Source organism: Cupressus sempervirens, chromosome 11, assembly GCF_028749045.1.
Source record: "Cupressus sempervirens isolate cs-2001-9-10 chromosome 11, ASM2874904v1, whole genome shotgun sequence".
NCBI lineage: Eukaryota > Viridiplantae > Streptophyta > Pinopsida > Cupressales > Cupressaceae > Cupressus > Cupressus sempervirens.
This window is the reverse complement of record NC_143128.1, coordinates 362210567-362282655: the sequence shown is the minus strand read 5'-3', so window position 1 is coordinate 362282655 and position 72089 is coordinate 362210567. Positions and strand designations below refer to the sequence as shown.

The following is a 72089-nucleotide window of genomic DNA, read 5'->3' as shown; positions in this document are numbered from 1 at the left end:
GACAAACCTCCAACATCTGCAAACACTCAATAAATATATCAATGCCAACAACTCCCACTCAATTGTGGTACCAAGTCACCTATGGCATCATAAAATCCATCTCCTATATGAAGATCCAAACCAAACCAGGAACTAATCCTGCACTGTCACCCCATCACTATCACAAGCTCCCACTAAACCGTGTATCCAAGCTATCCATGACATCATGGTGAAAACCCATCCTCTAACCATGAGAATCAACCAAGGCATCAAACTATCAAAGAACTCAAAGTGCACATCATGAGCTCCTCAAAAGAAACCAAATAACCATGATCCTCAACCAAGAAGATATACCACCATAACTGAATCTGAAAAAGCCAAGCTAATGAACATCAAGGATGTACCTGTATATCCAATCACGTCATGCCAAAATCCATGACACCATGATCACATCCATGAACTGAGCATCTATCTCTCAAAGTGTCCAACCTGTCAGCATAAAATAGTCAACCACAATCCTCCACCATGACTATCCCTGGTAACAACATCTCATCCCTTCTACATGAAGAAAATAGTAAATCATGTGACTTAGGGCATAGACAACCCAAACCCAAGCCACCAATCTGAATATGCATCAATAATGAAAGATCAATGGGCAAAGACAACCCATAACCAAGCTATAAATGCAACCTGTAAGTATAGACTGCTTACAACGCTGCACAACTTGTAGACCCAACAAGTCATCATGCATATCCAAACCAAACACTGATAACCATATCATCATGAGACCAATCTGAAATATGAACTGAGTATACAATGACATCAAAACTTAAATCTCCAATGCCATAAACTCACAATGTTACCATAGTCAAAATATACCTATAAATTGTTCAGATCAATATATCAACAAATAAATCATGCCAAACTTGCACCAAATCTGAACCAATGTGTAGAGCTCTCCAAGAGCTTTCTGTTGACTACTCGAAGTCCAAAATCTGACTCCGTATGCCCAAGTTATGCCCTAATCCGTGCTCAAAATAAAAAACATCTGACTTTAGGGCTCTGAAAACCTAACAAAATTTTAAAATCATAGAACCAAACCTACACCATGTTGCAGTGCTCTGAATTAGCTTTCCAACGCCTATAAGAACTCTAAAATCTGATATTCTGAGAGAAAGTTATGGCCATTTTACTAAGGCACTCTTTTTACCATTTTCAGTACGATTTTTCATTTTTTATTTTTTTCAGTGATGAAAATTCCGACGGGATTAAATTTGACGGCCATCATGGCCTGAAACCAAAAAACTCTTTCATTTCCTCTGAACATGGCCAAACTAGGGCATATTATATATCAAAATTTATGGAAATGTAGACCCGGATCCAATGGTGAGGTTTGTTTTTACCCAGGAGGTCATTTCTGCATGCTACCCCCCAAAACCCTCATTTAAATGAAACATCCGAAAAAATCCTTTTGTCCAACAATTTCACATGCCCAAATCTTTTAACATCCCATCATAACAGCAAATCCAAAACCCTCAGATCTGTAATAAATCATTCATATATCTTGCCCTTTCTTTTATCCTCTCATGCATTCCCATGGATTCAATCTAGGGTTACAATAATAAAATCATAGCTCTAATACCAATTGTGGGCCCATTTTCCATTGCACCAAAAGCCATGACTGGTAGTGAACATGGAACACCACATAATTAACCACCTGTGGGCAGGGGAGCACATCGCATCACCCAACAATCTCGCCCTCGACATGCATACCAGGTGCTTATGCGGGTCGAGAAGGCACCAAGGAGATTTGAACCCATGACCAGGCCAAAACCAGGCTCTGATACCACTTGTAAGGAAACTTGGCAAGAAAGAATATAACCATCATTTCCACATAACCCATAATAGATCTGAAATAAACACAGAATTAAAATCCACATGCAAGAGAATAGACAACATACCCACAAAATTGTGACACAAGATATACCCTGGGAAACCCTCATTGAGGGAAAAAACCAGCCTCCAAAAGCATCCATCATCATGTATTATTCAGCAAAATAACCATTGCCATACAACCATGGAAGCCTTCATGGCCATAGCCACAACCGAGAAAACTATGTGAACAAGCATGAATCCACACATCCCATGCCATGCTTCCAACCTTCACAAATGCTCCCTTGGCTAACCTGTCAAGCCTTGTCCTGCTCGACTCTTGCCTTTTGTCTTCTCCTTGTCACTCTACAACAACTACCCTTGTGGTTGCTTATATAGTAGCAAGTCCCACAAAACCACTAAGTGGTATTACATAAACCATGTGCTACCTAACCCACTGACCCCACATTTAATATTGGGCATTTAATTCTTTTCCCCAATATTAAATACATAAAATATTTTCAAAATGTTACAATACAATTCATCAAGAATATTCCATGGGAATCTTTACATGTTGCACGTCCATCTAGGCACAACATTACATAACAAAATAAAATATTACAATATTATGCAATGTGTGCAACACCCATTATCTCAACACATGAGACAATCCTCACCATTGATTATCTATAAAGGAAAGGATTCTAGATGGCTACCTACTTTGTGTTATGTTATAACATGGTGGAATGCATTCAACACCTCCTCATACATTATCCCTTTGCTATGGGGGTTTGGAGGGAAATCCTCTCTATTTGGGAGATTTAGTGGTGCTTCAATGAGAACCTCCATCAATTTGTTAATTGGGATGATCCCTATATCACTCATACCTCAAAAAATTTGGAGAGTCATCCCCCCACCCCTTATGCATTGTGGAAAATTTGGAAGGAATGGAACAACCACATATTTTGGGACAAGTCTACTCCTAGAGCAGTGGTGGCTCAACAAGTGACCAGGCTATTGAAGGAATGTAGAGAGATCTAGCATTAGAACACCCCCCCCCCCACAAACCCTCCAAAGGACCAAGACATGAGATGGGCTAATTCTTGGGACTTAGGTTTGATGGTGGCAAGATTTGACAACTCTAAATTTGTTGCCAGACATCAAATGGATGGCACCCCCCTATATGATTGGTTAAAACTCAATTTTGATGGCTCGACCATTACTGGAAGGACTACAACTAGAGGTTTTGTCTGAGATAATACCATTAAGATGGTGCTTTCCTATGCTGGAAACTGTGGAGAGGGATCAAATAATGAAGCGAAAGCTTTGGCCCTACTATGGGGAATGAGGGTAGTGAGAATTAGAAGAATTAATATATTGACTATTGAGGGAAATTCAATATTAATTATCAATGTTGTAAAGGATGAAGGAAGGTGTGGCTGGAAGATAAAATAACCAATAGGAGAAATTCATAGCTTGTTGAATGGGTTGCTTGAGGTCCATGTGGACCACATATATCGGGAAGGCAATGGAGTTGTGGATGACTTGGCCAAAGTTGGTCATAACGTGGAAGGAATAAAGGAATGGGATGATTTAGCCAAATCCCACCATCTAATGAATTATGGTGGAAAGTGAACATTCTCTTTGCAGTGTAATTTAATGAAGTACAATAGATGGTGTATTGTGTGGGTCTAGTGGACGAGATAACCCAAGAATTAAAAACTATAAAGGTGGGAATATTTGGAAAGATTTTGTGTTTATTTACATATGGGGTTGCCTCACCATGAACATTAATTACTATGGTGAGAGGATGATCCGCACGGATTTAGTCAGAATGATAAAACTACCAAAGACAGGAGCTGTGAATAATAATAATGGCAATTCCCTTGTGCCTCACTCAATGTACAGTTGGAAATGGTTAACTTTGATGGGAAATGTACCATTCACATATGCTCAATCCAGAGGGGGATTGGAAAATTAAAAGCCCAGTGATTTCCCAATGAGGATTGATTGCTTTCTCATGTTCATTGTTAGCATTATATACTTAAACTACCCCAACTTCTGAGTTCTATCCTGAAACAAGTGGATGTCAGTGAAAACTCAAGATTTAGTGATTCAACGTAGTGAGGACATGGATGCCAACGACCACTTTAAACCTAATAAGATTGAGGACTATATCAGTAATAGTGAGGTAGCATGAATTTATCTACGGGAAGGTGGTTTGTTACCATTCATGGAAGGCAATGAAGGGTATGATGAGTATGCATCCTTGGAATTCGTCAATACCTAGAATAATAGGAAGGTGAAAATTAATGGGGTGGTGTTTGAAATGATGGAGGATCTCATCATGATGCTTGGTGGGTTGTCTCTTGAGGGCAAGAGTTGGTGTAAGAAGGCTAGGGTTTCTAATGAAATGAGCTTGAGGAAATTCTTCCACCCTAAGGGGGATCATATTCGCATGCAAGGTGGTTTTTCAAAGGAAAACTTACCCAAACCTTGGGATATCATGTGCTATGCCATCGTGCACTACATACTCTCGAAGATCTATTTCAAGTGTCGTATTATTACCACTTTCCTATTTTAAATCATTTCAAGAACTAGGACCTGATTTCCTTCCTACACCTTATATTGCATTTGATGGAGGATAGTGTGTTTAATGTTAAGAAAAAGAGGGAGGAAGGAAGACCCTTTTATATTCTGCATCAAGGTTTCATGTTTAAAATTTACAACTTCCAACTAACCCTCAACCCACCTCTTCTTGTTAACCCTCTTAACATTGTTACTCCCCAAGTCTCCACGGACCCTAGCCCTAGTTCTGCCTCAAAGAAGGTGGACCGAAAACCCCTGAGTAATAGGGAAAACATCAATGTTATTGACTCTTATACTAATACTAGGTGGATTAATACATCTATAAGAAGGTTCAACAAAAGGCTTAAAATGGAAAAATTTAAGACACCCCCCAAACATGAAGTGAGTTATGATTCTAGGAAGAGGGAAAGGAGTGTTGGAAATTCGTTCAGTGCTCCCCTCAGGAATTGTGACAAGGGCTTAACCACCTCCTGTGTACTATAAGTTGAGTGGTTGTATTAGACATTAATAGATTGGTCTTTTGGTGCAACGACAACCCACTCTAACAAGTGGTATCAGAGCTTGGTCATAGGTTTGAATCCTCAAACCCTCGGGTAATGCTAAGGGGGAGATTGTTGGAAATTTTTTCGGCACTCCCCTCATGATTTGTGACAAGGGCTTAACTATCTCCTTTGTACTATAAGTTGAGTGGTTGTATCGGGCATTGATAGATCAATCTTTTGGTGCAACCAAAACCCCACTCTAATAAGGAGATCCACTAGAAATAAGAGGAAGGTTATGCACCTTGGCTTAGGGGGTAAGGATGTTCCAAGCCCCTCCCACATTTCAGACACCCTAGAAGCCAACCCATCCCTGGATAAAATCTTAGGGGAAGATATCACCTCCCCAATGAAGGATGTTGCTAAGGGTAGGAAGAAGAGGGGGCATTATAGCCATGGGTAGGATAAGAGTAAAACCCAGTTGGACAGGCTAGAGAATCTGAAGCATGACCTAGCTTATGATCATGAAGCTTTGTGCTAAAAGGTTGAAATCATTGTGGAGTTCTCTACTAAATTCATGCACTCAATGACCACCACTCTATATTTTCTACAGGTGAACAAGGAGGTGAAGGACAAGGGAAAAGAGAGTGAGACCACCCACTTCCTCTATAGCTTCCTAGCAGATGACTAGCTCAAGACTCTTTTGGAGAAACCCATCAAGGATGACATAGAGAAACCAAAATGACTAAAAGGAGGAGGAGGTCCTAGAGGAGGAGGGGAGCTAGCCCCCCTACTTGCTTTTATTTTGTTATTTTTAATGTTATGGTTAACTATGAACTCTATGACCTTGGTGGCACTTTTAGTTAATGTGGATATTAATCATTTTATAAGCAGTGCTTGCAAGCTCAATTGTTTGATTATTTTTTGGCATAGTATGTATGTTAGGGGTAGTATAGTGGATACTAATATTTTGAAATATAATGCTATGGTGAGAATTTGTGTGGCATTGTTGGCTTGCCCCATTGGCCTTGTGTGTCATTGTTTGTCGTGTTCTACTTTATGTTTGTTGATTCTCGTATTTTTTGTTTCATGTGTCTTTAACCCATTTTCTTTTCTATGTGCCCTTGCCATTAGGTTATGTGTGAGTTTTTCATTTTTCTGCCAGTTTGGGTAGGCTTTTAGGATCCTTCATTGGCTCATGCATGTGACAGAGAGCAAATGGAGGGTAATGATGAGGATGCAACAAGTGAACCGTCGAGTGAACCAGTTTGTAAAAAAGATGAAAATACAAGGGAGAAAAGCACTATAAGAAATGATAAACCAAAGATCTCTAGTAATGATGGAAAGGATTTTTTTAATGAAGTTATCATGGGAAATGATGGCTCTAAGAAAAAGAGTGAAAAACTTTCATATAAGGTAGTTCTTACTGATATTTCAGTACCAATTTGTCCCAAGTCAGCTTGTTTTGAGAGCAAGTTTGAAAGGAAAGTAGTTTTAGAGTCTTCTAATGGAGTGGGAAGAATTGCAACCCATGGAGATAGATGGGATGTCAGAGATGGTGGAGGAGTTTCTCATGAACAAGAAGATGGTAGGAGCCCTTCTGATAGTTTAAAAACCCTAACCTTGTCTTCCAATGAGGATATGGTTAAAGTTGTTAGAGCAAAGTAGAGTCGGTTAAGAAATATTGCCATATTCTTTGTTTTTTTAAATGTTAATGCTTTTCCTTCACATAAATTTCTTGATGATTGGTTAAATGTTGTTTGGGGAAAAAAATTGGTTTACATGTTAGTTTTTGCAAAATGATTCAAAAAGGGCTCTTCGTAATTTTAAAAAAAACCCATAATATGCATGAAAGAATCTTGAAAAAAGGTTCTTGGAATGTTGGGCATTCTTTATTTAGGGCATATCTATGGTCATCAAATGGTAATTTTGAAAAAGTTATAAAAATATCCATGCCAAACTAGGTGGAAATTAAAAATCTCTGAGCTAAATTTTGGCCATTTGTTTCTCATCTCTTGAAACCCTTAGGGTTAGTTTTGCAGATTGAAGAGTCTAGGGTTACTCTCCCTCATTTGAATGTGCATGTTCTTCTGGCCCTTGATCTCAATGTGGTTTTTCTTAATATTATCTCTCTAAACCTAGAAGAAGAAAATTTCTCTTGGGAGGTTTCTTTGTTAGGCAATTCACATGCTTGTTTTCGTTGTAAGCTTAACAAACATCTAAAGAAAAATTGTCTAGCTCTTAAAATGCACTTTGATAAAGCTAAGGTGAAAGTTGATAATGCTAAAGAAACAATTCTAGAAAGGGTTAATATTGTTGAAGTATCAGTTAAGGATGATTTACCATCTACTCTTAATAAAAATTTGGATAGCTATGTGTCTAATCAGTTTGTGTCGTCAAAGATTTCTTTTGAAGCTGATTCATTGGAGTGCGGTGGGTTTGTTTCCTTAGATAGTCCTTTATATGATAAAGAGTTTGAGGTGATACCAGTTATACAAGCCGATCATATTCTTCATGAAGTTCATCCCATGACCCTTGTTACCACCCTAGATGTTTTTGATTAGATAAATAGGTTTTATAGGGACCCTGAAACCCAAGAGTTAAAACATAAACAAGGCTGATAATAAGTGTGAAAAGCCTAGCCAAAAAAGAACCAGTTGTTACCGCCCAAGATGTTTCTAAGATTAGCCTTGGTGAGATCCCTACTAGATTGAATACTTAGCAACTTGCCATCATATCCATTAAAGAAGAGGTACATGCTATTAAAAGTACGGTTGGTATTCCTAAGGAGATTAGTACTCCCTCACTTGTGATTCACTAATGTTGTTAGAAAAATAAAAATTATATATATATATGAGAAAAGATCAATTTCTGGTAGTGTTGGTGGTAAGAGTACCATCCCGAACTATTTTAATAGGCTCTATAAGGCTCCAAATCCTCCCTCTATTCAACCCCCTTCATGAAGATTAATATACATAGTTGGAATGTTAGAGGACATGAAATGACAAATAGGAAATATATTGTTAGAAAGTGGTGTAATAAGTTTAAAGATAAGGACATCATATGTCTGCAAGAAATTAAAGTTGTCAGTTTTCAAGCATCTTGTATGAAGAAATTTTTATGGGACAAAGTTGTAGGGTTTCATTCTGGGCATGAGAAAGACAAAGGTGGAGTGGCCATTTTGGTTGGTCCCAATTGGGTTGATTCCATCTTGCAACATGGATGCTCACTATGTCAAACAACACTTTGGGTGACATTTAAACATGAGGAAGATATAATTGGGGTATGCAACATTTATGCCCCAAATGACTATAGACAAAGAGTTGTGTTATGGGATTGGTGTTCATCTAATTTTCCTAAAGCATATTAGATTTTTGTAGGAGACTTTAACATGGTGGAAGCTGGATGTGATAAACAAGGAGGCCTAAAACATTATTGGAAAGGTAATGAATTTTTTTTTGGCTTAAATTCAAAAGATGTTTTAATTTGAATGGAGAATAATAGGGAGAATTTTAATGACATTTGGTTCACTTGGTGCAATAATTAAGGTGGGTAGAACAAAGTCTACTGCAAATTGGATAAGATGTACTATGAATCCTCTTTTTTCTCTTTTCAGACTAAAGAGGGTCACTCTTCGATTATTGTGTCACTTACTACGATGTTAGATCATTCTCCTATTTCTGCAAGGATTCTGATAAATAAGGATGAAAATGTTAATAGGATGAGTAATAAAGGCAAAGTATTTAAGTTAAATACTTCTTTGCTTAAGGACCCTGATAATAAAGAGGCTATTAGAATGGTGACCTTTTTGTCAAATTTGTGTAATCAATTTGTAAGACTAGTTAAGAAATGGTGCTAACTAGTGGAATCTTGGAAAAAAGCTTATCAGATCATTGGGAAAAAAGTAGCCAAAGATAGAAATGAAGAAGAGAATGAACTTCAAATCAAATTAAATGAAGCTGAATTTTCCATTAAAAATAGTCTAGATGACCCATTGCTATTGAAGGATTTAGTTTTTATTCAGCATCAATTAGGTTTTCATCATGGATATAAGATCCAAGGGAAAAAGATTCGGGCAAAATTGAACTAGCTTAAAGATGGAGATATAGGAAGCTTTTTTTAGTTTTTACTCTAAATTGTTCTTTTCAAAATTTGGTCAAGATTGGCATAAAGAGTTGGAAGAATGTTTGAAGATGATCCCTAAGAAGGTATCTAATAGTGAAAGTGATAAGCTGAATAGAAAAATATCTTTAGAGGAGATTCAAGAGGCTATCAAAGCTATGGCTAATGACAAATCTCTAGGACTGGATGAACTGTGTATTGAATTCTATAAAGACAATTTTGATTGTATTGGGGAAGAGTTTTTTCTATTTTATAATGATGCCTTTGAAAATGGTTCTCTGGGAAATAATGTGAATAGAGGGGTCATTAAGGTGCTTCCTAAAGTTGGGGATAGATCCTTAGTCAAGAATTGGAGACCCATCACCTTGCTTAATTTGTCATATAAAATCATTGCTAAGTTGCTGGCAAGGATAATTGGAGAAATTACAAAAAACATTATTTCAGTCACTCAAACTGGTTTCATAAAAGGAAGATATATCTTGAGAACCTTATCACTAGTTGGGAAGCTATGAATTAGGCCAAGGTTAGTGGTCAGGATGTGGCTATGATCCTCCTTGATTTTGAGAAGGCTTATGACAGAGTTGAGTGGCCTTTTCTAATTGGAATGTTGAAAGCTTTTGGCTTTCCCTCTTATTTTTGCAAGTGGATTGAAATTCCATTTCAAGAGTCATCCATTGTTATTGAGGTGAATAGGGAATTTTCAAACCCTATTATCCTTTAGGGTCTATCAGAAAAGCATGTCCTATTGCCCCCTCTTTATTCGTGATTGTTGTTGATTGTCTTTTTTACATTCTAAGGGATGCTTCTTTAGGACATCCTATTAAGGGCATCACCCTCCCTAATCCAGAAGAATTTATCAATGCTCAGTTTGTGGATGACATTGGCCTTTTTTTGGAACTATCTGAAGATAATTTTTTTGTGGCTCTTAATAGACTTAATTTTTTCTGCATTATTTTTGGAGCTAAAGTGGCCCCCCATAAGTCATCTATTATGGGTTGGAAGGAGAAGCCTCCTAGCTAGTTATCTAAGATGGGATGGAAATGGATTGGACCTAACACTATTACTAGATATTTGGGTATTCCATTTTCTCTGGAACCTTCATTTGCTAATATGTGTGAGTGGATGTTCAACAAGATTAATAGAAAGCATATTAGATGGCAAACTCACTCCCTTTCATTGGTTGGGAGAGTTCAGGTTGTGCAAAAGGTCATTTCTTCCCATCATATCTATTTTACTTTGACTTGGCTATTTACTAAATCTCAGTTTGGTATGCTCAAAAAAATTCTCAAAGAATTTTTATGGTTAGATGGCTTGGGATCCAAGAAGAGACATTGTTTTAAGTGGGAGTGGTGTTGCCTTCCCAAACAATTGAGGGGATTGGGGATTAAAGATATTAGAATTCAAGGTATTACTCTTGCAGCTAAATGGATATTCAAAGTACTTTTGGGGGAATGAACATTGGAAGGTTCTTGTGAGAAACAATGTTGAAAGGTTTGTTATTAAAAAAGGTAAACACTGGGCTAACATTCCATTTTGGGATATTACCATGGGAGACTTTAAGATGAAGATGTTTGGGTCTAAAGTGTTTACCTCCTTATGGTATACATGGTCACAAGTGAGGGAGCTCATCTCTTGTAGGAATGCCACTGGGGGACCTCCTAATTATATTGTTACTGATAGATCAATTTGGTGGGGACTGTATTTGAATAATAAACCTCTTACTCTTACTCAGAGTCACTCTGCTAAAAAATGGAATGAGAAAGGTATTTCTCTTATGAGAAACTTAATGGTAAATAACAGGTTTGGGTCATAGGAGGAGATATCCAATAAGTTTGATATCACCAAAACTCAAAGGAAGACCTATACTCTTTTGTCCAAAGTGCATGCAAGGAGAAAGTTGGAAAAATCATGGATAGAAATACTTTTATCAAGAATATAAAATGGAATGATGGCACTGATATTGGCAATACTTATATTAAACAAATTTATGGTATGATTAAAGTAGATCAATCTATGTTACAGTGTATAGTCAATTATTGGGGTCTAGACTATCCTTTCTCAAACTGGCATTTTTTCTTTGATTATTTTTGGAAGGGTTCTTGTGAGCCTAATTTTATTCATTTTAGATGGTTGTTGTTGATTAAGAAGCTTGTTTTTGGGTCAGTGTTGTCATCCATTAATGTTGAGCCTATGACTTGCAATTTGTGTAATAAACCTGAGAGTTTTGAGCATGTCTTTTTTTATTGTATTTATGCAACTAAAGTGTGGGCCATCTTCTTTGGTTATCCCATTGATTGAAAAATAGTACTATTTTTCTTGGTGTGAAATTTTGGCTAGTTACGTGAGATCTTTTGACTTATTTTTCAACAAATTTTGGTTTGCTCTTACTGGTGAAGTACTATGGTTTCTTTGGAAGGAAAGGAACAAGGAGATATTTTAAAATGTGAGAAGATGACCTCCTGAGTTTAATCTTAAACTCATACATTTTTACACCATGTCATAGATATCTTTTTTCTTGGAGATTCTAAAGTCCAAATTCATGAAGCTAATGCATGATGGAGTTCTACAGATCTACAAAGATGAAGTCAAGGAAACATAGTACATTGAGAAATACCAAAGTTTCCTTACACAAATAGAAATTGAGGAGCTTAGTAGTCTTCTGGATAAATGTCATCTAGATTCTAATAAGGAGATAGCTACATGTTTTGTATCTACATCAACACCTATTGATACTACTATTCAACCATAGCATGACTATCAAAAATTATAGTTTGTTACTACTTTTCTTGTTATTGGTGAGCTTTTTGAATCCTATACTGTTTTGGATGTTCATCTTAGAAACAATATGTACAGTCCTCTGGTAGTTTTAGCACCTCCCCCCATTTTTGTATAGTATTGAGGGTTGGTTATTTTTCAAGTTGACAATTATCAAGGTTGTTGTTTAAACGTTTTCAATATAAAAAATATAATGCTATGGTGTTAAATGTTATGATGTCTAGAAAAGGGATTGTTTAGATAGTAGGGGGTAACTACCATCTGGTCTCCAGCCCTCTATATCACAGGGTCAACCCCCTTTTTTGTTGCTAACTAAATACATCAAAAACTATAAATTGCACACAAAATTCAAGAGTTCATTAAATTTATATTTCCCTAAAGGGGATGCATAAAGATCATATTTAATGGTCAGTCAATTTTCAAAATTTATTATATTTAAAATAGATTATTTACAAAGATAAGTGGTAAATAGATTACATATTTAGATCTAGTTAACAATATTTTTAAAATAATATAGATTATATTATTTTTTTATGGCTAATATTTTTAAAATGCTGTATTTAATATAATATTTTATCTTAAATATCTATGAAGTTACTATCTATTAAAGACATGACTATTATACAACTATATATATAATTCTGTAAGGAAAAAATACATTATTGAATTTATCATTAAAAAAACTTCAATCTTTGATCTTTTAATGAACATAACATCTTCAAAGTCACATTTGTCCAACAAATAGTATTTTCACTATGAGTTTGTCATTAATCATATTATCAAAATAATATAAACAAGTGTCACTTAGTAGCTAAGTACTTACTTCTTTAGTTATAGTAGAAACTAAAGCAGAGGTAATAAAACTATTATATTTTTAATAATTATTGTAAGATTAATTTTTTTAAAATAAAAATAAAATATTAAAAGCAATATGAGTTCCTTTTAATGATAATATCTATTTTAATTAAATATATTTTAATTAATAAATAAACTACATAATTATAATTATTTATTTTTGTATAATAATAATAAATGTTTCTAATTTTAATGATAAACACTTAAACCATTATAACTTATAAACTATAATTAATTTAAATGCTTATTTTAATTTTATTTGTATTGTTTCTAGATCTTCATTTTATTTTGTTAGTATATTTTTTAATTATATATGAATAATAAAATTTAGAGGCAGGGTAAATGGAATGACACCCTACAAAAGTGACAAGAATAATGTGAAATATAAATAAAATTATTATGAACTATTATAACTTATTAACTATAAATAATTTAAACACTTATTTCAATTTAATTTTATTGTTTCTTAATCTTCATTTTATTTCATGAGTATATTTTTTAATTATAGATGATTACTAAAATTTAGAGGCAAATATATAGAATGACACCCAACAAAAGTGGCAAGAATAATGTAAAATGTAAATAAATTGTTATGTCCCAAAAATAATTATATAAGAGGTAAGCCAATCACATTGTAATAAATAACTTTTCTAATTCTAAAACTTAAAATATTTTCATTTATATTAAATTTAATAAACATTAATAAATTTTAATCAAATGATACAATTTTTTTAAAATCTCAAAAAAACAAAACTTATTATAATGGTACTTAGCCTTAGACCGAGAACTAATAAAATGAAATTATAATCAAACAAGATTTTAATTAATGAAAGGTTTGAATGATTGATTTTTGAATCTATCAAGTCCGTGCATCACTTCTTCTATTCAATATGCTTCAATCATAAAAATCCATCCAATCAAATGAAAGTATTTTTTTTTGTTTTAGACTGCAGGAATCAGTGCAACACGGCCCCCCTATAAACTGCAGTGCGCCTGGTAAACTTTTTAACGTGACCCGGTAGCGCTGGCGTGACACGCCCATCGGTACCACGAGGACAGGGGAGACTAGAACTCGTGACTAACCCCCTGCAACAGGGAAGATTTAGCCAACCGAGCTAGGGCCCCCGCCCTTAATCAAATGAAAGTATTGATATTAACAAAAAAAAATATTTTTATGTCATGATCAATAATACATCATTTTCACTACTATATTATTACTGCTTGCTAGTAGGCTAAGTACTATTGTGTCACTTTTTGGATTGATCATGTTAACTAGTTATTAAATGACCTCTATTACACCAATTAAAATTTATTTCATTTCATATGTTTCTATAAATATAGTTTATAAAGAAATACATGTCAATTTTTTAACTCTAAAATTAATTTAAATTAATTTTCTAACTTTTAATTAGATGAATGAATTATAGTCTTATATGAGGATTTGCAAGAATGCGAGATGTGGTTTTTAATTTCTCTTATTCCTAATTTGCATTTTTTTAAGTGTGTTAAATTTTTGATTTAACACTTTAGTTAGTGTATATAGATTTCTAGGATAGAAAACTATATATTATAATAGTACAATAAATAATTTGATGTTTCTTACCTTTCTAGAATTATTGTAATTATTTTTTAAATTATAAAGAAATACATTGAAAAAAATTAATATATTATTTACTGTAATTATTTATTACAATTCTTAGATAGGATGTTATTCACTTCAATTTTTATTAATTAGTAATTAAAATTTTCTTAATTCATTTAAAAAAAAAAAAAAAATTAAAAATTGTAATGCTATATATTTGTTAAAAGTTTTAATTGATAAATATATTATACTTATTTCTTATCAAAATTATTATTAAATAGTTCTTTCAATTTTCATTATTTAAATATTAAAATTATATTGTAAAATTTTAAAAATAAAATATTATAACACAACTAGTATTAGAAGTCCATGTACGAATTGAAAAATATAATATTGTAAAACTATAAAATTATTATTGCACTTTTTTCATATGTATTATAATGTGTGAATCTTATGTGAATTAATCTGTTGATTACACAAATTGATGCTTCTTAATTTGAATCATTTGTCCACAACTACATTGTTGAAAAAAATGAATTACTCTTAAATATTAAATATAGTTATTAATAGTTATGAAAGTAAAAATTAATATATTTCATACATATGATAAATATATAATAAATTACAACTAATTTTATATACTAATTTAAAACTAATATTATTAAAGGCAAGTACTAAGTCACTACCATGTAATAGTCAAAGCGTTTTATCCACTAATCACAACTCTAATAACTATAATTTTATATCATATTATGTATACAATTCTTGTGCCTTTTATTTCTATCCTATAATTTGTACATGCTTGTTTAGTTGTAACTCAACATAATAATTTTGTAATAACTATAAATATTTAATATATATTTACAACACATTAATATATATTGTTGTGATTGATTGAACTTTCTATTGATGTATGGAGATGAATTTGTTATTTCATAGAGTAAGTCTCATACACCATTATGTTAGTTTTTCCTTTAGTTTTTCCTCTTGTTAACTGCCAAGAATATTAGGTAAGGAATGCACATCATCTCGCATGATACTTGGCTATTGCCAGCTTTTAGAAGGCATAAAACAAAGTCCAATAAGATTTAATAAAAATGAAAATTTTCTATTTTTAATAATTAAATAAAAAATCAATTTAATATTGTATTGTAAATATAAGTTTTACTAGCAGTTGCATGTTTTTGTACATGCAACGAGAAGTCGATAGTTGTGTATGTTTTTGTATGAAAGAGTACAACATTAATTTAAAAATTATCAAGAACATAAAGAATATGACCTTACTATGGAGTGATGGATGACAATATATGATACATAAACATAAAGGAGTGCTCTAAATAATGTCAATTTGCACTATATTAAAAGTAACAAGTGGAAATTAATAGAAAGACATCCTTTTTCCTCTTGAAATTAAAAAAATACTCACATTGTGATTACATACAACTTTTCATTCTCTTGACGGTCCTAACTTTTCCAAAATTACATTAAGTACAAGAATAAATATAAGAATAAACCACATGAAGTGTTTGTTAAGAAATGTTACTCCATTCATGCATGTAAGATGATCAATATTTAATTTCAAAGGATTTTTCATAGCTTGTATTATTATCATTATCATGGAGATAAAATACCCCCATAGCACATTAACTTGAATAAACAAATATGAAAATATTGAGATTAGATGACTGAAATCACATAACTATTGATACTACTACTTGATTGTTTCGTAATATTTTGCATCATGGTATAAAATTTGTAAGTGTCTGCTCTAAATTATCCATCTATAGATGCCTCTTTACCTTAATCCAACATTTTTTATTAATCTTTATAAGGCTGACATGCATGTAAATAAAACATATCAGTGGAAGCTATTTGTTGGATGTGGAAACCAATTTCTAAGGAGGGGAGACTGTAATAGCTCTATCAATTACTAAAGGTTGAAGACCACTAAATCATAGAACAATGCACCAAAATAAAGAAGACAAGAAGACAGTATATGGATGATGCTCGGTAGGGAAGACAATAGCCTACAATTAGGAAGACAATGATCATTATGTCGTTAACCAATGATCAAAGAAACAAACTATTAGAACATCTAATCTTGAAGGCTAATAATAGAAAAAAATAAAAATAGGGAGCTAATCTACTCATATTGTGATGGGCATTGAGCTTGAGAGCTATTTCATCAAACCCAAAAATTGAAATCCACTAAACCTCATGCACTCAACATATGACAAGTATCTCAAAATCAAAACATTTGATTCTACTGAAACAAAACAAAATATCTGAACTATAAATATATTTGTTAACCTTGAAATGTATGGTGAAACTTCAACATGCAATTGTGAAGACATGAGTTCCTCTACAAATGGTTGCTAATTAAAATCATTAAGTTCAGAATGTAATAGAAACCAATAATCCAAAAAAGAAAATTAATATGAGATGGTTTTTAAAAAATAATTATTTCTTATTCTAAGCTCTCTAAATCCTATGCATAATTGTTGACATCTACAGAAAATAACTTTGTCAACCAAGCCGAAGCAAAAATGGGCAACAGAGTAAAAGGGGAAAAAGGGTTTGAAGATGAGGGAAAATTAATTTAAATTTTAAAAACAATTATACAACTTATAGTATCTCAATTTTCATAGTTGATTTAGCTCTACACACATTCAACCTTTGTACCAAAAAACATTACTATCTTTGTTCACGTTGTCAAATAAGAAGAAAGAAACATGGGCAGTGTTGTATCGATAGCCCAAATCTATTGTGTCACTTCAAACCATGGCGATTACCACCGTGGGAGATGAATTTTTTATAATCACAAATAGAAGAAAATGAAAAATTTAAACTCCACTACAAATAGTGCACATTAAAAGTGAAAAACAAAGCCAACAAATGTTTTAAGAAAAAACAAAGAGATGTAGATGGAGCAGAGAAAATTAATAGAAATAAATAGAATAGAAAGTATACAAAGAAAATAAACAAATAATATTAAAATAATAGTATAATCATGAAATCTAGAGTTTTTCCCTATTCTTTTTATACTTTCTATTATATTTATTTTAGTAATGAAAAAGAAAGAAACAAATAGAATAGAAAGTACATAAATAATAGAAACAAATAATTTTCCAGTTAGGCTAACAATTTTTAGAAAGTATACAACAAAAGAAACAAATAATAATATAATAATGAAATCTAGAATTTTTCCCTATTCTTTGTATACTTTCTATTATATTTATTTTAGAAATGAAAAAAATAGAAATAAATAGAATGAAAAGTACATAAATAATAGAAACAAATAATTATCTGATTAGGCTAACAATTTTTCGGTGAGACTGACAATTTTCTGACAAAACCCACACATAAGCCTATCGGCTTAATTATTAAACAGAGGAAAATTGTCATTTTATGTCAACATAGACATCGGCTACCATGCCATTGAATGTGGGAGAATTTGTTCCATTTCCACCGCATTGTGGGGAACGCCGGTGGAAGATTCACGTTAGTGTCCTTTATGACTAGTCCCCACTGCAGTTTCCTTTGCCGCGTTATTGTAATGAGTAAATACAGTTGAATTTGATGTTTGATATATATGTGGCTCACCATTGATTTCCCTTGCCCCTTGATCTAGATGAATGCGAAGCAGCTAAGCACAACTATTAAAAGTGAAAGTTTCAAATGCCTACAGCCATTCATTTTCTATCGCCCTTTGACCTTTTCTTCTTTAATTGTGGAGGCCAATAGTCATGACCTAAACAATAATGTTTACAGCTGTCAGCAAGTATTTTCTGCGCAACTTCCCTTGTATTTCCTCTTATCCCAACATTACCAAATTTTGTTAAGACTGGGTTGGATACATTTAACAACCATTCTATTCCATTTCCTCGTTAATTCTCCCTCTTAAGAACTTATCTTTGTCCAGCGGAGCTGCCAAGCATTCTTTTAGATTTGCATTTATTTTTTTAATTGTTGATGATACATTCCTTTCCCCTCCTCATTCTTTCTATGAATTGATACATTCCTTTCCCCAGTCTCCAATTACGTTTGAACACCAATGGGAATATGTGTCAGTTCAGTGTTTAATATTTTTTTCAGTTCTTTCCCTTCGATGGAAAATCCATCCACTTCCGCGCCTCGGGGACACCCAGAAAATGCTTTCAGTGGAATTGCAGCGGAAGCATCTTCAGCATCGACGAAGAAGGGGCGTTGGGATGTGTTCATTAATCATCGAGGCTGTGATGTTAAGCACAAATTAGCCAGTACCATCTACCACACCTTAGATCTGCTTGGCTTGCGTCCTTTTCTAGATGAAAATGAGCTCGATTTTGGAGATTCCATACCAGATGAGATTCAGGACGCAATGCGCTCTGCCGGACTTCACATTGCTATTTTCTCAGAGAGGTACGCAGAATCTCCCTGGTGTCTGGCCGAGCTTGCATTTATGGTACGATCTGGCACCAAAATACTTCCCGTCTTCTATCATGTCAAACCCGATGATCTCCGATCTGTGGCTCAGGAGAAAGGGTGTTACGCTCCTGCGTTTTCCCAACACAAAAAGAAGCGCAAATACTCCTCAGCCATGTTGGATGACTGGAAAAGCGCGCTGCAGAAGGTCTCCTATCTCTCTGGTTACATGCTCGACAGCCATAATGAGTAAGTTATGCAATTTCCTGCCTTCATCGAATCATTTGCATGGTACATATATTTTTCTGGCATAGAAGTTTGTTTCATCGTATTTCGTTTCGTTTGTAAATGGATAGTGACGAAGGGAAGCTTCTGAAGAGCATTGTGAATTCGGTTCTGGGAACAATGAAAAAGGTGCCTCTGGAGGTAGCCAAACACCCAGTTGCAATGGATGAGATCGTAGAAAGGTTTGAAAGAAGTATTAAGAGTCAGGGTGAGCAGCATGCACAGATTGTGGGAATACTAGGGTTTGGCGGCTCCGGAAAAACTACTCTGGCAACAGAGCTTTATAATAGGAAATGCTCTTCCTTCAATCGCTCCTGTTTTCTGCATGATGTGCGAGATGCCGCATCCAAGAACGCTCTGCATGCCAAACAGAAGAGACTGCTGGAGGATCTCCGTATACAAAATGATAAATCCTTTGACAATTATAAGGAAGGCAAGGCAATTTTAGGAGATCGGTTGAAAAGTGTTTGCTCTCTCGTAGTTTTGGATGATGTGGACCACGAAGATCAAGTGGATGCTCTGTTGCCCCCATTGGAGAGCCTCGGATCGGGTAGCCTGATCATTGTCACAACCCGGGAAGGCAGAGTACTTACAAAATGCGGCATCACATCCATCTACAGAATCCAACCACTGCAACATCTTCACGCCAAACAACTCTTCTGTTGGCACGCCTTCTTGCAGCCTTCCCCACAAGAAGACTTTCATGAATTAGTTGAACTTTTCTTAGGAGCTTGTAGCGGATTGCCCTTGTCTCTCAAGGTCATTGGGGGACAGCTTTATGGAAGAAAATCCATGGAATACTGGTATGCTCAGCTGAATAAGATCCGGAAAGCCTTGCCGGAGGATATCAAGGCCATTTTAAAAGTAAGCTTTGATGCCCTCGATCCAGATGAGCAAAATGTATTCTTGGATATCGCTTGTTTTTTCATTGGCCAAGAAACAGGATCGGCCATTCATGTGTGGGATGGATCAGGATCAGGGTGGAGTGGTCTTTGTAGTTTGGAAACGCTTGTGAACAAATGCCTTGTGGAAGTGGACAAGGAAGGGCGTATGAAGATGCACGATCACCTCAGGGATCTGGGAAGGGGCATCGCAACTACAAGATCACCATCGCGATTCTGGTTCGACAGACACAGTGTTGTTCATATTCAGGTAAAATTATATCGTATCTGTCATTGATTAATATAGCAGGGAAATTCCTTTTCTTTTTCTTCCCCAACTGTTATGAAGTTACTCTGCTGTTGTTTTTTCCCCCCTTAGCGAGAAATGCCAATTCGGGGGATAATGGCCGCTGCCACGGTTGGTCGTTGGGGATCATTCAACCGTCTTGATTTAACACCGCCTTTCAAGGAGTACATGGAGATGATGAGAAACTCAAATCTTAGGGATGGATTGCAACTTCTTGCTGTTGCAGGAAATGATTTTACCCAGGAATGTGGAGAGCTATCGAGAGGCCTTTTGTGGCTTCGATGGTTTGAGTTTCCGCACAGAAATATTCCGTCGTGGCTCTCATTGGAGAATACTAGAGTTCTAGATATTTTCAATGCTCGGAATTTGGAAGCATTGTGGGATGACGCGCGTGTAAGAAATTTGCTCAAGCTTTTCTCAATTAGAGAGAATGATGACGTGCTTCTTTCGAATGTTTTTGAGGTTTAACTGAGTATAATTGAAAATTGCGTGTGTGCAGCCTCCTCTGCAATTGAGGGAGTTGCTAATTTATTCTGGCCACGAGCTCCAAAGTCTTCCCAGGTCAATAGAACATCTCAAGCATTTGAAAAGTCTATCCTTGAATTGTACGATGAGCTTTTCTTCCAACAGACTAGTTGGCTTGCCAGAAGAGTTTTGTCGACTTAAGTCGCTGGAGCATCTGATCTTACAAAGATGCGTGCATCTATCAAGTCTACCAAACCGTTTTGGGGATTTGCTAAATCTGCGACATTTAGATTTGAGAGGGTGTCTGAATTTAAAGATGTTGCCCGAGTCTTTTAAGCAGCTGATACGCCTCGAATATCTCAATTTATCATATTGTATGGAGCTCCCCATAGAGTCAGATATTCTGGAAAACATGGAAAACATCAAGGTTTTTGATGTCAGTGGGTGCATAAAGCTAGAAACATTGCCCCACAAGATCACAAATCAGGCTTCTCTGGTAGAGCTCAAATTATGTGGCACTAAAGGGTTAAGGGAATTACCAGCTAGCATCGATCGACTACGAAAGTTGGAAGAAGTCGAAATTTTTGGATTGCCATTGTTGAAAACGCTGCCGATTTCTTTTGGAAACTTGTCCAGCTTGGTCACTCTTACACTTGAACACTGTGAACAGCTATATGAGATGCCGAGTTTGGGAGGATTAGTTAGCTTGGTCACTCTTACAATTGATAGTTGTCCAGAGTTATATGAGATGCAGAGTTTGGAAGGATTAGTTTCCTTACAAACTCTGCATGTCAAGGAATGTAATAAATTAAAGAAGATAGAAGGTTTAGAGCATTTGACGTCACTGGAGGATTTGAGATTATGGACAAACTGGATCTCACCTGGCATGCACAGTTTGCGGGGCCTGGAGGGACTACGCAGGCTGAATCTGAGAGCAGAGAACATATCAGCTTTTGAGGCTTGTATTCAAAGCATACAGATGGAGGTAATAAAGATTCCTAGAGACATGAAATAGTTATTCTGAAAGTTTAATAATTGATTTGCTTAACTGAAGAGTTTTGTAATTGTTTTGCAGAAGTACTCGCCATGGGAAATGACATTGCGTGGAAGGATCACCTTTCCTCGTGTTCACTCCATCCTGGACTCCTTCACTTTTCCTGGTCTTGTCATCGTGGAAGCAGACAAGGATGAATATTACAATATATACAGATATCCCTGTTTGAGATGGAGTTTAACATGGCGGGAGTTAAAGCTGCACCATGCGGCTATCGTATGTTATGTTGTACGTAAAGAAAGTTCAGTGGCTATTAGAGGAAGAGAAAGTACTCTGGTAGACTTGAGTGGGGGGGAATGGATAGTGATAAGTGTGTTGACAGAAGTTTCCTCCCTTATCAACGACGCAGGCCACTGTCTTCATGTATATTCCGCAGATGCCGCCGAATTGTACGATGGATGGTTAATAGTTGGAGAGATGGGGAACGTTATTGAAGGTTTTAAGCAACTCTTCCAAACTCTTTTGTAAGGCAGCATCTATAAGTTGACATAATTTTTTTTTTTAAATTCAGTAAAAATGGGCTAGCTTAGAGCCACTTGCAGTACAGCGGTGAATTGGCATGGCTTTCTTCTGGGAAGTCAATGGTTCAAATTTCGCATTGTCAATATAAAAAAAAAAAGTGGACTAACCACTGAAAATTTTATTAACCCTGATTCGAGAGCTCATCCCAGCCCAATTAAAAAAGAGGAAAAATAAAAGAAAAGAAGGGAATGGAAGGGATTAATGTTACAAGTAAAAATGTTAGTACTCTTTTCCATTAACAAATATAAAAATTAGGGAGAATTGTATATTGTATGATGGATGTAGATAGTATTAAATATGGTATAGCTGAGAATTGTATATTCTATAGTGAGTGTAGATAGTATTAGGTATGGTATAGTTTTTATAGTTAACTTTATAAATGTTAAATTTTTATTGGGTGTAAAATAAGATTTGGTTTATTTAGGTGTGGGATTATTAGTCCTTGTCTTATATAAGGCAGTGACCTAATGTTCCTATTAGACTTCCCATGATTAAATTTTTAAATGCAAAAATTCAAGATTCGTAAGGTTTGGGGTGTTTTGATTTAAAAAACATATTCTTTGTGAGAAATTTTATTTTTCTGATTGGTCAATAGTATTTTTGCTGAGGTTTAAGCAGTTTAAAAAATAAAAATAGAAATAGCAACTGTGGAAGGATTAATACAGATTAAATGGTGTTTGTACTATAGTCATAGATTAAATGTTGTATGTACTATAGTCTGCGCTTATTAACAATAGTGTTATAGATAGTTAGACTTATATATTAAACAAAAAAACACATAAAGCACTTGGACTTCTTTGAGGTGTTGGACCCCTCAACAAAGGGATATGTCTGCATAGCTCGTCCCAACCACCCTCACCTTCTTGCACTCTGCAGATCCTTTCCCGCTTTTGAAAAAAGATTAGTTGGATGTTTAGAAAGCAGAAGGAAGTTTCTCCATTTGTGAGACACCTTCCTCTCAACTTTAAATAACTTCTTCATGCAAATCGGGCTTTCATTTCATATAATCTTTTATGATTTGGTCATGTGCTAATTTTTTTATTACAGTTTTCATTTGTCTACTATAATAGTCTAATATATAAACAACTTAAAATAAGAGATGCAAAGCAACCTACTTAAAAACATTTTAATAGTTAGAAACAAAAAAAAATTTCCCTCTCACTATATCTTTTCCTATCTTCATATTTCAAACATTACATAGATTTATTGATGAATGATTTAATTAACAAATTATAAATTAGACATTTTCTAATTTTAAAATTTTATCAATTAATAAATCATAAATACATCACTCCTCTTTTCATATTTCAAACATTACATAGTTTTATTGATGAATGATTTAAATAAAAAATTATAAATTAGATATTTTAAATTTTTTTATCAATTAATTAATCATAAACACATCACTAATTGTATTCATCAAGTTAGACATTCTAGTACAACCATTTCATTTTTTTCATTTTAAGTTAATTTATAGATGAATTTATAATAATGACTATAAATTTACCTTTCTAAAAAAGATTTTTTTTTTAAAAGATAAATCTATAATATAATTATGTAAATTAACTTGCAATATTGACTATATATTGCTTTGTTAGATAGATATTATTATTATTATTATTTTTTAAAATTTAAATGTATTAATTTGTTTAAAACATTTTTTACTTTCTATTTTAACAATAATATAGCCACTGATTTGACACTATATTATTCAATTATAAATTCAAAATATGACATAATTTTGTTTGCATTTTTATATAACTAATCGACTTTTGAATTTTTTTATGCTTGTACAATTATAGTTTTTCCCTATTTCAACTTGAAATATGAAATAGTAAAGATAAAGTCATGAAACAAATTCTAGACTTAAAATATGGATGTTAAGAAACTAAATTCAAAAGAATCACATTGATATCTATTTTAGCAAAAAGCAATGTTCTATTTAGTGAATATCACTCTTTAAAAATGTTTTTTTAGTAGCTTTCTAATTTTTGTGGGAGAAAGAAAAATTGATTCAAATTTATCTCAATTTCTGAGAAAAAACTATATTTTCTAATCTAGACACAAAATCGTAGAAGACTGTAACTTACTTCATCTTCCATCTTGTAATGATTTAGTAGCCATCTTTATCTCAAAGTTTTATTTCTCTTTTAGAATGTATATTTCAATGTCTTTTCATGCAAATATGTATAACCCACTATTGTGGGTCCACCAAATGTACACATTCAATCATGAAAAACTATAATAAGAAGTTCTATTTAAAAAGAGAATGGTAAATGGCATGTTAAACAACCCTCAATATCCTACTTGTCAATGAGGGTTCAACTTATAAGTAGCCATACAACCATCTTGTCCACGTCCTTTCCCATATGTAAAGATTGGAATTCATTTGGTGTGGCACTTTTTTATAATTCTCAATTGAGAGGAATTTAATTTCATAAATAAGTATGTTGTAGGATATTTTATTCAAAGAGATCATTCTAAGGGGAGCTAACCAAGTTGAATTTGACCCGCATCTTGTTTCAATATGAACACGAATACCAGCACCGAACCCTGTGAAACTAAGCAGCAAATTGTATATCCCAAAGCTCACAAAGTGCACTGCATACTCATGAAGTTCAAAAGATTCAACCTTTCCATTTCAATAAAAAAAATCCAATTAAATGTACAGTAGGCCACTTACGGGGAGAACCCTCGTCCACAATCTTTGCAATATGCCCAAACGCAAGGCAAGGGCAACATAATGTGAGACAACCTACAAAAGATTCAACATTTACAATCATATAATTATGAGTGGAGAAGGAAAGTGCAGAGAATTAGAATGAATTAAGTTTTGTCGACATACAAATGGGAAGATCTGAGCAATAGTCGCAGAGATTGGAGGACCACTCAGCGGGCTGAAGAGGGGCGCATTGTGAAGGATAAAGCGAAAGTGGCAGCGGGTGGACCTATTGTGGTTGGGTTGCTGAAGAGAAATTTTGAGCTCCTTGCATTTTGGTCCTCTTTTTAAGCTCTTGTTGCTACTTCTTATTTTGATTTACAAATTTCATAACTCAACCGCCTCTCTACTACAAGACGCTATCAAACTGTCACTTCCTCTCTCCCGTCTCCTTAAGTCAAAAATTAAATTTGTTGAGTACTAGAGCACAACACCTCCACACGCAACTAGGCGAATTTATTACCAACCAGACAGAGTAAATGGTGGAGAAGACGGTAAATGAAAGAATTAATGTTCATGAGTAAGAAAGGTGTCTCTATCAAATGCAATTGATAGTATACAGGATGTCTAAGAAGCAAAGATCAGAGTAAATTAAGTGAAAAACGTTTACAACTTTCTAGAAACCGCTCTAAAATATGATTTTTGGGCATGAAACCAAAACAATAGTCTTTTGGAGTGAGTAAATAAGTCATTGGGATAAGTCTGTGTGAGCGAACGGAAGAACCCTAGCTTTTTCTGCATTTTCTCGAGCAAATAGGAGTGGTTTTTCCAGCAAATTTGGCCGCCACAGGGGGGTTTCTCAGTTGCTGTCACTGGGCAGAGAGAGTTAGGTGACAAGGAAGCAGAGGCAACGGTTAATGGAGCGATAACAGCTGGCTGCAAGGAGCAGGACCCCAGGATGGACGGAAGCGTAATAGCTGGTTGCAAGGAGCAGGAACCCAGAATAGATGGCAGCTTTTCCAAACAAATGTGACTAAAATCTAAGGCCCGTCTGAAAAATCAAGAGCAGGCGAAAGCAGTTGTACAAGGGAACTCTAGGCAAAATGTTCAACTCACAAACCCTATTTCAGAAGGCAAAGCTCAGATTAGCGCTAATGGATGTCTGAATCAGAACAATCCTACTGATACAGTAATGGACAAAGGAATGTGGATCCTGACGAGTCTACGGAAGAAGAAAATCAAGGTAAAACCTTAGAAATCCAACTTCCAGATGACATTGTTGAGATTATTGAAGACTATAAAAACAAAACTGTTATTTTGTTTTTTCTAAGAGGAGTCCCATCTGAATCAAATTTTTATAAATGGGCTAGGCTAAATTGGAAAAGTAGGGGATGGGAGATTGAAACCTTACGAGGTCTGGGGAAAGGATATGCTTTTTGCATGTTTAAACAAGAAGAATATGCTCAAGTTGTGCTACAATATGGCACTTGGGTAATATGTGGGTAAATCTGTTATTTACAAGCTTAGACATTCAACTTTCACCCTAAAGGCCCTTCTCGCTCACATTATCCAATGTGGATTGAGTTGCCATTTCTTAATCTAGCTTTCAGGCCCTTTTCAAAGGATATTGTGGCCCAGTTGGGTAGAGTAATATGGTGTAAACATCATGTTGATAAGTTTTCAAACCTTCGAATTCACCCTAGGGCATGAGTTGAAGTAGACCTCAAAAATCCATTGCTAGAAAACATTAGAATTTTTGGCCCTAGTTTTGAATTAGTTTAGCCATTAGTTTATTTGAATAAGCCAAATGCCTATTTTTACTATAAAAAAGAAGGACACTTGATTTGCGATTGTCCCATTAGGAAAAGTAAATTAGTACAGCCCCTACAAAAGTCTATGCTACCCAATGGTCATAGTCAATTGTCCACTCAAATGGTGGGTTAGTTGTCTCCTTCTACCACTAAGATTGTAGTTATTCTATTAGATCTTCATAATGGTTCTTTTGTTGTTTTGGATACTACCATTTCTTCATGTGAAGATGCATTGATGTCAGATGGTTGGAGAATGGTCAGGAAGAGGAATGATCCACCTGTGTCTTCCTCTCGTTCTTTGATTCGGCCCCAATCCAAAGTCAAAGCACCTTCTCTAGTTGCCTCCCCTAATACTCATGATATCTCTCTTTCTTCTCACCCCACCTCTCCTTCTCCCATTGCTACATCCCCTGAAATACATGTCGCCCCTCTTTCTTCTCATCATTGCTTATGATCTCACTCTTCTACCAAAGATGTTGAACTCAGCCTAGGTAATAGTTTCAGTGTGTTGGCTCAAGATGACTCAGCCTCTCATGATCATCATGACTTATAAAATATTGTCTTGGAATGTTCAAGGGATTTCTCTCCCTCCTCGCAAGTACAAGGTGAAAGAAATGGGTTCTAAATGGAATCCTAATGTCCTTTTCCTTCATGAAGTAAAACTAAACACCACTAAGCTGGAACTTTCTTTACGCAATGTTTGGAAAGATGTTTCTTTTTGGTACACAACTCATCTATATGGTAGGGGAGGGGCTGTTATTGGCCTCACACCTTGGGTTTCCAAGTATGTTATTGATAAAGGTGAGGATCCATCTCATAGTTGTTCTTGGGTTCTTACCTTTATCAATAATCAGCTCATCGATTTTTGTTCCATCGATGTTCCCATTTTTGCTGAGGAACGCATTGAGTTATGGAAGTGGATGGTTGACAACCTTCCATCAACAAATTGGGTTTTAGGGGGAGACTTCAATATGGTTGAACATCCTTTTGATCATAGCTGGGTTAAACAAACCAATCTCAGTCATGAAGAATTTAATAGTTGGTTGCTATGTCGCAATTCTTTGGGCATGGTTGATCCTATTTATAACAAACTCTTGTGCCAATCCAATAATTGGTTCACCGTTCAAACTATAGAAGGGGCGATGATAGGAAATTGAGCAGGTTGGATAGATTTTATATATCCCCAATGTTGCCCGTGGTTTACAACTCAGTGGGGGTGGGTGTTCAAGTGGACTTATCATCTACTCTTTCTGACCATTATCTTATCCTTTGTAACATTAAGTTGTCTCAAACAGAAAATGTTAATAATTCTCAACCTTTCAAGCTTAATGTATCACATTTAAAGAATCTTGTTTGTATAGCAGCTCTATCAAATATTTGGAACTCCCTCTCTAAACTTGTGAATGGGGAATCTTGGGTTGAATGGTGGTGTGCAACTATTTCTCAATGCACTAGTTTCTTACACTGCTTTGGCAAAAAAATGGTATGGCAACGTAAGCATAAGGAGCAATCACTTCAAGGCAAAGTTGCTTGTGCTAGGAAGCTTTTAAATAATCAGCCTAGTAACATTCACATTCAATCTTCCATTGTTGTTGTTGAGGCTGAATTATGCAAAATAGAAAATTACAAGGGACAAGGGGCTAAAATCAAATCAAGACTTCATTGGATTAAAGAAGGCAATAAAGGCACCAAGTATTTCTTCAATTACCTTAACTATAAACATCGAAAAGAAAGAATTGATATGATTAAGGATGAACTTGATATCCCACAGTCCAATCCCTCTACGATTTGTAATGTTTTCAAGCGTTTCTATGAGAAACTTGGATGACTATTGGCAAGATATCCAAGAGGGTCTAGAAGACTCTATCTGTGATTTCATCCCTACTCGAATTGACCTTGAGTATAGTCATTACCTATATAGAAGGTTGACTTTACATGAGCTGGAAAATTCTTTATTTTCAGTGGCTCCTTACAAAAGCCCAGGCAGCGATGGACTTCATATGGAGATTTATCAAGCTATGTGGCCACATATTAAGGAGGATTTCTACCACTTGTACTTGGAGGCTGTTGAAAAAGGATCATTGGGTCCTATTATCAATGGTGGTATAATTAGATTCATCCCTAAAGGAAAAAAAGAAGATACCATTTTTGGTTGGTGCCCTATAACATTGCTTAATACTTCCTACAAAATCATAGCTAAGGCATTGGCTATTAGAATTAAACCTATTGTGCAAGAAATTGTTAGACTCGAGTAAATAGGGTTCATTGATGGAAGATTCATCCTTGATAACCTAATGTTGGCATGGGAGACATGTGAATGGGCCCAACAAATAGGCCAAAATGCTATTTTGATTAAACTTGATTTTGACAAAGCCTACGATAGAATACATTGGAGCTTCATTTTTAGAATGCTTCAATGGTTGAGATTTGGGCCTGTGTGTCAAGCCCATGTGCAAATGTTGTTCAAGGATGGTAATGCTTAGATTATCATTAATAATATGATGACAGATTCATTTCCACTACAATGATCTATATGGCAACGCTGCCCTTTATCTCCATATCTCTATTGCCTTGCAGCTGATGCCTTAGGATATATGCTTAGCTATGCTAATAACATGAAATGGATTTCAGGAATCTCAATTCCACATGATGTTGTTGTAATTAACTCACACTATGCTGATGACAACATGTTGTTTCTTCAAAATACTGAAAAAGATGTCAATAATACTTTGGATATTTTACAATTGTATTGTGTTGTTTTAGGATCCAAGCTAGCCAATGACGAGACTAAATTCTTATTGGTACAATTTGGTCCAATTCCTCATTGGATCCCTAAAGATTGGAAGCAAATCAAACATGGGGAAATCATGAGCTATCTTGGTATACCTTTTGGTATTGGGGTACCTCTTTCCAATATGTGGAGATGGTATCCTGATAGGGTAAGGAATAAACTACATAATTGAGGAAATAAATTCCTTTCCTTGGCTAGTAAAATTCAAGTTGCTAATAAAATCTTTCTAGCAACTCAGGTTTACTACTCATCATGTTGGATGCCTTCTAAGAAGGGATATGAGGACTTAGTTAAGATTATTCGTCAATTTCTATGGACTAAATGGGATGGTACTGTGAGGCCTCGCCCTGACCCTTCGTAGCCATAGTTGTTACTTTATCATTTTGATACTCACGACTCAAGATGTCGAGACATTATCAAATACTTGAGCATATCATATTATTTCATGTTGTGTGATGTTATTTTCAGATATTTGATGTTCGTCATTTAAGGTTTTAGGTATATGTATGCTAATGAATTAAGTAAAATGTAGGATTAACACATTAAGTAGGATGCAAGAAACCCTGATTGATGTATGTTTCAATTTATGTGAATTTATGATACGTATACATACATATGTACATATGATTTTCGGGACTGCTGATTTGTGCATTGAGTGTGTAGATATTATAGCCGAGAAAATCGATGGAGGAACAGAACTGATCTTTATGTGCTAATTTTGGAAACCTTGTTGTATGTAATTCAAGTATTGTATTGTGAGATGTATGTATGTATCTTTCTGTGATCATTAAATGTTATGTTCGTAACTGTGTTCTTATGGTGTCGCTTGACACACGTGAATTGTTTATGTTCCTCAATTTGCTGATTAGGGTTAGCTGTGTAACCTTTGGACCTAAGTCGGATTAAGTTAGTGTCTTTTTGCTAATTGGGTCCTTAATCGAGTTTAGTCATCCCTAATCCGGATTAGTGCTTAATCTGCATTGTTAGAGTTGTTAGATGGTCCTATTTAATTCCTAGCTTTTTTTGGGCTCTAAACCTATTCCTAAAGCTTTAAACATGAAATAATTACGCCCAAGGGGTATGGGTATGGGTTGGGGGTCTTTTCCAACCCCTAAGGCCCTTTTATTGACTTTTGAGGCCACTCAAAAAGTCTCTTTTTGCTTTTGTGCGAAAATTGACTATGGCTACCATGAATTTCATTACCCCACCTCCACTTAGTGATTAACCATAGTGTGGGTTGAGTTAGGAGTTTCTAGAATTGTAAGTGGTTGGGAGAAGTTATTGATCCCTTTGGTAGTTGAGCTTGAGGCTTATTTAGAGACCCTTCTTGGTCTAATGGAGGTTGTTACCCAATCTCTACATTTAGAGAGGAGTCTTGAAAGATTGAAGCAAGGAAGGGGAAAGCTCTACTCAAACTTGTTCATTTTCCATTACCTCTTTGTGAAGGTAGGAATTCTCATCTCCCTTGTTTACATTTCATGTTTGTTTCATGCTTATGCTACCTTGTTGTTGTTTGAATGTTTGTATGGTTGTGGGTATGTTAGGAAGATTTGAAAATCATGTTATTCTGGATGATTTCCTTTCATGTTTATGTTGCAATTTTGAGATTTTTCTTGCATGAGTGTTTTGGTATTACTCACCCTTGGATAGGGCAGAAGTGACCAATTTTGGGAAAGGTCTGTTTAGTTGGACTCCAACCAGTGTAGAGTCTCTTCTCAGGATGAGAAGAGGGAGAGAGGGTAGGGTGTTATGGGCCCCTACCTGTCAGCACAAACCTCGTATGAGTATGGCATGTTGAAATGGAAGAATGGAAGTTCTTGGTTTATAGCCCTGATTGGGCATCTGTTTTGGTGTTGTGCTTGACTTCTCCTAGTTGGAAGAATCCACCTTTCCCTAGTGTCGATTCATTGTGAATCATATAGTGATAACCTTGTGTGAATATGCATGGTTGAATTGTTCTTGGTCATGCTTGTTGTCACCTGATCAGAATTCTATTCCATCCATGGTTCTAGAAATGTGTTGCAAAAAAAATTTGTTATGAATTCCTTGATGAGGGTCATGAAGAAAATTCAATCATATTGTTGGAATTTGGGAGTGATATCCTATGTAATTTGTTTTTCAAACTTTGTTGTATTGGCAACGAAGCCGGGTTTTCTTCCTGATTCTTTCCCAGCTGAGCCTTTGAATCAGGTTTGCCAATAAAATTGGTGTTTGAGTATAGTTGTTTGTCATGTGTTTCAATCGTAATTTTAAATTAGATGGATGCATATCAAGAATAGGATGGAAATAATGATGTTGTGCAATTTGGAAAAATTTCAAGTTTTCATATATGTGGAAAACGAAAAATTATGATCATGGATGTAGATTCAGTTTGCATGACTATTTGAATCAAACAATTCTTGCATTATTGATTAAAACGGATAGTTTCAATTCTTGGTATGACAAGGTTGTAACAAGTCCTTATAGATTTACTTTGAACAGAAATTAATGGCTATGGTTGATATATATTCAATTCAAGTTACATAGGAGAACAAATGATTATGGTTGATGATTCAATTTAAGTTGTTTGAGATATCAATAAATCTTGTATGAATGTGTCACAATGATTAAATCTATGTTTTAAATCCTTCAATATATATATATATATATATATATATATATATATATATATATATATATATATATATATATATATATATATATATATATATATACATTGCTTTGAAATCCATACTTAGAAAAATAAAGCTTCAAAAAAAAAGTTTCCCAAGAGCAAAATGCTCTCTAGATTTTGCATGGAAGGAAGAAATAAATTTATTTGTGCAACAGAGAATATTCTCTGTGATTCTTTGTTTTCAAATTTAAATTCAAAATTAATAATCAATAAAATGATTATGAATAACTAAATAAACATTATACTAATGTCCTAAATATCTACATTGTTACCTAATAATCTTTTTGGTCTTAAATTCCTTCCCATCTTCCCATCTTCCCATGGGCGTCACTTTTGAAAATGCATAAAAAAATGGTATCTTGAAAAGTTTTTTGTGGCAAGTCAAAATGTACATGGGGGGGGGTTTGTCGTCACCCTGCCCACCATGTCCCATCCCCATCTTCATTTGAAAATGGGCGCTCAACTTGGAGGGGGAAGCATTTAAGTTTGTTTTTGTTTAGCAAAGAAAGCAAGCAATTACCTTGCTTTTCTTCCACCCTCTTTCCTTCATTGGACGCATGTTTTGGGGAATGCATAGTTAAAGTTCTCTTTTGAAAGTGGTTGCTGATGGGAGGGTGACGTCACCTGTCCCCCTCCCATCCCATCACCCCATCCTCTCCTACCTTTTTCCAGCGCTCACTTTCTTCTTTTTGAAGGCTTAGATCATGGGCTTGTAATGGTTTAAATGAAACCTGCGCTTCCTTTCCTTGGGGGGGGGGGGGGGGGGGGGGGGGCAAGACTGACACGGGTTAGCTGTATGGGACCATGCGCAGACCTAGGTCAACCATGGGAAAGACTAGGGTGTTGGGGGGGTTAGTTAGGTTAGGTGCTATGCAGAGTTAGTATTAGGGAAAGTTAGTAGGTAGATTAGTTATTAAATAAGTTTAGTTAGTATGTTTTTAATTTTTTTTATCTTTTTTAAATTGTGATTAATTTAAGTTAGTTTTTAAATGTAAGTTAGTTTTGTTATATAGTATTAGGAGTTAGTTTTAAGTTAGTTTAATTTAAGTGAATGTAATTTTCTTAATTCTTTCAAGTTAGTCATTTGTTTAGGTTTTATATATATATTTAGGTTAGTAATTTTTTTTTTTTAAAAAAATTTGTGTCATATTTAATGATTTAGATAGTTGTTAGTTTAATATAGTTTTGTAATGATAAGTATAGTTAGTTTAAATTTTGAGTATTAATTAGTTTTAATTATAAAGGTTAATTGACTATATAAAATAAATTTTAAATGTAGATTTTAATAGATTAGATAGTTAATTTTTATGTTAAGTTAGTCGAAATGTTTAAAGTTAATAAATTTTAGATATATATTTTCAGTTTTGATTTTAGTTAATTGTTTTCTTAAAGTGACTCTCCAATATCGGTTAGATTGTAGATCGATATTTGTCTAAGAGTTTTATAGTTGATTTTGATTAGATACTTTCAATTAATCTAAACTCGAATACTTTTAAATTGTCATTTAAATAATTGTTTCTTATTGTTGTAAGTTAATGTAAGGACGTAAATAATGATCAATATCAATTTAATAACGAGAGTTCAAACCTTAACACAAGATTATAAACTTAAGTTGGAATGTAGATAACCTTTACTAAATCTACTATCAATCATTTCTAATTGTAGAGCATTTTAATTATTAATTTATTTTTTAAAAAAATTGTTCTTTCCCTCGTAGTTTGGGCATGACAGGTACTATAGGTTTTATTTCTACCTCATGGGCTCATTGCATTCAACCTAAACGCAAAGGAGGACTGGGACTAATAGATCCAAGAACACACGGATTCTATTTGGCATCCAAATGGATAATTAGAGCTACTCATGGGAATGAGCCATGGAAGATTCTCATACAGAACCGTATTGATCTTGCTACTATGAAAGGTAAATAGCAATAGGTGGGACAACTTGATAAAGTGCTTCATGCCTCCTCCTTTTCAATCAAAGCCTCTTTCTCACTCTAGTCTATATGGAAAGATTGGCAGCATATTTGTTGTCTTTTGAGTTGGAAAGGAGATTCTCTTCAACATGGCTTTAGTTTTTCCACTTCTTCTATCTGGTGGAATAAACACATTCATTATCAGAATCAGCCTCTTTCCTTAATCCTTCCCAAGCACTCCTATCACCTGTTTAAAATAGAAATTAGCATAGTTGGGGACCTTTGGGATTTCCATTGAATGGATTGGTTTCCATGGCACACACTTAAAACTAAATTTGGTTTGAGTAATGGTTATAAAGCTTTCCTAATTTTTATCCAATCTCTTGTCCCTTTGGAATTGTCTATGAAACTATGTACCACAATATAATGTAATTTTTTTAAGGACTGGTGATGGCTGTCTTCATATCCCTTTTTTCGTTCCCCTTTAAAGAAGGTTTATTTATGTCTACTTCCTATGGTGCATGTGAAAGATCGATTGAATATCAAATGGAAATGTAGATTCAATGAATCTTTTTGGCTAAAATTGTATGTTCAAATTTGGAAGACAAAGATCAATGTAGATGCTCAATTGCTCACTTGGAAGATTCTACATTGAGGATAGGTTGAAATGTATAATGCTCCAGCCAGTCAGTTGCCCATTCTGCTATAAACTAGAGAGTATGAGACATATTTTTTGGGATTGCTTGCTTGTGAAGAAGCAGTGGAATTTTGTTTTCAATGATTTGATTACTATTTTTTATCACAAGCTAAGTTGGAAAGAGGCTCTTACGGGGGTGGGTCTACATAAAAATATTATTGTTGATGGTGTGTGACAGGTTATATTATTCCATAAATGGAGGACGAGGTGTATAGTGGTCGTTAGTAATCACAATAGTAATCATCTAGAATTTGTACTTTTAAGGCTTTATTTAGATATTTTCTATTGTTTGATATCTCTTTTCTCTTAGCTTCAGGTTGCTGTTGAAAAAGATTTGAGACTGAATTTTCAGATTCAACGAATTAAGGCTCAGATTAATCAACTTCTTGGCAAGAAAGAGATCAACATAGGGCGTCACATGGTTGCATTACTACGGGATTGAATTTGGCATACAGTTGCTACTTGTTTTGCTCCAGCTATGATATTTTCTCTATTTTGTACAGATATTGATATTTGTTTTGCAACAACAATGTCATATGTTTTTTTTTGTGTTACTTGTTGATTTTCTTGCAGTCTCTAACTGCAAATTTGTAACTCGCATTTTTTCAATAAAAAAACAAAATAGTGGTTTGGAGTGTGCGAAGTTTTTTCTGTGTACTATCATATGCAAAGGTGTGATGGGAACCACATCTTGACGTTTATAAATGTGCATAAATAGCATCCTGCATTTAGGGCTCCGTACAATGTGGAGTATCTAAAAACCTTGATTTGGAAACCATTTTGGTACAACTATTTACAGGTGTGAGACAACTTTCGGTTACAAGTAACCTCATCAAGAAATCCTATCAGCTTATTACAAACAAGACATAGGATCATTCTGATATCATTCAACAATGTATAGTTTTGGCTATAAATAAATCAATATTTTTCTGCCATGATGGCTTATTTTCTCATTGATTTCTCTTAAAAGTGATTGAGAATGTGTCATGATTATATGGTTCAATATTATAATAAAAAAAAACATATAAATAAAAGGAATATCAATTAAAATAAGTTATAAAGTAAATACAAATATATAAATCAAGTATCAAACCTCATTTAAATAGTATATACAAAACTTGAACAATCAAATTCTATGAGAGAAAGGAAAGACTAAGTCATTATAAGAATTAAATATAAAAATAATGAGTTGGAAATGCTAGAATGAAGACCTAAATATACATTACATGAATATAATGACAACTATAATGAATTAAGCACTAAACATCTTTGTCTATACAAAACTATAAAAATAGAATAGATTGACATTTACTTGGCTATGATTAACTAGATACAAATATGGAATTCCCAAATTCAGTCATGTGCACACATAAATTTAGTTAATATTGAAACCTATTCCACTAGAGACAAATTAAGATATTGAAATGCTCAATACATCTATGATACATGAGCATACACGATCAATATGCAATAAATTCCTACATGCAAAGTGGGCTCTATTATGATTGAAAAATAAACTTGTGTATGTTATGTCTTTGCAACTCACATCTGTTGTACACTAAAATATGACCAAGGGATCATTGAGACATACAAGAGATACAGCTATGCAAAAATTGAATGGAAAATAAATTATGTAAATACTCTAATAAGAGACAAAATAACCAATAAAAACAACAAAATTCACCCTAAACGTCAAATAAATGAAGTAGCAACGAAATGCACCCAAGGACATCAAATAAATGAAGTAGAATTTAAAAACATAAAATTAAGTTTGATACAATGTTACATAATTTTAAAAAAAGGGTGTGTCTAAAGAACATAACAAATGGCACCTCTAAAAACTTCATATTTTTGTCTTTAATACTAGATATTGTGCTGACAAAAAATAAACCAAAAATTAAAGACCTGACTATAAGAAATAAGCTACAACCAAGTATGGCAACCTCTTGAGAATAAGTACAATTTAAGCTTTGGAGAGATCCTAGTGAATTGGACCTACCCTAAAACTTAGAAGATTTTACTGTGGATTTTCTTAAGGGAGAAGATGGTTTTTCTATCAAATACTCCCTATTGTCTCATTTGATGTGAGCCAGATAATAGTATATACATGGTCAAAATAGGATACAAAATGTTTGAAGCTAAGTTTTAATATTAAGGTCAAAGCTTGCAAGTCCTCCTAAAAGTAAGCTCCTTTCCTTACCTAGCAATTCATGGTCATATCCTTACAAGAGACCAATTGAAGAATATAGGATTTTTGTGTGATTTCAAATGTCCATTTTGTAAGAAATGTGAATAGATCATTGATCGTCTACTTTTTCCTTATGATTTTACATGGAGTAGTTGGTTCTTTCTTTGGAAAAAATTAAACTGGTAGATTATATTCCAAACAATAATAGAAGATATGTTTCAAAGCTACAAAGTGGTGCTAAATAATTCTATTTTCTTAAGCATTTGGCATGTGAACCCTTTAGCCCTTATTTGGGAGAAATATAAAGAACTAACCTTATTTGGGAGAAATATAAAGAACTAAATAAATAACTTTTTAGGAGAAGCTTCAAAGCCTTGATCAAGTATGAAGCAAAATTAAAATGGTTACAGTCTTAAAATTAGTGTTTTTAATAGATTTTATATCTACAATATGGAGGATAGCTTCATCCAATTGAGTTGTCCTCTTCTAAATTTTAGCCCTATAAATGTATCTAGATGGGATAATCCATACCACTTAGGAATTTTAATTAGATTGGAAGGAACTATAAAAATAATGGGTGAAAGTGCTCTTACCTCTAAAGGGAATCTAGTTTGCTCTGGTGTAAGGTGTATTTCAAAATATTAGAGGGGTTGTATTTTAGCCTAGTGTACAAAAAGAATGGTTGTCCCGACTTGACCTATGACCACCTATGATTTAGGATTCTAAATTGGTGTTGCCTATGTTTGACTTAGACTTCTGATTCAACTTTTGTCAAAATATTATGGATTTCTATTTATACTTATTAGTTGATTTTTTAGATGATTTGACTCTTTTTCATATTTTATGACTTGCTTATGTGGCACTATTTTGGGTAATGTTAGTCTTTACAAGGGCTATTAGTAATAAAAACATTATTTACAATGATTATTAGCATTGTTTTGGATCATGTTGATCTTTAAAATAGTCATTAGAGAAGCTCTATTGGTTACATTAATGAAAAAATATTTGGGCATTCCTCATGTGAACCTAGAAGGAACTCTCTCATTATCACTATTGCTATTGTCAAAGGAAAAGTGGATGAGTGGTGCATTAACAAACTAAATATGTTAATTTCAAATCTACTTGATTTTGGCCTTCGGTGGGTTTGAGTCAACAGTGAACATTTTTATTTTAGGTTGATGGACTATTCAAGGTTTTCTCATGCACTATTTATTTTACTGTATATCTTTTTGTTAAACTATTAATAGATAACTTATTATTTACCAATATAAGTACAATTCAACCTTAAAGAAAATGTAATGCACAAAAAAAGAATTGATTTATATTGTGGAATATTAATGACTTGTAAATGAGATAACCACTTGAAAAATAGTATTCATTAATAAAACTACCCAGCTAGAAATAAATTCAATCAAATCCAAGTTAGAAAAGATCTTTAGGGCATCATTCAATATGCTTTCATCCATGTATAGTATGTGCATGTGTTCTTATTTACCTTTTTACATATAAAAAGGTTCAAATAGATAAAACTTTGATAATAAGCTATAGTATAATTAATCTACTAACTACTCAAGGACATTGTTATTGTATAAGTCAAATATTCATATCCATGAAAAATACAACTCTAGAGTCTCATAATTAGTGTTTATACAATTGATAGTGCTAAAACAATCTCAATAGAATTACATTTCAATTATAGATATTATTTTTTCTTTATAATTCTATCATGCCCAAATTTTTCAAGGCAAACATACAAATAATTTTATTTTTTTGAAAGCTAAACTTAAAGAATCACATATTAACTATGTGCATATTGCAACGAAGTTATTGAATCATTTGGTGACATGATCAGATGATTTGCTCATTTGATACTTTAGTGTCACTACATAGATAATTTAATGGAAGGTAGTATAACATTTGTTGGAGTTCAGGTTATGACCCATGGGTTAGATTACAATTGCTTCCAATGTAATAAGTTAGTCTCGAGGCCTAATTGTGCATGTGTTGGTAAGCGATATCACCTTAATTCCACAACCCAACTCAAAAGTAATGTAGAATTCATAAATGTGGATTATCAAGTCCTTCAATGGGTTCTGAATTTAATCATGGCGATGTTTCAAGATAGATAATCATGTACACTCTAGTACATAAATATGTTTCCAACATGTTTAAGGCAACCTCAATACATTAATCTTTTGTTCCAAATTATCATATCTCAAAATAAATTTTTTAATGAACTCTTGTGTTCCATGGATACGTAATCCCAATGTTATTGGCTTGTATAGTGTTGTATACTATTTTTAGTATAGTATTTGACATAGGTGCATGGATTGATTATTTCACAATGGTATTATAATACCGAACCTTATGTTTCTGTATGACTACCGACCCATTAATAACATACTATTCCACACACTTTCATCTTATCTCTTAATTAAATTTTACCCATTAATTAACTTACTAAAATATTAAATCTCCTATACTTATCAACACTAACTAATCCACTTACTAATTCATTTAAATAATACTAATTACCAAAGATCTCTCTTTATTACTAACTAACTTAATACCAATAACTACTAACTAAATGATACTCCCCGCTTACCCAATTTCATATTTCTAAAAACTAACTAATAATCGGATACTACTAATCATCCACTAATATCTATTACAACATTTTTCTATTAAATATGTATTTTACATAATCTTCGTCTAATTTAATTTAAACCACTAAATACTTTACTAACATAATTTATTTTTTTATTTTTACTAACCTTACTACTAATAAAACCATATACACCCTAATTATTACTAATAACAATCTTTCAATTTACTAACAACTAATGCTAAATTACCTAATACCTAAACCCCAAAAGTGTTTTCCTTCCAATTTACTAAAGTCCATTAACTTTTCCCTATGATTAAACCACATCCTAATTATCCATCCTTGGGCTTTTAATCACAAGTCCTATTTATCTTCCTAAGACCTTGTTTTATATCCCACTAATTCTAATATAACCTAACTTAATCTAACATAGTAGCTAATTTTGTCTAACTATCTAACATTATCTAACATACTAACTAACCTACACTAATTTCTAAGCCCTAACCCCAAGACACGATGTCTATCCCAATCAACCCAATAATATATGGGCACTGGCTAAACAACCACGATATTGCACCTAGCTAAATCAACGGCATGCCTAAATCAACCCCGTTCCGTCTGCTAAAGTCACATCGTGGGACAGTAATTGCAGGGTTTCACATCAGGCATTCACGTCAGGGGTGCCATTCAGGAAGGACAGAAAGGACAGATGTGTTCAGGAAGGACAGACGCCTTCAAACATGGGATCAGCTGCAAACAAGATTGGCTGAAAAGGTGGGTAGACAAGTGTCCAAGTGGCCAAGTAGCATAGGAAGTTTAGGATGAGTTTAGTGGTAGGTTTAGGGGTAGTTTAAGGGTAGTATTAGTGTTTAGTAAATTAAAAATCATGATTAGTATATATATATATATGTGTTTTTTTATAATGCGTTGTATTTAGAGTTTTTAACATAAAGTTATTTCAGTGGGTATTTAATAATTTATAGTAGTTAGTGTGTAAGAGTTTAGGGTTAGTTGTTAGGGAATTCATTGGAATTTGTGATTTTTAATCCGAATAGTGTTAGGATATTGTTTTAAGATATGATTATATTTATTAATGTTATTAGGACAAAGATGTTAAAACAATAAAATTAAAGTTTTAAGTGGATTTTGGCTAGAAATCGCTAAGTGTTAATGTTAGTATAGGTTATAGGAAGAGGTATGTAAAGGTGAAATTGTAAGTTATTTAAAGTATTAGTTTAGTAGTTTTGTTTTTTAAATGCTTGATTCGTTAATATTTAATTATTGGATTAGTATTTAGTAGTGTTAATGTTATGCTAAGAGGATTGGATAGCTTTCAAGTTAGGTAATATTATATTGTTAAGTAACATAAGAAGTGTAGATTTAATTCTCTAGGACATTATTCTTGTAAGTTGCATTAGGTAAGCGGTATTGATTAAGACATCATGTAATCCATGTTATTTTTCAAATCAATTTATATGTAATTTAATATAGTTAAGTAAGGTTTATTAGCCCGTCAATTAGGGTTAACCATGATTGTGTCAATATAGAGGTGAGTTTCCTTCCTCGTGTTAGGAAGATGAATCATGTAAACCTAACCTTTTGAATAATAACCTAACTAACTCGAACTCGATATAAGAACTTAAAAACCCTAATTACCTCTTTGACTTATGATGTATCCATTAATTTGTGACCCTATAGTTTAATCAATTGAACTTAATCAACCCGTGCTAAGAGTTCTCATAGCACAACTTTTAGTTTCGAACTAGTGTAGTATGTTTCTATACCAACTCTACCTCATAATGCTATGTAATCGAAATTCATTTGTATTTCTAAACCCTAGAAGCATAAACAAATCCTTTTATGTTTACTTTAACCATACCTAATTACCTTTACCTTAATTGGTATATAATTAAAAACTAGGAAATAGTCATACTTGAGACTTATCAATGGTAAAGTATTACACAAATAGTAAACGTGGAGGTGGCAGTGAGTTAGCCATACAACCCTTGACATGCGTTGAGTGGATGTATTTTGGGAGGAGGGAGGTGCGATTTGGGAGGGAGTTTAGGGGAAGGTGGGGTCCACTTCCCACCTTCCAAGTGTCCTCTATGTGGGCGCCTTTCTCCATGATTTTCCATGGGATGTGGCTGCCTTGGTTTTACAGTACTTCATTGATAGGGAAAGTCAAGTCCAATAGCTTCCCTAGGCGACCTCGTCCAAATCTAGAGCATGTCATGATATATGATAGGAGGCGTTAAATGAGTAGGCCACTTGGCGTTAGGATGTGATAGGTGGAAGAGGAAATCGATTCCCTAACTCGTTATATACCCTTTCTAGTCGCCAAGCCCACCCATGTGGGCTCCCAAGCTCGCTCTATGCACCTTGAGGACTGTGAACCAATCCCAATGTCATCTCTTGGCCCTTGTGCCAAGTACAAGGAGAGTGGTCATCGATGGAGGGGGCCACTTGCTTTCTGCATACACTAAGTTTTTTTTTAAAATTTATTGTTTGTTGTTAATATATTTAACTATATGTATTTATTTTAGAGAGTCACATGTATGTTAGAGTTATTATTAACCTAGAGGCATAGAATGATTGCTCCTTGGGGATGATGTAATAATATTATTTTACACAAGTCTTAGTCACGGATTTTGTTTTTTTTTTTTAAAACCTAATTTTCTTTTTGAACTTGGGTAACGTTATGCCCATTATCTCATGGGACTTGTTCTATATATAAGATTCTTAGGAATATCCTCTAGAATATTTTATTGCTCTGTAATAGGGGAGTGGATTATTTCTCCCTTCGCATACATTTTCCAAATAGTGCAATGCTCTCTTCTAGCCTATATTTTTAACTTATCATTGTGTCCCCCTTTGATTTTTTTACTCTAGTATCTATTTGATTTGTCTTTTTTACTCAACCTTAATATTGTGGGTCTTGGCTTGGTATTCATATGACGTTATTTCAATATTCCAAAGTAAATATCTAGATTAATGAATCTATTCAAAATTACTTGAATAATGAACTTAACAGATGAAATACATCTTTTTAAAAAATCAAGCATAAATCTATTTGGTAACCTTTCTTATCATTAATAGAACTTAAGTGTCATTTCCTATCAAATAAATGCGTAATGAGATTTGTTTTCATGTACAATTTTTGTTTTTGAAAAGTAACCACTGGTATTGTTTCATTATTGAAATTAGTATGATTCTACATATACATGCTCCTTCCTTAAGTGTCAAAGCAATATATTATCCTTGGAGATGGATCCCTTTTCAATCAACTATGACTATTATGATGCAATAATCTTTCCATTCCAATGCATCTAAATGAATGTTATTGCAACTACAATGCAATTAACTATAATCATCTTCCAAGAATTATCATCCCTTCCATGAAATTACATTTCACAATGATGCACATAAAATGAAGACCTCCCTTTTACAATGCAATACACCAATGACAAAACAGTAGGTGTAGACACCTAAATTTGGTTACATCAATAGGTAATCATATTTAGTCATCTCTTAAGACGTTATTGATTAAATATTTACTATTCAGTTAATTTATCGTCATCCCTTCGTTAATTAATTAATTTAATTAACTATTGTCCAATTGATAAAATCAAATGATCACCCAAAATCAATTTATCAATTAAATCTTAATTCCTCTATTAAATTGAATAAGTCATTAAATCTACTCAATTTAATTCCATACTCCCATTTTATTGAATAAAATATTTAATAAAATATCTAAAATCCTAAGAGCTTCCCTAAACCCTATCCTAACCCCTAATCCAACCCATTCACCCATACTAACCTCACTTAGCCTCCTAACTAACCCATCCCATCAAAGCTAAATCACTTACCCCCTAACCCCCCTTCTAAGTTAATCCTAATCTCCCTCCTAAACATGTGACAACCTTAAGTAAGGGTTAAGACTTGCTAACCCAAGCCAAAGTCAACAAACTCAATCACACCTCTCACATCCTCAAAATATCTCTTACACCTCCCTTAATGACTCTTACAAAGCATTTATGGAGCCCTTATCTCTTGAGCCTCCTTTTTTGACCATCCACCTTGCCTTCCCTTCATCCAATCACCCTTTGACAAATGTCACCTCCCTATTGGTGCTAAACAAGCACAATCCATGTGTTCCCTTTTGAGTGCATCTTGACCATCCCTCATCATTTCATCATCTTGACATCTTGGCCCTCCATTTTTCCAACCCTTGGCCTATAAATTGAACCTCCTCCCTTCACAAGAGAATCCACCTTTTCATGCAAAGTTATAATGCTATTTTGAGTGCTTAGAAACTACCAAAATACCATTATAATGCTGAAATACCTTCATGACTCCTTTGTTTGAAACCCTCACCCATGCACACACTTGGTAAAAACCCCCATCCATTGGAAGCTTGAGCACAAAGTGAGCATACATCCCCTCCCATCAGGGACATAACTTCGTCATCATGAGAAGCATTTGAGGAGTTTACCATTCTTGATCTACTTTTCTTAATTATGTCTTCTTTGGTCCTATCATAAGTGTTTTCCATGTTTAGTATGGTTAAAGCTTTCATTTAATAGTTAGTTTTCGATTTGCACTACTAAACTAGGTGATACAGTAGGATCCAACTCTTACAATGCAATACACAATATCATGGGAAAAGATTTCATTCCTTCAATACCTTGCAAAATTACACATCCCTTCCCTTAGACTATGCAATCTTTCATTGCAACAACTTGAATGAGATGGAGAGAAATTCTGTAATACATGTACAATGCACAAAGAAGAGTTTTCTCCTTCAAGCAACATCTACAAGATGACCATTCCAAGCTTGTTTCTATTGCTCCCATGAGCTCAACATCTGCAAATACATCACAAAGAAAACAACAAGGACCATGGGTGTTCTCCACTCAACCATAGGCCTCCAAAGAGAACACTCCCGTGCTAGGGAAACAAGGCTCAAACTGGGGTTCACATACAATGTTGCAAAAACATATACCTTACATCTCAAAGCTTGAACAATCCCATCCCAAGGATAAATCACAAGGGTTCACCAATGAAACCATAAACATAGGGTGAAGGTGTGCTTTACAAATGAAGATTTCCATATCAAACAATACCTGCAACAAATAAATTTCATGCCCTTTCGGGGCTTCCACCATATAACAATTTCATGCCCTTTCAGGGCTTCCACAACATCCTCCATACACACTACCATCAGTTTTAACTCTCTTGGAGCCCATACTCCATCAACTTCATTTATTCCTCTTACTTTCCTTATCACCCCCAACGAGATATGAATGATCATGGCATACAATAGAGCCCATACTCCAAGGGTCTCAATACATATTCAAGCCCAACTAACCCCTTCACCTTGTACTTTTCTTCCCTTCGCAAAGGGTTTGTGAAGCCCTCACACCCATAACAACACTCATGCACAAAATCATGGAAAAAAAAAAAAAAAAGAAAGAGAATAATGAAAACCCAAACTACATGCTCATCACACACAATACAACACAACAAGATGCAAGATGATATCACACGTTTCTTCTTACAAAGGCATTCTCCTTACCTACATACCCATGAATGTAATACCAAGATTCAACTTCAAAATGGAATCAAACTAACTACATGGTAAGAACACCATTCAAACATTTACATGAATACTGCATCACAATACAATGCCATGAAATCTACTCACACTATGAACTCACACGCCTACATACTCATGAATGTAATACCATTATGCAAGTTAAAAAAAAAAAAAAAACATGGGCAAGAAGAAACCAACCTTGAATCCTTTTGCAAAATGGTAATGAATGGTTGTAGAAGAGCTCCCTCCCAAGCTTACAAACCCTGAGAGTTGACAACCCATTAATTTTCTCCCAAGCCCTCTAAAAGGCCTTCAACTTCTCACTCAACTAAAAATGGCCCAAACAAGAAGCTTCCCTTTTCTTACATCCTTGCCCCTTTCTAAAATTGTATCTTGACCAAGTGGAAGAAAACATGTGAGCTCTTCAATTTCGAAATTCTAAGAAAGGGACATGTTTGGAGGGTTCCCAAGGTCATCTAGGCCTACTAAAGGTTAAATTTAGACCCTCAACCCATAGTACTATCATGAGAGCACTTATTTTTCACCAAAATAACCCCCTAGGACCACTTTTTGATCCTTAAAAGTAAATAGGAAGTTGGAATTCGAATTTCCCTTTGATGGAGACTTCTCTTAACACTCTACCATAAGGGGTTAACTTGGGTATTGCATTGGGTTAGGTTTTAGGTTAGGTGACTTTTGTCCAAAACTCTAAATGACAAGTCATCAACACATGGACAACACAAGTGTCAAGTGACACATAAAAATAACATATTACATTTATAGTTACATGTCTCTAATTATATATGTTTTAAACTATTACACACCCATACAATTCACATTTATGAAACAAAACACATTACAATGAGGTCTGAATCTTTTCCAATGATTCACCCTTGGTTATGTCATATTTATATGGGTTTGAGCCTTGGTCCCCCGTTAAATCCCATGGTCAAATTCCTGTACACTAAACATCAAGCATCAGTAGTCCAAGAATCTCATATAAACAATATATAAATAAGTGCAATAAGTTGAACTTTCACGTTCAACCTTAGGCTTGCATATTTCATCATTTCCAATTAACTTTCCCTTTTCTAATCATTTTCTTATAAAACATTCAAAACATTAAAATACCAATCCCTACATATCAACATTGATTCTTATGTAACATTATCAGATTAACATTCTAAACAACCTCATAATCTATTTCCTATCATGGTGATGAAATATTGGATTCATGACTATTAAGTTACAAGGCATGTGAGTTGGGTTTGTTTGCATATCTAAATCTATCCTTGGGGACTAATTTTCATTTGAACATTACAATTTGACATTCAAATATTTCTATAATTTAGTTTCCATTAAAGCAATTGAAATAATTTAAAACATGAAATGAAATCATTAAATATATCAATTAGGTCCTAATATGCAGATATACGTGTGAATTATCAAAATGCAGCTATTAAAATGACATAACTCTATAGTCTCGAAAGTATATCAAAACATCAAATAAGAAGTACCATAATGCAATTATGTTGTCTATACCATGGCAGATCGGGTGAGGTCTCACAAATTCGTCCAACTTTACCTATATACTGGTACATATGATTGAAACCCACATTTGGGTTGAGAACCATTATAGTACATACAATACATTTTAATGATGCCTTTAACATCCAAGGCTATTTTCCCAATACAATTAGAGATTCAAAATATATATTAGATTACAAGTTACACGTAATTTTAATGGAAAACCTTGCAACACAACTTAAGCTAAGAATATGAAATATGGGAAAAAAATTAGAAACTATTTACTTATATTAAAAACTATATTAAAGACTATTTACTTATCTAAAATAACTAATATTTATTCAATGCTAAAAGTTTAAAATTTACAATAATGTACACATAATAATAGATAAATAGTTATAAAAGACTATACAAATATCATATAAACTAAATAATAATCTCAACGTCATAATTTAAAGAAATGACAACTCCAAAATATAGCAAACAAGAGACACAATGCGTCAACGTTCTTGTCATAATTGGAAGAGAAGGAAAATAGAGATTTATAGATAAAAAGGTATGATAGAAAGAGAGAGCTAAAAGAGAGAATGGTATTTTATTATAAGGACAAGTAAAGGTAGAATAATAGAGAGAGTTGAAGAATTTTTTTAAAATATTAATAATTATATTATTTTAAGAAATATATAAATAACAATAGAAATTTTATTATATGAATAAGTATTGATTTCTACCAATTCAATTATAAGTTGAAATATTTAATTTAAAAAAATAAATTGTTGATTACTTTATTCAAACTACCAAAATATATAGTAAGTTTGAGGTAATATTAGTTTAACGATTTGTAAAATGGTCTAAAAAAATTAGAGCAAGATTGTAAAATAGTAGTTAGTAAAACATAGGGTAAACTTAAAAAAATAACTTTTTACAATTGACAAAAATAACATCAATGTAAAACTAATAAATATATTTAAAATAAGAAATATAAAATATTTAACTCTATATTTGAACTTCGGTAAGAAAAATAAATTGTGATAATTAATATCGATTAGACATTCATTTCTGTTCCAAGTGATGTGGTGGAAGATAAAAATATTACTTTTTAAAATATCTAATGCACTTGTCAGAAATGTGGAAACGATAAAGTTGTAATTAATGCATTCATTAATGCATAATAGAGTTGTTGGAAAATATTGTATTTTTTTTGGAGAAATTGAATTTTCTCCCTACCAAAAATAGAATGGCCCAATAGAGTGAATGAAAAATGTGATTTATAAAATAATAAAAAATTAAGAAAAGCTATAAGCATTTGAAGTTTCTTTTAATTTTTTAAATCCTATGAGTTGATTGATCAATTCAATTGAAAAATTGAAGGTTATGGAAGCATGGGATGGACCATATAGACCAGGGATAACTTTAAGAAACCCCTCTTGAGAAAAATACATAAAATGCTGGCGAATTCAACATTAAATATGTAGGAAAAATTTCTAATCGAGGGCAATTTTTTCATTCTAGGCAAGGGAGAAAATTATTTTCTATTGGTGAAATTTTCCTTTCCATATCAAAACTTAATGATAACTGTGGTAATTTTTTTTTTTTAGTACACAAATAAATGTAGGCGATTTTTTTGTTGGGCATAAACATTTTTGTAATGTAAGAGACAAATTAATTATTTCATATAACTCAAAATATTAATATAGTTGGATAATATGTTAGTTTCCAAAGAGAGATTATTTTATTTTTTGGTGAATTTATAGAGTCACATGTGGTCCATAGCCCACATGGCAAGTGCACACTATACAATGTACTTATAGTATTCCAATCCATTAAGATTAAATTAATAATGTGTCATTTTTATTGCCAATTTGGTCGTCGTTACTTTTAATGTTGTCATTTTTATGGTGAAAGGATTTAATTTGGATCGTTGATGTAATATAGAAGAATGGCTTCATCTTTATTTCGGGCCCAATTTTAAACGACAGACCATAAAGTCGAAATCTTCTCGAAATTAGGACATGTGTCCCAAAGACCAAAACATAAAATAGACTATGGTTAGCTAAATGAGGATAATTGGAGACATACATCAGTAAAATGGTAAGCGATGCTCAGCCCAAGAGAAGATATTATTTTATTTTAAGGGCGAAATAACATTGTCCAATAAGAAAACATTAGGGAAATGTTGAAAAAAAATTTAAAATAATTATGTTCTAAATGTAGATTACGTTGGCGATTGCACTGGGACTTGGGACCAATTATATGTAAACTAATGAACGATTAGCCTTGGATTTTGACTCAAATTATTTAATATCTTGGCAACATGGTTGATCCCATATGCAGGTTTTATTCGCCAAATTGTGAATTCCTAAAGAGATGAAATAACCAATTGACAAAGATTCACCACTAAAAAAATCACTGATATAGACCATGTCATGGGATGGAGCATGGGTGCATGAACTGATGCAAGTCCCAAATATGTGACATCGTAGCAGTGCCAAATGCTAGGCGAGTGGGACCACAACCACACAAAGACGACAATGGCTTTCCAGGTAGGAGGATCGACTACCTGGATTGCCAAGTTTCTCAAACACTGTACCAATTCCTGCCATGCCCTGCCCCCTCAACTGATAGTCTTAGAGAGTAATAGTGCACCAACAGAATGGAGATGATTTTTCTTTTTTTTAATAAAGTATTAACATACTTCACATTGCATGGTCTTTCTTGAATAGTTTTATGATTGTTAATATAAAATTAATTTTTTATAATTGTTCATAAAATATTTTTATAATTAAATTAATTTCTATAGACTTAAATTTATGTTTTATTACTTTTTAAAATTATAAAGTATATTCATTTTATTTTATAACTTAATTTATTTTGTATTTATTAAAACATTTGTATTAATCATATAAATAGTTTCAAAATAACAATATATAAATAACATTTGTATTTATTGCAATAATAAATTTATTTTATAATTTTACAAATATTTAATAAAAATAAAGATTATTATTTTTTGATTAAAATGAATTGTCAAGAACTTATTACTTTTATATTTAATATTATTTATTAAAACATTACATTCAAATTTAATTTTTTTTAATCTTATTAAAAAGAAATTGTTTGTAATACTTTATTATAAACTTTGCTAGCTAAATAAATAAATAATTTTGTTTAATACTAGCAAAATTTATAATGAAGTATTAAAAATGATTTCTTAATACTAGCAAAATTTATCTAATCATTTTTCAATTACACTAAAAGATTTTTTTTTTTTTCATTTTCTAAATTTTAAGTTTATTTTGGAGTGGTTCAAATATTTTAATTAATAATCATATAAATAATTAAGAAGTAATTATTTTCGTTTATGTGTAAACTTTTAAGTATTTTACTTTTTAGAAAAAAAAAAAGTTTTAAATGGTTTAATTATTAAAATATATAAATAATATATAAAAATTTAATTAAAAATTATTCGTATCTATTTATTTGTGAAATATATAATTAGTATTAATTTAATTGAAATAATTGTGATAGATAAAAATTTTGATTGAATTAAATAATAAAATTTAACAAATAAAGATATAATAAAAAATTTATGTAAATTCTATAATCATTAAAGGTGCTTCATTGTTCTAATTTTCATCATCTTTGAACTTGACATTTCCATTGTTTTTGTCCTTTATGAGATGGTGAATATATTAAGTTATGTAAATAATATAGTCACGATTTAAATAAAATTTATATAACTTAATATAGTCTTGATTTTTGAAAAAATCTTCCAAAAAAATGTTGTAGCTTCAACCAACTTGAATATTAATAGATTTGAGTTCATTTTTTCAAAAATTTATTAATTTTTTATATCAAATTAAAGATATTAATTTTAATTAGCTTTATTATGAATTAGAATTTTATTAAATTCAAATATTTTTTGTAAAATTTAACTAAAATATTTGTTCTAAAAAATAAAGCACTACAAATTTAGAAAATGAAAAAAAAAAGATCTTTTAGTGTAATTGAAAAAGATTAGATAAATTTTGCTAGTATTAAGAAATCGTTTTTAATACTTTACTATAAATTTTGCTAGTATTAAACAAAATTATTTATTTATTTAGCTAGCAAAATTTATAATCAAGTAATACAAACGATTTCTTTTTAATAAGATTAAAAAGAAATTAAATTTGAAAATGTAATGTTTTATTAAATGATATTAAATATAAAAAGTAATAAGTTCTTGACAATTCATTTTAATCAAAAAATAATAATCTTTATTTTTATTAAATATTTGTAAAATTATACAATAAATTTATTATTGCAATAAATACAAATGTTATTTCAATAAATAAAAACGTTATCTATATATTGTTATTTTGAAACTATTTATACAATTAATACAAATGTTTTAATAAATACAAAATAAATTAATTTATAAAATAAAATGAATATACCTTATAATTTAAAAAAGTAATAAAACATAAAATTAAGTCTATAGAAATTAATTTAATTATAAAAATATTTTATAAACAATTATAAAAACTTAATTTTATATTAACAATCGTAAAACTATTCAAGAAAAACTATGCAATGTGAAGTATGTTAATACTTTATAAAAAAAAAAAGAAAAATCATCTCCATTCTGTTGGTGCACGATTTACTCTCTACACTGTCAGTGGAGGGGCCAGACATGGTAGGAATTGGCACGACGTTTGAGAAACTCAGTGATCCAAGTAGTCGATCCTCCTGTCTAAGTAGTCGTTGCCCATAAAGACTCAAACCTTGGCATGTACTCTTTAAGCCAGGCCGCTAAGCACAACTCCTATTAAAATTGAAAGTTTCAATTTCGTACATTTGGCCTTCTCTGTCCTATTCTAATATTCCAAGTTGTTGAATGCAGGAAAGTTCGTGGAAGGAGCACCATTTGTAAGAAGAATGAAATATTAGAGTCCGAAACAACAACTATTAGTTTCTGTTGGCATTTAGAATATGTGTACCATTTCAAATGCCTATAGCCATCCGTTTTCTATCGTCCTTTAACCTTCTTTTCTTTAATTATTGAGGCCAATAGTCATGGCCTTCCCCAATAATGTTTACAGCTGTCACCAAGTATTTTCTGCTAAACTTCTCTCTGTTTTTAATTTTTTTTCTTTATTATTATTATTATTATTATTTTTTAATCCCAAGGCTACCAAATTTTGTAAGATTGGATTGGATGCATTTAAAAGCATTCTATTCCATTTCTCTTTAGTTCAATTTCCCATATGTTAGTTTTGTTAGCTGTGGACAGCTGTTTGTCCATTTGCTATTATTTAGCAAGTAATTGTTTTGCTAACTAATTGGTTAGATTGGAAACAAATATTTGTTAATTAATTGACCACTTTTGGAAACAACTAGATACCGACTTGGTTAGGGTTGTTAAGTTGTTTTAATCTCAACCGTCGATTGTAAATCAATCTCGGCCGTTGGTTTACCAACAGGAGTAGTATAACAGGAGGTCAGGGGGGCATTTGGAGAACATGAAGTTTGGAGAAACGTTTGCAATGTTAGCAAATAGTCTTGCAGTGTTAGCAAGGGCGCAATGTTAGCATGGGAATAGCAGTGGGGAATATCAGCGGGATAAATTAGGAGGTTGTCGAAATTCTGCCACTAAGAGGCAAGGAATTTTGTATCTCTTGATTTGTTGAAGTTTAATATAATTTCTCATCTGTAGAACTAGTTTTCCCTTAGGAGTTTTTCCGAGAACAATTTGTCCGAAAATATTGTGTTCATTGTGTTGCGCATTTCTTTCCGTATTTTATAAGTGAAGTTGCAGTTGTGTTATTTTTCGATATCAACTGAAATTTTATATTCAACAGTTTAATAATCGTTTATGATAGGAAATTAATAATCAGTAATTGCAATAGTTAAATTTTTCACACCATTCACCCCACTCCAAAAAAGAGACATGAATGTGGTTTCTCACTATTTTTAAGAACTTAATCTTTGTCCTGTGTAGCTGCCAGGCATTCTTTGAAGATTTGCATTTATATTTTTGATAGTTAATGATAAATTCATTTCCCCTGCCCATTCTTTCTCTGAATTCAGTGATCACTCCTCTGCCAGTCTCCAATTACGTTTAAACACTAGTGGAAATTTGTGTCAGTTCAGTGTTTAGTATTTTTTTCAGTTCTTTCTCTTCGATGGAAAATCCATCCACTTTCGTGCCTCGGGGACACCCAAAAAATGCTTTCAGTGGAATTGCAGCGGAAGCATCTTCAACATCGACGAAGAAGGGGCATTGGTGTAAATAAACCAAGAATGCGAAAGAAAAATATAGAATAGCAAAAATGCATAAACACAGAGTTTATTGTGGTTCACCACAAATCATGGCTATGTCCACACTGAGAGTAGAGGAATTATATTAAAGAGAAAACCAATTGAGTTTACAATACATGCGATCAGCATTTATAGATCACAAATGATCAGCTGAAGAGACAAAATAAATGGAGGGAAAAACACAAGTGTCTGTTGGCCTTCACAATTCAACAAATTGCCCACCTGAAGACAACAGATACACTAGCAGATCATCCATTCCCCCTCTACATGCTGACTTACTTCTTTTTAACAAGGCCAAGAGAAGTCCTGGTACATTCAAACTTCTCCTTGGCAACAACCTTCGTCAACATGTCTGCTGGATTGATCTTGGTATCAATTTTGGCAACCTTCAGTTTGCCTTCTGCTATCACATAACGAACATAGTGAGCATGCTTGTCAATATGTTTGGAGCATCGCTGAGAGGAATGATTGTGAACCATAAAAATCGCACTCTGACTATCTGAAAATAAAACATAATCATCTTGTTGCCAATGTAAATTGCTGAATAAGCGTTGCAACCAAATCATCTCTCTAGCCCCTTCGGAAAGAGCCAAGTATTTGGCTTCAGTAGAAGAAAGTGCAACACAATGTTGTAGTCTTGAGGCCCAACTAATGGCAGCCCTGACAAATGTGAAAGCATAACCAGTAGTAGACCTGCACTTTTCTCGATCTCTGGCAAGATCTGAGTCACTGAATCCTTGCAGCTGAGTATGACTTCTACCAAAACACAATGCATAATCAGAAGTACCCTTGAGATACTGCAATATCCATTTCACTGCTTCCCAATGAGGTTTCTCGAAATTGCTCATGTATCTACTAACTACTCCCACCGCATGAGCAATGTCGGGACGTGTAGAAACCATAGCGTACATTAAGCTACCAACTGTTGATTTATAAGGAACATTAATCATAAAATCCTTCTCATCTTGTGTTCTGGGACACAATTCAGAACTGAGGCAGAAATGAGGAGCAAGAGGAATAGGAACGTGTTTAGCTTCAGCCATGCCAAACCGTTCTACAACTTTGTCAATGTATGATTTTTGTGACAAAGTCAACGTCCTTTTCTGTCTATCTCTTGTAATAGTCATCCCAAGAATCTTTTTGGCTGCTCCTAAATCTTTCATGGCAAACCGAGAAGCTAACTCTTTCTTTAGCTGGTGTATTATTTGAGGAAAAGTACCAGCAACTAGTATGTCATCAACATAAAGTAACAGAATAACAAACTCACCACTAGGAAGTCTTTTATAATAGACACAAGGATCTGATTCGCATCGAGTGAAGTTATGCTCAGCCATGAACCGATCAAACTTAATGTACCATTGTCTTGGAGCTTGTTTGAGCCCATACAAATTCCACTTCAGCCGACAATAGAGATGTTCTTTCCCCTTTTGAACAAAGCCTTCAAGCTGTTCCATGTACAATTCTTCATTGATGTCACCATGTAGAAAAGTTGTCTTGATCAACATCAAGCTGTTCGAGCTCAAGATCCTAAATGGCTACCAATCCCAAAACTGCTTGGATTGTAGTCATTCGAACAACAGGTGAGAAAATATCTTCAAAATCTAAGCCCTTTTTCTGAGCATATCCTTTGACAACTAATCGAGCACGGTATCTCTTTCTTCCGTTGTCTTTTTCTTTCACCTTATATACCCAACGGTTTTTCAAAGCTTTCCAGTTGGGTGGAAGTGGAACTAAGTCCCATGTTTTATTTGCTTTAAGAGAGTTCATCTCTTCTTCCATTGCAATCATCCACTAGTTTTTATCAGTACTGTTGCAGACATCTTTGAAATTAGCCGGCTTTACTTGATCAGAGATTAAAATCTCAGGGTCTACCTCCTCAGAATAAAGAAGCTCATAATCTGAATATTTTGCAGGCATTTTTCTCTGCCTTGTAGACCTCCTCAATTCAATTGTAGAATCCTTTATTTTATCTTGACTAGAGTTAATTGTAGAAGGAACCAATTCAAATGGGGAATCTATGACTGAGATTCTTCTTTTATTTGCTACTGCCAAAGGAGAGGAATTCCCAATATCACAATCTGAGATGTGAGTAGAAAAACCAGAGGTGTGAGGCGGTAAAGACATAGCTATAGAGGTTTTTGAAACCATGTTTCCATCCTCAAAGATGCGGTTGTTTTGACTTCCAATTCCCAATGGTGAAGCAGACTCGACTGGAGTGTTAGGCAACAGTCCATCAACATGTTCAAACACAGTATGATAATTCTGCTGTGTACTGCTTGGGCCAAAGGAAGTAACACCTGCGTGCTGCTCACAAAACATGTTTTGTCCTTTTGTGGTAGCCAAATCTAATCCAAGCTGCTATAATTGGCCACCATGAGAAGAGATTCCCCTTCCCTCATGCTCTACCGTTGTTTGGTTCCCTTCCACGGAGTGATGAAGAGTATTATGTGAACCGGAATTTGAAATATATGGAGGAGCCCGTGTGTTATGTTGACAATTGAAGCCCTCAAACCCGCAGACAGTCTGCTCAAAAGTGTGAGATTCATCAATCCCGTGAGACTCAGTGATACCTCTTTCATCGTTGACAGGAGTATTGTGAAGCTGCTGCTGTAAGAAGGCAAGAAGAGATCGGTGATGACATATTCAAGGAAAATCATGCTCACAGGGATGATGCTTCTATTCACAATGATACAGAGCCGTTTTATCACATACATGGAGTTGTTTTTATTCCTGGTGCCTCCAGTCGAGCAGTAGAGCTTTTTGATTATGGAGGCAATCAACGTCTGGTTTCTTCTAGTTGCCCCCCTCATACAAGCCCGCTGAATCCCACCATATTGGGAATTTGAAATTGTAGGGCTCATTTGCCATTGCACCAAAAGCCATGACTGTTAGTGAACATGGAACACCACATAATTAACCACCTATGGGCAGGGGAGCACGTCGCATCACCCAACAATCTCCACCTCGACGCGCATACCAGGTGCTTACGCGAGTCGAGAAGGCACCAGAGAGATTTGAACCCACGACCAAGCCAAAACCAGACTCTGATACCAATTGTAAATAAACCAAGAATGAGAAAGAAAAATACAGAACAGCAAAAACGCATAAACACAGAGTTTATCGTGGTTCACCACAAATCGTGGCTATGTCCACACTGAGAGCAGAGGAATTATATTAAAGAGAAAATCAATTGAGTTTACAATACATGCGATCAGCATTTATAGATCACAAATTATCAGCTGAAGAGACAAAATAAATGGAGGGAAAAACACAAGTATCTGTTGGCCTTCACAATTCAACAATTGGGACGTGTTCATTAATCATCGAGGCTGTGATGTTAAGCACAAATTAGCCAGTACCATCCACCACACCTTAGATCTGCTTGGCGTGCATGCTTTTCTAGATGAAAATGAGCTCCATTTGGGAGATTCCATACCAGAGGAGATACAGGACGCGATGCGCTCTACCAGACTTCATATTGCTATCTTCTCAGAGAGGTACGCAGAATCTCCCTGGTGTCTGGCCGAGCTTGCATTTATGGTTCAATCTGGCACCAAAATACTTCCCGTCTTCTATCATGTCAAACCCGACGATCTCCGATGGGTGGGGAAGGGGAACGGGTGTTATGCTCCCGCGTTTTCCCAACACAAAAAGAAGCGCAGATACTTCTCAGCCATGCTGGATGACTGGAAAAGCGCCCTGCAGAAGGTCTCATATCTCCCTGGTTACATGCTCGACAGCCATAATGAGTAAGTTATGCAATTTCCCGCCTTAATTCCCATGTTTCATCTAATCATTTGCATGGTACATATATTTTTCTGCCGTAGAAGTTTGTTTCATCGTATTTCCTTTCGTTTGTAAATGGATAGTGACGAGGGGAAGCTTCTGAAGAGCATTGTGAATTCGGTTCTGGGAAGAATTGATAAGGTGCCTCTGGAGGTAGCCAAACATCCAGTTGCAATGGATGAGATCGTACAAAGGTTTGAAAGAAGTATTAAGAGTCGGGGTGAGCAGCATGCACAGATTGTGGGAATATTAGGGTTTGGCGGCTCCGGAAAAACTACACTGGCAACAGAGCTTTATAACAGGAAATGCTCTTCCTTCAATCGCTCCTGTTTTCTGCATGATGTGCGAGATGCCGCATCCAAGAACGCTCTGCATGCCAAACAGAAGAGACTGCTGGAGGATCTCCGTATAGAAAATGTTAAATCCTTTGACAATTATAAGGAAGGCAAGGCAATTTTAGCAGATCGGTTGAACAGTGTTTGCTTTCTCGTAGTTTTGGATGATGTGAACCACGAGGATCAAGTGAATGCTCTGTTGCCCCCATGGGAGAGCCTCGGATCGGGTAGTCCGATCATTGTCACAACCCGGGAAGGCAGAGTACTTACAAAATGCGGCATCACATCCATCTACACAATGCAACCACTGCAACATCTTCACGCCAAACAACTCTTCTCTTGGCACGCCTTCTTGCAGCCTTCCCCACAAGAAGACTATGATGAATTAGTTGAACTTTTCTTAGGAGCTTGTAGCGGATTGCCCTTGTCTCTCAAGGTCACTGGGGGGCAGCTTTATGGAAGAAAATCCACGGAATACTGGTATGCTCAGCTGAATAAGATTGGGAAAGCATTGCCAGAGGATATCAAGGCCATTTTAAAAGTAAGCTTCGATGCCCTCGATCCAGATGAGCAAAATGTATTCTTGCATATTGCTTGTTTTTTCATAGGCGAGGAGACAAGATCGGCCATGCATGCGTGGGATGTTGGCAGTATTAATTTCTCCCACCATCCACAGCCGCAGAGCCGTCCACAACCACAGACAAACAGTCGCATAGAGCCGCCCAAGGTCATTTCAGAATCAGTCTTCAACTACCAGTAGTTGCATATATTAATTGATATATATTAATATTATATGTCATGCAATACATGTGTTTGATATTCTAGAGAGTTCTCAGACTTCTATAAATAGAGGCATTATGTAAAGATTTGAGTATCAGATGTTTATCTGATCATGGTGGATCAGTAGAGCCCATTTTGGGTTTCTCATTGTGGATCATGAGTGGATGGAATGCTGTAGCATTCTATGGATTTGTAATGGAGTTTAGTTATGTTAATGAGTATGAAGTGTTGTAGCACAACTTGATGTCTTCATGTTTGTCTTTGATCCACTCTATCCACCTCCTTCAAGTGGTATCAGAGCTAATGGAATATGATCCTAGAGATTGTGGAGAGCTCAAGAAGTTTTAAAATTGGTGAAGAGTGTTGTGGCAACGTAACCCAACAAGCAATGGCATTTGAAGTTATCTTCTACGAGAATAAAGAGAAGAACAAATTAAGAGACTGCTACGACAAACATTGAAGCCATGGAAAGAAGGAAGTCAAAGTTGAAGTGTGTTTGAGTTAGCATTGCGCGACGTTGTCATTCATAGATTCAAAGCATATGGAGCATCTTTGTGCAAGCAGGAGTGCCAAAGAATGCATACACATGACATGGAAGATATTGATCATGGAAATTTTTATTATGTTTGTGTTTGAAATATGTGTGTTAATTGTTATGCATTAGTTGTTAAAGTTAAGTTAGTTATCTTAGGTGTAATAAAAGGTGAGATGGTGTGTTAAAGCTTGTTGTCATAGTGCAAAGGTCTCTGTGTGTGCTGATTTGGAGTTTAAGTGTTGGAATCTGGATAAGAAAATGTTTAAGGCTTTGTCATATCAAATGTGGTCATGTAATAGTAGATTGCTGAATTGATATCCCCCAATGAAGTGATGGAGATTGAATGAGAATTGTTTGTTAATAAGCTATTGTAAAGGGTGCATTATCGATTGTACCTGAAACCCTAGAGTTTGACTGAATGTATTGATGAACCATGTATCTGAAAAGGATTCCTATAGAACTGGCGAGTACAGCGGTTGGGCACCCATGTATCTCGGTAGATGGATTTCTTTTTATATGGACTCAATAATTAGTTTGATGCAGATACAAAAGAGAAAGGCCTAGAGTGAGGATAGTTTCCCTATAGTGATGATTCGTGGTCAGTAGAACCAATGAATGCTTGGTTTGTAAACCATTGGAGTGCAAAGTTTATGGTGATCTTGAAACCATTTGTGTGATATTTGTGGAGTTCGTGGTGAGCTTGGAACCACTTCAGAATTGCATTGGTTAGTGGTAAGCCGTAAAACCCGAAGTAATTATAATGAGGGAAAACAATATAAATGCAGTAGCATTAGTGGAAGAAATTAAGGGGGAGTATTGGCAGTATTAATTTCTCCCACCATCCACAGCCGCAGAGCCGTCCACAACCACAGACAAACAGCCGCATACAGCCGCCCAAGGTCATTTCAGAATCAGTCTTCAACTACCAGTAGTTGCATATATTAATTGATATATATTAATATTATATGTCATGCAATACATGTGTTTGATATTGTAGAGAGTTCTCAGACCTCTATAAATAGAGGCATTATGTAAAGATTTGAGTATCAGATGTTTATCTGATCATGGTGGATCAGTAGAGCCCATTTTGGGTTTCTCATTGTGGATCATGAGTGGATGGAATGCTGTAGCATTCTATGGATTTGTAATGGAGTTTAGTTATGTTAATGAGTATGAAGTGCTGTAGCACAACTTGATGTCTTCGTGTTTGTCTTTGATCCACTCTATCCACCTCCTTCAGGATGGATTGGGTTCAGGGTGAGTGGTCTTTGTAGTTTGGAAACGCTCGTGAACAAGTGCCTTGTGGAAGTGGACAAGGAAGGGCGTATGAGGATGCACGATCACCTCAGGGATTTGGGAAGGGGCATCGCATCTACAAGATCACCATCATGATTCTGGTTTGACAGACAGATAGTGTTGTTCATATTCAGGTAAAATTATATCTTATCTGCCATTGATCAGTATAGCAGGGAAACCTTGTTTTCCCATCAAGTCTTTCTTTTGTTATTTTTCCCCAAGCTGCACTTTTGAAGTTACTTTGCTATTTTTTTTTTCCACTTAGCAAGAAATGCCAATTCGGGGGATAATGGCCGCTTCCACGGTTGATCGTTGGAGATCATTCAACCGTCTTGATTTAACACCGCCTTTCAAGGAGTACATGGAGATGATGAGAAACTCAAACCTTAGGGATGGATTGCAACTTCTTGCTATTGCAGGAAATGATTTTACCCGGGAATGTGGAGAGCTATCAAGAGGCCTTTTGTGGCTTTAATGGTTTGAGTTTCTGCACAGAAATATTTCGTTGTGGCTCTCATTGGAGAATACTAGAGTTCTAGATATTTTCAATGCTCAGAATTTGGAAGCATTGTGGGATGACGAGCGTGTAACCCTGGGGTCTGATGGGGGGCTTGCGCTCTATATTTAAGGAGCTCGAGGTCCCATGATAATATTTTGGGGGGTTAAAGCTTAATTTGGAATATTTTCCTATTAACTAGGAGCCCCTACTTTTTAGTTGAGCGGATGCAAAAGGGGGGGCGGGGTAAATAGCCCCTACTGTTGAAGGAAGAATTCTGCCACTTGGCAAGAACCTACCCTTTATTTTCCCTCCAAATTGAAATCATCCTTCCAAATATTCTAAAAACAACAATTTATATTTTTAATATTTCCTTCAATTTAGGACCTAATTTTTTAAAGCACATTTATATGTAATGTCCATGGGACCACTCCCCTTTAAATGTTCCTAAAAAAGCTCAGCGACACCTGCTCTATTTTTAAGCAAGCGGGTGCCCATGGGACCCCAGCCTAAGAAAGCTTTTTTCAATTAGAGAGAATGATGATGTTTTTCTTTTGAATGTTTTTGGCGCTTGACTGAATGCAATTGAAAATTGGTTGTGTGCAGCCTCCTCTGCAATTGAGGGAGTTGGTAATTCATAATGGCCCCAAGCTCCAAAGTCTTCCTAGGTCAATAAAACATCTCAAGCATTTGAAATGTCTATCCTTAGTTTGTAGGGATCTTTTTGACATATCATTTCTACATAGCTTGCAAGAAGAGTTTTGTCGACTTGAGTTGCTAGAGCATTTAGTCTTAAATAGATGCGACAAGCTATCAAGTCTACCAAACTGTTTTGGGGATTTGCTAAATCTGCGACATTTAGAATTGAGTGGGTGTAGGAATTTAAAGATGTTGCCAGAGTCTTTTAAGTAGCTGATACGCCTCGAATATCTCAATTTATCTTGTTGTGTGGAGCTCCCCTTAGAGTTAGATATTCTAGAAAACATGGCAAACATCAAGGTTTTTTATGTCAGCGGGTGCATAAAACTAGAAACATTAATGTCTCTGGTAAAGCTCAATTTATCATGCACTCAAGGGTTAAGGGAATTACCAGCTAGCATCGATCAACTACGAAAGTTGGAAGAAGTCAAAATTTATGGGTTGTCATTGTTGAAAACGTTGTCGATTTGTTTTGAAAACTTGTCCAGCTTGGTCACTCTTACACTTGAACACTGTGATCAGCTATATGAGCTACCAAGTTTGGGAGGATTAGTTAGCTTGGTCACTCTTGTAATTTATAGATGTCAAGAGTTATATGAGATGCAGAGTTTGGGAGGATTAGTTTCCTTACAAACTCTGCATGTCAAGGAATGTTATAAATTAAAGAAGATAGAAGGTTTAGAACATTTGATGTCACTGGAGGATTTGAGATTATGGACAAACTGGATGGACTACAGAGGCTGAATCTGAGAAAAAAAAACATATCAGCTTTTGAGGCTTGCATTCAAAGCATACAGATGGAGGTAATAAAGATTCCTAGAGATATGAAATAGTTATTCTAAAAGTTTAATTGTTGATTTGCTTAACTGAAGAGTTCTGTAATTGTTTGCAGATGTACTCACCATGGGAAATGACATTTTGTGGAAGGATCTTTCCTCGTGTTCACTCCATTATGGACTCCTTCACTTTGTTGGAATATTTAATGCTATTGACATTTTCCCCTGGAGCCAAATGCCCACCTACCACCCTGACGGACTCCATAACAGACATAAAACATAACTACGGTAGGTGAGTTTTTGAAATCACGTTGAGAGGGAAAATGAAATATGAAAAAAGGAATGTTTTCTACATTCATTCATACAAAGAGTTAGTTGAGAGTTCAACAGAGCAGAGTAGAGCAAAGAAGGAAGAAGAAGAAAGTGATCAACAGATCTAATCTCTCCAGTTGCATGTGTTTCCCCTGTTCACTCTATAAGTTCATTATTGTTGAATTTGTCCTATTGAAGCAGTGATTGCTCTAGGCACCATTGTATATAGCCATTAGAGTTGCAAGTTTGAAGTATTGAAGTTGTTTAAAGTTTTAGGGTTATTTTAGGGTTTTTTGGTTGAAGCTGAATGCTCCCAGATTTTGTAATTTTATTTTTTTAAATCTCAATTGAATAGAAAGCAAGCAAGCATACTTGAATCCATTGATTCTTCTTCTATTCATTGCATTTGACAAGTTTTTTTAGAAGCTTCAAGCATTGGCTCTCTGGTTTTAATGGTGAAAGCATTAACATTGAAATTCTTCTAAGTTATATTTATCTTCTAGTTTGAGTCAAGCTCACTCGACATCCATTGTTGCTGAGCATTGCCTTTAAGTGCCAAGCTCTTCTTGTGCTGAGCTAACTCAGCTTCTTCATGTGCCGAGCTTACTTAACTTCTTCTCGTGCCGAGCTAACTTGACACCTATTGCCTGTCACTTGGCACCTTCATGTGCCAAGCAACCTGTCACTCGACACTTTCACGTGCTGAGCAAATTGCCACTCGACACCTTCATGTGTTGAGCAATACTGGCACTCGGCAATTGTTTGTACCAAGCGAAGTTTTAAGTTGTGATTTATTTCTCACATGGTATCAGAGCTTTGAGGCCCCACATCCAAAGTGAGTTAGGGCATTTATTTTCTTGGGATATTTGACATGGCAGTAGATACAAGAATTATATGTGGAGCAGCCACTTGGTTATGAAGTTGCAGGTGAAGAACACAAAGTATATAGATTGAAGAGAGCTCTTTATGGGCTTAAGCAAGCTCCAAGGGCATGGTATAATAGGATTGACTCATATTTGATGACCAATGGCTTTAGCAAAAGCAATGGTGAGCCTACTCTCTACATCAAGGCATCAAATGAAAATGTGTTGATTGTTGTCTTGTATGTAGATGATTTGATTTTTATTGGTAATGACAAGGCTCTAATTGGTGAATTCAAAGAGGCCATGAAAAATGAATTTGAAATGACAGACCTAGGTCTCTTGAAGTACTTTCTAGCCATAGAAGTAAAACAAATGCATAATGGCATCTTCATCTCTCAAGAAAAATATGTAGGGCAGATCTTGGAGAGATTCAAAATGCAGAATAGTAAGGCAGCCCCAACACCAACAGAAGTAGGTCTAAAGTTGAGCAAGGAAGACTCTAGCAAGAGAGTGGATCCAAAACTATACAAGAGTATGGTTGGAAATTTAATGTATTTGACTACAACTCGGCCAGACCTAATGCATGCAGTAAGTTTGATTTCCAGATTTATGGAAACACCAAAGGATTCCCATTGGCAAGCGAGAAAGAGGATCCTAAGGTATGTGAAAGGTACCAAGGGATTTGGAATTTTTTATACTGCAAATAATGATTTCAAGTTGGTTGGTTACACTGATAGTGATTGGGCTGGAAGTATAGATGATAGGAAGAGCACTTCTGGATACTTGTTTCATATGGGATTGGGTGCAATTTCCTGGGCATCCAAGAAGCAACCTATTGTTGCTCAATCTATAGAAGAGGCTGAATACATAGTAGCAAATGCAGCAGCATGTCAAGCAATTTGGCTAAGGAGGATCTTGACAGATTTGAATGAAAGACAAGAGGATGGAACCACAATTTATTGTGACAACATCTCATCAATTGCATTGTCTAAGAATCCAGTCTTCCATGGGAGAAGCAAACATATTGAGATCAGATATCACTTCATCAGAGAGTTGGTGGAGAATGGGGATATCAAGATGAATTTTTGTAGGTATGAGCAGCAGCTAGCAGACATTTTTACAAAGCCATTAGGCATTGAAATTTTTGTATCACTAAGAGAGTGTCTTGGTGTAGTTGATTTGGATTAGCAGTGATCCTTGTTTGTTTGGCTTAAGACAAAGGGGGAGTGTTGGAATATTTAATGCTATTGACGTTTGCCCCTGGAGCCACACACCCACCTACCACCCTGATGGACTCTAGAACATACATAAAACATAACTATGGTGGGTGAGTTTTTGAAATCACGTTGAGAGGGAAAATGCAATATGACAAAAGAAATCTTTTCTACATTCATTCATATAGAGATTCAGTTCAGAGTTCAGCAGAGCATAGCATAATAGAGAAGGAAGAAGAAGAAAGTGATCATCAAATCAAATCTCTCCAGTTGCACGTGTTTCCCATGTTCACTCTGTAAGTTTGTTATTGTTGGATTTGTCCTGTTGAAGCGGTGATTGCTCCTAGCACCACTGTATGCAGCCATTAGAGCTACAAGTTTGAAGTATTGAAGTTGTTTAAATTTTTAGAGTTAGTTTAGAGTTTTCTGGTTGAAGCCAAATGCTCCCAGATTTTGTAATTTTTTTTTGAATCTCAATTGAATAGAAAGTAAGTAGGCATACTTGAATCCATTGATTCTTCTTCTATTCATTGCATTTGACAAGTCTTTTTAGAAGCTTCAAGCATTGGCTCTCTGGTTTTAATGGTGAAAGCATTAACGTTGACATTCTTCTAAGTTATATTTATCTTCCAGTTTGAGCCGAGCTCACTCAGTATCCATTGATGCCGAGCATTGCCTTTGAGTGCCGAGCTCTTCTTGTGACAAGCTAACTTGGCACCTACTGCTTGTCACTCGGCACCTTCACGTGCCAGGCAACCTGTCACTTGGCACCTTCACGTGCCGAGAAAATTGCCACTCGACACCTTCATGTGCCGAGCAATACTGGCACTCGGTAATTGTTTGTGCTGAGCGAAGTTTTAAGTTGTGATTTATTTCTTACACACTTTTCCTGGTCTTGTCACCTTGAAACTAGTCGAGGATAAATATTTGAATGAATGCAGTATTCCCTCTTTGAGATGGAGTTTAACATGGCGGGAGTTAAAACTACACCATGCGGTTATCGTATGTTATCTTGTACGTAATGGAAGTTCAGTGGCTATTAGCGGAAGAGAAAGTACTGTGATAGAGTTGAGCGAGGGAGAATGGATTGTAATAAGTGTGTTGACAAAAGTTTCCTCCCTTATCAATGACGTAGGCCACTATCTTCAAGTACATTCCTTTTATAGCTCCTCATCCAAATTCTACAATGGATGGTTAATAGTTGGAGAGATGGGGAGCGTCATTGAAGGTTTTAAGCAACTCTTCCAAACTTTTTGTAAGACGGCGATTAATGTTACTATTTTCCATTAACAAATATAAAAATCAGGGAGAATTGTATATTGTATAGCAGATATAGATAGTATTAGGTATGCTATAAATTGAATAGAATTGTATATTGTATAATGGTTGTAGATAGTATTAGTATGGTATACTTTTTATAATTGATTTTATAAATGTTAAATTTTAATTGAATGTAAAATAATGTTTGGTTTATTTAGGTGTGAAATTAATTATTGTTATCAATCTATAAGTTTCAATAGTAATATTTTATTCTATAAATTGAAATGAAGAATGGATATATGTATGTGTGTTTTTGTCTCGTGTTAAAATAATTGTCACATCAAGTGTGTAGGGGTATGGTTCAATTGGTTCAATACACACTATATCAATTCATTTCAATTTTGTAATTAGTTGCCCCTTAACATTGTAATAAGAAACCAGAATATTTATATCTAGAGAAAATGAACTTTCACTTTTCAATCTCTTTGCCCTTAAAATAGCAATAAATTTGACAAATAAAAATGAGTACCGATAAAAGAGTTGCATAAGTAGTCTCCTCGTTCCCATTTATGCATCAATTTAGTAGAGAAATTCCAATGATAACATGACATAAAACCCCTTTATGTTATCATTTCATGGATGCCCATATTACCAAAATTGTGAATCACATGATTGGGGGATGCAACATTTATATTCATAGAAAATGCCATATTTACATTGAAGAACAATCATGATTTCAATTTTTTTTGGATATGTATTTTTTTTCTTGTAAAATGTAGTAATCATGTTTTAAAACAACATTCAAATTTTTTTTATAAGTTTGACTATTCGTAAGTATTCTAAATATTATTTTTAAAATTTAATCTAAGTTTTACAATATTTTACTATGGTTAGCTTCAAACATACATATTCTGGTAACAATGTAGTTTAGAATTTACACATAAATGAACAAAATTTGGTTAGAGCTAAGGATTTTGTTGTACAAAAGTGTATGCATCACTAAGAGGTGAATAACATATCTACAACTTATGACATATGCTCTAACCAAATTTTCAAGCATTCTATTATATACTCATGTTTTATTTTTTGATATTTCCAAGTCTAGTTTGAGTGGCTTTCCACTTCTATTGAGCTTCTCCCCTTTTCAAGAAATTTAACTCTTTTACTATTAGTTCTTTCTAATATATAAATTTGATGATATGATCCATAAGAAGATATTTGTGTATCTTTTCCTTTTCAAATCTCATCTATCAAAAAACCCTTGCCAAAGTTTTGCCAATTTCATGAACATGGTTCAAAAGAGTATAGTTGTGAATTTAAAAAATATCTCTTTCTAAGAAAAATCTAGATGTTTTTTTGTCTTGAAATATTTGTTTCATAACATTAATATAGTAGGCGGTTAGGACAGAGTCATGATGGACAGATGGCAAGGAGTGGTGGAAAAGGTACTTGTGATAATAATTTTGCATCACCTGAAAAAGAAAGAGTTTTGGAGTTTGAAATGAAAGGTTTTTTAATGATTTTCTTGGGCATGTTCTTGGACATTGGGATGAGTAAAAGTTTGAATTTTAAATGGTTCGAGGGTACTGAGAATGATGGAAAATATTGGAGGAGAGATAGAGGCGATCGACATGTGACATTAATGTCAAGAAGGGGCATCATTATTATTAACAATAAAGGCCTTTATGTTTGCTTAAGGGCTATTATTTTGCCTAAGTGTGACTTCATTCTTAGTAATTGCCTCTGGGTTTGGAAGGAGAAGAGATTTTTAGGGAAAATTGCAGAGATGGGTGGTGATCTTTTGCAAATTGAACCCTCCATGAGTGAGGAGAATGCTAGGGAGTTGTTGGTATGGTACATATTGAAGGTAGGTGGTTTCATTCCGTTTATGGAGGCATTAAATGGGTACAAAAAAATTGTTCCCTGTGGTTTATCAATTCCTAAGAGGACTGAAGAGTAAAGATTAATGGCATCTCATTTCTTATCTTTCAGGAAGTCATCTCTATTGTGACGGGTCTTGCTATGAGGGGTAGGAAATGGGAAAAAAGTGACAAGGGTGGATAACGAAGCGAGTGTGTAGCGCTTCTGCTATTTGGCACAAAGGAGGATTCATGTGAGAGAAGCTCCTTGAGCTATGGAATGAGGTCTATCTAATATTGATAAAGTACCTAACTCTGGAAGGGAGGTATGGAGTCTATTATTACTATCACTTCCCTCTCCTCAACCATTTTCTCAAGTTCATTGCTACCATTATATATTTAAACTACCCTAGCTTCCAAGTTCTATCTTGCAACAAGGGGATGTTAGTGCAAACTCAAGATTTTGTGTTTGAATGTAGTTAAGATATGGATGCCAGTGATCGCTTTGAACCAAATAAGATTGAGGACCATATCAGTAATAGTGAGGCAGTGTGAATTTATCTACAAGAAGGTGGTTTGTTACCATTCATGGAAGGCAATGAAGGGTATGATGAGTATGTGTCCTTGGAATTAGTCAACACCTAGAATAATTGGAATGTGAAAATTAATGGGGTGGTATTGAAAATGACGAAGGATCGCATCATGATGGTTGGTGGGTTGTCTCTCAAGGGCAGGTTTGGTGTAAGAAGGCCAAGGTTTATGAAACAAGCATGAGGAAATTGTTCCACCTTAAGGAGGATCATAGTTGCATACAGGGTGGTTTTTCGAGGGAGGACCTACCCAAACCTTGGTATATTGTGTGCTATGCCATTACGCACTACATATTCTCAAAGATCTATTTCAAGTGTTGTATTATTACCACTTTCCTATTTAAAACCATTTCAGGAACCAAGACCTGATTTCCTTCCCACACCTTATATTGCATTCGATGGAGGATAGTGTGTTTAATGTTAGGAAAAAGAGGGAGGAAGGAAGACCCTTTTATATTCTACATCAAGGCTTCATGTTTAAATTTACAAGTTCCAACTAGCCCTCAATCCACCTCTTCTTGTTAACCCTCTTACTACTATTATTCCCCAAGTCTCCACAGACCTAGCCCTGGTTTTTCCTCGAAGAAGGTGGACAAAAAACCCTTGAGTAGTAGGGAAAATATCAACATTATTAACTTTGATACTAATAATAGGCAAATTAATAAATATACGAGAAGGTCCAACAAAAGGCTTAAAATGGAAAAATTTAAGACACCCCCCAAAGATGAAGTGAGTTCTGAGTCGAGGAAGAGTGAAAGGAGTGTTAGAAATTCATTTAGTGCTCCCCTTGGGATTTATGACAAGGGCTTAACCACCTCCTATGTACTATAAGTTGAGTGGTTGTATTAGGCATTAATAGATCAAACTTTTGGTGCAATGAAAAATCCACTCTAACAAGTGGTATCAAAGCTTGGTCATAGGTTTGAATCCTCAAACCCTTGGGTAACGTTGAGGGGGAGATTTTTGGAAATTTGTTTAGTTATCCCCTTGAGATTTGTGGCAAGGACTTAATTGTCTCATGTGTACTATAAGCTGAATGGTTGTATTGAGAATTGATAGATCAGTCTTTTGGTGCAACAAAAATCCCACACTAACAAGGAGATCCACTAGAAAAAATGAGGATATTTATGCAACCTAGCTTAAGAGGTAAGGATGTTCCAAGCCCTTCCAACATTTTGGACACCGTGGAAGCCAACCTGTCCTTGGATAAAAGCTTGGGGGAAGATATCACCTCCCCAATGAAGGATGTTGCTAAGGGTAGGAAGAAGAGGGGGCATCATAGCCATGGGCAGGATAAGGGTAAAACCCAAATGGACAAGCTAGAGAATCTGAAGCATGACTTGGTTGATGATCATGAAGCCCTGTACTGAAAGGTTGAAATACTTATGGAGTTCTCTACTAAAGTCATGCACTTAGCAACCACCACTCTATATTTTATATAGGTGAACAAGGACGAGAAGAACAAGGGAAAAGAGAGTGAGACCACCCGCTCCCTCTACAACTTCCTGGTGGACAATTGGCTCAAGACTCTTCTAGAGAAACCCATCAAGGATAAGGTAGAGAAACTAGAATGATTGAAAGGAGGAGAAGGTCCTAGAGGAGAAGGAGGGGAGCTAGTCCCCTTGCTTGCTTTTATTTTTTTATTTTTAATGTTATGGTTAACTATGAACTCTATGACCTTGGTGGCACTTTTAGTTAATGTGGATATTAATTTTTTTATAAGCAGTGCTTGCAAGCTTAGTTGCTAGATTATTTTTTGGCATAGTATGTATGCTAGGGGTAGTATAGTGGATACTTATATTTTGAAATATAATGCTATAATGAGAATTCATGTGGCATTGTTGGCTTGACCCATTGGGCTTGAATTTTGTTGTTTGTTGTGTTTTGCTTTATGTTTGTTGATTCTTGTGTTTTTTTTTTCGTGTGTCTTTAACCCATTTTCTTTTCTATGTGCCCTTTTCATTGGGTTGTTGTGTGGGTTTTTCATTTTTCTGTCAGTTTGGGTAGGCTATTTGAATCCTTCATTGGCTCGTGCATGTGACAAAGAGTAGATGGAGGGCAATGATGAGGCTGTAGCAAGTGAAACATTGGGTGAACCAGTTTGTAAAAATGATGAAAATACGAGGGAGAAAAGCACTCTAAGCAATGATGAACTAGAGATCTCCAGTAATGATGGAAAGGATGGTTTTAATGAAGTTATCATGGGAAACAATGGCTCTAAGAAAAGAGTGAAAAAATTTCATATAAGGTAGTTCTTACTGATATTTCAGTACTAGTTTGTCTCAAGTTAGCTTTTTTTTAGAGCAACTTTGAAAGGAAAGTAGTTTTAGAGTGTTCTAATTAAATTGGGAAAAACTTTAACCCATGGAGATAGATGGGATGTCAGAGATGGTGGAGGATTTTCTCATGAACAAGAAGATGGTAGGAGCCCTTATGATGGTTTGAAAACCTTAATCGTGTCTCCCAATGAGGATATGGTTAAAGCTATTAGAACAAAGTAGAGTCAGCTAAGAAATATTGTCATATTCTTTGTTTATTTAGATGTTAATACTTTGCCTTTGTGTAAATTTCTTAATGATTGGTTAAATGTTGATTGGGGAAAAAAATTGGTTTACATGTTAGTTTTTGCATAATGATTCAAAAAGGGCTCCTCGTAATTTTTTTTAAGACCCATAATATGTAGGAAAGAATCTTAAAAAAGGTTTTTGGAATGTTGGGCATTCTTTATTTAGGGCATATCCATGGTCATCAAATGGTAATTTTGAAAAATTTATAAAAATATCCACATCGAACTGGGTGGAAATTAAAAATCTCCAAGCTGAATTTTGGCCATTTGTTTCTCATATCTTGAAACCCTTAGTGTCAATTTTGCAGATTAAAAAGTCTAGGGTTACTCTCCCTCATTTGAATATGTATGTTCTTGTGGCCTTTGATCATGATGTGATTTTTTCTAATATTATCTCTCTAAACCTAGAAGAAGAAAAATTCTCTTGGGAGGTTTCTCTATTAGGCAATTTACATGCTTGTTTTCATTGTAAGCTTAATGAACATCTAAGGAAAAATTGTTCAGATTTTACAATGCACTTTGATAAAGCTACGACGAAAGTTGATAATGCTAAAGAAACAATTCTAGAAAAGGTTAATATTGTTGAAGTATCAGCTAAGGATGGTTTACCATCTACTTCAAATGAAAATTTGGATAGCTATGTGTCTAATCAGTCCATGCTATCAAAGATTTCTTCTGAAGCTGATTCATTGGAGTGTGGTGGGTTTGTTTCCTTAGATAATCCTTTATATGATAAAGAGTTTGAGGTGATACCAATTATACAAGCTGATCATATTCCTTGTGAAGTTCATCCCATAACCCTTGCTATTACCACCCCAGATGTTTCTGAAATTAGCCTTGGTGAGATCCCTACTAGATTGAATGCTCAACAACTTGCCATCAGATCCATTAAAGAAAAGGCACATGCTATTAAAAGTAAGGTTGGTATTCCTAAGAAGATCAATACTCCCTCACTTGTGATTTAAAAGAATTTAGATGTAGATTTGGGGGGTCAATTCACTGATATTGTTAGGAAAAATAAGAAAAACATATGAGAAAAGATCAATTTTTAGTAGGGGTATGTGTAGGATCATGGTGTACCAAACTATGGTCTTAAGTGGCAGTGAACAATTAGCAAATCAGGGTTATGTCAACCTGACACATAATTTTAAAGTGGTTATGGACTTTATATCAAAAAGTTGAAAGAAAATAATTTGTAGAAAATTGAATTTAGTTTCTAAACTACTATGCATTATCAGGAGAAAAGAATAATTGATTGGTCAAAAGTTTGGATTTTAATGCACTACTATGAAAATTTCAGGGTGAAAATAAAAAGGTGTATGTCTGACCACCTTAATCAAAATCAAATGATAATATTTTAAAAATATAATTATAGATATAAAAAGTAGACTCATGCCTAGATGTGACACATATTTTTTGATATTTTTATTCCAAATAAATAATTAAATATGAATTTTCTACAAAAACTTTTTTAGAAAAAACACTCTCGTGTCTGACCACCTTAACTAATAGAAAATTTTACTAAATTTAATATTTTTTTATTTTTCTTATACTAGGTGAAGCATAGAATGTGACGCAACTTTTAGATTTAAAAAATGTTATACCCTTTGAAAGTTATAGCTATTTTTCAATTAGTATATCAATCAGCAATTTACAATAATCTTCATTGAAAATTAACTAATAAATAGTTATCAAACTCAGAATTTGACAACAATTATATCGATGAAATCTCAAGAGTGATATTAAAAACCCATTTTTGTTTCATTCAATTTCGATCAA

At 34.4% G+C, this 72089-nt stretch overlaps 1 protein-coding gene, 1 long non-coding RNA gene and 1 pseudogene across 2 annotated transcripts; all 3 read left to right on the top strand.

Moving 5' to 3' along the window:
* Window positions 1-18121: 18121 nt before the first annotated feature.
* On the top strand, window positions 18122-22296 carry LOC149529572 (disease resistance protein Roq1-like). Its single transcript, XM_089809661.1, has 5 exons — window positions 18122-18906; window positions 19014-20094; window positions 20203-20523; window positions 20630-21580; window positions 21671-22296. The coding sequence occupies exons 1-5, from the start codon at window positions 18308-18310 to the stop codon at window positions 22115-22117; spliced, it is 3399 nt and encodes a 1132-aa protein (XP_089665787.1). The 5' UTR covers window positions 18122-18307; the 3' UTR covers window positions 22118-22296.
* Window positions 22297-25574: 3278 nt separating this feature from the next.
* On the top strand, window positions 25575-35160 carry LOC149529571 (uncharacterized). Its single transcript, XR_016358358.1, has 2 exons — window positions 25575-26073; window positions 35029-35160. It is a non-coding gene; the product is annotated as an uncharacterized LOC149529571 (long non-coding RNA).
* Window positions 35161-40105: 4945 nt separating this feature from the next.
* LOC149529570 (disease resistance protein Roq1-like) lies at window positions 40106-61614 on the top strand (annotated as a pseudogene).
* The last annotated feature ends 10475 nt before the right edge of the window (window positions 61615-72089 follow it).

Excerpts from the sequence above, each read along its gene's own strand:
- LOC149529572 (XM_089809661.1), top strand. The coding sequence starts at position 18,308 with ATGGGAATATGTGTCAGTTCAGTGTTTAATATTTTTTTCAGTTCTTTC. Across the intron at positions 20,524-20,629 it reads CATTGTGGGATGACGCGCGT|CCTCCTCTGCAATTGAGGGA; the intron begins GTAAGAAATTTG and ends GCGTGTGTGCAG. Across the intron at positions 21,581-21,670 it reads TTCAAAGCATACAGATGGAG|AAGTACTCGCCATGGGAAAT; the intron begins GTAATAAAGATT and ends ATTGTTTTGCAG.